The following is a 72,089-nucleotide window of genomic DNA, read 5'->3' as shown; positions in this document are numbered from 1 at the left end:
TATACGCATATATGATAAAATCATAATTTTCCATCTTTCACATAAAAATAAAATCTGAGATATGTGAATAAAACATGTACCAAATCGAAGGTCTCGGAGCTGTGATCGCAGATATATATTTATTTGGAATATCTGACAACCGGAGCGCGAGTTATCGAAGCTTTTTCGGATAAAAAATGGTGTTGAAGATGGTTCAGCCGAGTCTTCTGCCTATTCCCTTTAATTTTGATGGCTTTCACGTGTAATAAGATATAAATCAAGTGGAAATTAAGATATATATGGCTAAATTACAGTTTAGTCCCTGAACTTTTAGCTATTTGCAATTCAGTCCCCGGAAAAGTGATTTAATTCAATTTCAATCCTTATTCATTTAAGAATATTAGAATTTAATTCTAAACTCTAAATATTCCCAAATTAAATATTCTCGAATTAAAATTAAATAATCCCGGGCCTTACATTTCTCCCCCACTAAGACATGAGTTCGTCCTCGAAATCATAAGCAAGCTGTATAGACAATCTGTATACACATAAGATAATGAAATAGCATAAAACAAAATAAGAACTCACATCAATGAAACAACTCTGGAAATCTCTGTCTCATGTCTGACTCAGTCTCCCAAGTCGCTTCTTCGATGCCATGTCGACTCCACTGAACTTTGACTAGCTGAATTATTTTGTTTCTGAGCTGTTTGTCTTTGCGATCAAGAATCTGAATAGGCTGCTCAAAATAACTAAGAGTCTCGTCAAGTTCAGCTTCATCAGGCTGAAGAATATGGGAAGGATCTGGCTGATACTTCCGCAGCATAGAGACATGGAATACGTCATGAATACTAGACAAATATGGAGGAAGGGCAAGTCGATAAGCAAGATCGCCTATCTTCTCGATAATCTCATATGGACCGATAAAACGTGGAGATAACTTTCCTCTCTTTCCAAATCTGACCGTACCTCTAAACGGAGAAATTTTCAAGAAAACTCTGTCTCCCTGATCAAAAGATAGAGGTCGTCGTCTGATATTTGCATACTTTGCTTGTCTATCCTGAGCTGTTTTCATTCTTTTCTGAATAAGCTTTACTTTCTCTGTCATTTCTCAGATCATATCAGGCCCAACATCAGGAACATCTGAGATATCATCCCAGTACAACGGTGATCTGCATTTCTTTCCGTACAATGCTTCAAAAGGAGCCATCTCAATGCTCGTCTGATAGCTGTTATTATAAGAGAATTCTGCAAGTGGTAATAAATCTTGTCAACTAGTACCAAAATCTAGTACTACAGCTCTCAACATATCCTCAAGTGTCTGGATAGTCCGCTCTGACTGTCCGTCTGTTTCAGGATGATAAGCTGTACTCATATGCAATTGAGTACCAAGAGCTTGTTGCAAGCTATGCCAAAAGTGTGATGTAAATCTAGGGTCTCGATCTGAAACAATAGATTTAGGCACACCATGTAATCTTACCACTTCTCTGACGTAGATTTCTGCCATCTGATCATGTCTGTACGTCATTCTGTACGGAATAAAACATGCTGATTTCGTCAAACGATCAATAATCACCCAAATGGCATCGCACCCTCTGGATGAACGTGGTAGCTGTGTAACGAAATCCATGGAAATGTGATCTCATTTCCATTCTGGAACTGATAGACTCTGCAATAGACCACCTGGTTTCTTTCTTTCTGCTTTTACCTGTTGGCAATTCAAACATCTGGCTACAAATTCAGTCACATCTGACTTCATTTGTTTCCACCAATACTGCATTTTCAAATCATTATACATTTTTCTGCCACCAGGATGAATACTGAATCGACTACTGTGAGCCTCTTTCAAGATTTGTTGTTTCAAAGCTGAAACATCTGGAACAACAAGTCTGTTATTCACATATAACACATTATCAGCACTGACCTGATATTCAGATTGATGTCCAGATCTGACCATAGCAATCGAATTCTGAATATTCTGATCATCTTTCTTTGCTTCTTTGATTCGTATCAAAAGTTCTGGCTCAGCTCGTATAGCACAAACACAGATAGGGTGCATATTTGTTGCAAATATTAATCCAGAAAGACAACAATCTTCCACCATTTGAGATACACCTATCGTAGATAAGGATAAAGAACATACCTTTCTACTTAAGGCGTCCGCAGCTGCATTAGATTTTCCTGGATAATATTTAATCTCGCAATCGAAACCTTTCAATAAATCAAGCCATCTACGCTGTCTCATATTCAATTCTGATTGCGAAAACAGATATTTCAAACTTTTTTGATCTGAAAAGATTTCAAACTTCTCACCATAAAGATAATGTCGCCATATCTTCAATGCAAAGACAATAGCGGCAAGCTCCAGATCATGGATAGGATATCGAGTCTCGTGTGGCTTTAACTGTCTCGAAGCATAAGCGATAACATGACCTCTCTGCATAAGCACACAACCCAGACCCTTGTGAGAAGAATCACAATATACAACAAAATCACCTGTACCTGATGGAATCGTCAAGACAGGTGCACTTGTAAGCCTTTTCTTCAACTCCAAGAAACTAGTTTCACAGGCTTCAGTCCAGACATACGGCTTATTCTTCTGAGTCAGTTGCGTAATACGCTTCGCAATGCTGGAAAAATCTCTGATAAAACGTCTATAATAACCTGCCAAGCCCATAAAACTCCGTATTTCTGGTACTGATGTAGGTCTAGGCCAATTCAATACAACCTCGACCTTGCTTGAATCCACTGAAATCCCATCACCTGAAATAATATTCCCAAGAAACACAACTTTCTGCAACCAAAATTCACATTTCGATAACTTAACATATAATTTCTCATTTCTCAAAGTCTGTAAAATGAGTCGGAGATGTTCAGCATGCTCATGTACATTCTTGGAATAGATCAAGATATCATCGATAAAAATAATGACAAAGTCATCCAAATATTTCTGAAATACCCGATTCATCAATCCCATAAATACTGCAGGAGCATTGGTTAAACCAAAAGGCATGACGATAAATTCATAATGTCCATACCTTGTTCTAAAAGCAGTTTTAGGAATATCTTCATCTCGTACTCTCAGTTGATGATATCCAGATCACAAATCAATCTTCGAATAGATAGCTGAACCCTGTAGCTGATCAAACAAATCATCTATTCTAGGCAGTGGATATTTATTCTTGATGGTTACCTTGTTCAATTGACGATAATCAATGCATAAGCGCATGGAATCATCTTTCTTTCGTACAAACAGTATCGGAGCACCCCAAGGTGAAACACTCGGTCTAATGTACCCCTTGGCTAACAAATCTTCCAATTGATCCTTCAACTCCTTCAATTCAATAGGTGCCCTTCTGTAAGGAGCCTTGGATATTGGTTGCGTACCTGGCATTAGATCAATACTGAAATCTATATCTCGTACTGGAGGTAAACCAGGAATTTCATCAGGAAATACATCAGCAAATTCATGCACAACTGGAATATCTGTTACTGCTGGACTGGATTTCAATACATCGACTGCATAAATCAGAAATCCTTTCGCCCCTCTCTGCAATAAACGGGTCATAGATAACAAAGATATCAAAGGAATCTTGGCTCGAGAACCCTTACCATAGAATTTTCATTCAGATGCCATTTCTGGTCTAAATCGAACCACTTTCTGGAAACAATCTACAGTTGCTCTGTACTTGGTTAACATGTCGATACCAACAATACAATCGAAATCTGATAATCCAAGTACTATACAATCTATATTAATCACATTCCCGTCATATTGCAACGCACAATTTCGAATCATTCGAACAGATATAATACCTTCACCCAACGGTGATGAAATAGAAACAACAGTAGGCAATGGCTCAGAAGATAAAGAATGCATCATAACAAATTTTTCAGAGATGAATGTATGAGATGCACCTGTATCTATCAAAACATAGGCAGGATAACCATAAATAAAGCAGTTACCTGCTATGACATCGTCAGGTGCCGCCTGTGCCTGTTCCTCAGTAAATGCAAAAACTCGAGCCTGTTGTCTAGGAGGTTGAGTCACAGTCTGGCTTCCTCCTCCTCTGATCTGTTGCTGAGGTTGCTGAGGCTGAAATGAATGCACTGATTGCCTTTCGGCCTGAGGTATTGGTCGAGAAGAACTTTCACCTATAACTCTTTGAGGACATACCTTGGCATAGTGACCAGGTTGACGACAAATATTGCAATTACCTGTCACACCCTTGCACTGATCACTTGAATGTTTTCCACCACACTTAAAACAGAATGCTCCTGATTCACCAGTTCTCTGACCTGCCCCAAACTGTCTCTGTCCACTAGAACTTGAAGAACTACTACCTGGCTTCTTAAATTGCTTTCCCTTTGGCCTGAATCTAGAATCCTTTCTGCCACTGCTTCCTCCCTCAAATCTGGGAGATGTTTGCTGAAACTGTGGCGGATTCTGTGGAATGAAAGCTGATACAGGCTGGGGAAATGGCTGTGGAATGAACGGTGTTCCTCTTTGTCGCAAAATACCTGCTTCGTCTCCCTTAGCTTTGTTCAAGGCATCAGCAAAAGTATTTGGTCGTCCACTGTTCACCAAGGTAAACACATCTGGATTAAGGCCATTGATAAACTGATCCGCCATTGCTTCATCAGTAGCTGCTATATGTGGTGCAAACTTCAAAAGACTTGAAAATTTGGCCACATATTCCTCGATATTCAAATTACCTTGCCTTAGATTGGCAAATTCAGCACCCTTATCCTTCCTGTAGGAGACTGGAAAGAAACGTTGATAGAACTCAGTTTTAAATACAGTCCAGGTGATAATCGTACCTCATTGTTCCAATGCCCGTTTGGTAGTAATCCACCAACTTTTGGCAACTTCATGAAGTTGATGTATTACCAGTCGGATACGACGATCATCTGTATAGTCAAGTGATTCAAATAGTTGTTCTATATCTTCAAGCCAATTTTCACAATCAACTGAGTTTTCTGTTCCTTTCAGTTTTGGCGGTTTGAATGACTGAAATCGCTTTAACAAAGTCTCCATTGGAGTAGCAGTAGGATCCAACGGGTCAGTAGATGTACTACCCTGTGCATTCTGAGTTTCAACAATTGGCGGTGGTACTTGTACTGGTTCAGCTGGAGGAACCACTAATGGCTGTCTAATGACCGGTGCTTTACGGGGAGGCATATCTGATTGTCAAACAGATTAGTGCATAAACAATATAATATGCAGAAATTTATTCCATCCTTCTCTGATAAGCATTCTCATGCATTCTCATGAGAATTCAGGTTCTGACTAAGGATATTCTGGAATACAATTGCATATATATAGCATGCAGTAGCAATAAAAGCACATAATCATGCAATCACATAATTATTGCTATATATAAAGCATGCTAGTAGATAATGCACATAATCAGATATAACATGTACTCTCATGCAATATTAAACAATCAGACAGACTCAAACTACCCCGCTCATCAACTTCTATCTAAATCCAGAAACTTATGCTCTGATACCACCTATTGTGGGGACCCGGGTTGCTAATCTTATCTTAGGGCAATTTATTGTAATTAACAATTAAACAAGTACTTAAAAGAATTAAAGAAACAAGAGATAAAAAAAAAAATTTGTTTTAAAAGGCAGGGTCTCGCTCGATCGGGGAATATGCTATCAAAAATCTGCTGCCAAAGAATGGATAAACAAGTCATAATCTTTTATACATGCTACAAAATCAAATACATGCTATCTTATAAAGTCTTACAAGCTTCTAAACATAATAAACATAAACTAGCATGTATTCAAGCCATAATATACAAAGTTCTTGTATCACATCTAGCATGGTTCAACAACATAAAGTACAAGTCGTGCTACTTAAGCCCGTGTCCTCACTTGCTATGCCTCTATCTCGAGCTATCCTTGTCTTTTCTGACTAGCTCCTGCCCCACCTATTGCCATGCACACATACAAAACAAAGCAATAGCCGGATAACTCCGGTGAGAATAAAATCCCAGTATAAACAACTTTAAACGCGAGATAATAAACGTGAATGCAATGCAAATGGCAAAGGAAGGCTATCAAGCTGATATCAATAAAACTTAGTTCTTTGGGATCCCGAGGAATAAAATAACTATCAAACCACCGATACTCCCATTCGAGGCGGCATCAAGTATTTTAGTCCTCTAACTTTGGTACAACTATAGTGAGTCTTCTGGCTCTGAACATAAATCCATATTCAGTGCCATGAGTCAAGCTAACTCTAGAAATAAATTTACAGTCCATGCCACTCACTACAGCTCTCCAAACGTCATCTGCACTCTAGGCGATGGCTGCCCTCTGTGCTATTAAGGCTAGAGTTCAAGATGAATGCAACATAAGCTGTATGCATTAAAAGATATAAAACACGTCTTGAACAACTAAGCATATAAGCAAACAAAGCAGTACAAACAAATAATCACATAAGAAATATAAAGAAACAAGTATGTGATTGACATGGGAATACTTGAAATGAAAGCTATTTCAAGCGTTCTATCCCATCTGGATTTGCTGTCATTTATACCTTTCTATGTCACGTCTGAAAGTACTTCAAATCTGCAAGTACATCAATGAAAATTCATATCAAAAGGTTGCTCCACTTCTCAACTCAATCTCAAGTGCAAATGCTAGCAAACCTTGCTTCAAATCCTTCTCGGTTTGACTCGGAGATCTCGATTTCGGCAACTTCGATAGAAAGCTGATAAATTACATATCGAATAACTAACAAGATCAGATGCCATTCAAACCATGCTTCGTTCAATCAACAATATCAAAGTCTTGACATTTTGCAAATCGACGGCATAACGGCTAAAACCGGCAATCCAAACAATATCCAAATCAATCCAACAATCCAGATAACTTATAATCTCTAACATATCATCTCATTACCATAAAAATCAGTATCAATCAAACATGGTAGTGTTCGAATTATTCTTCCCAAATTCATATAAAATCCGAACGACAGTCTTTTTCCGAACCGTCTGCGAATACACGATCGGTACAGCTGATATACGCATATATGATAAAATCATAATTTTCCATCTTTCACATAAAAATAAAATCTGAGATATGTGAATAAAACATGTACCAAATCGAAGGTCTCGGAGCTGTGATCGCAGATATATATTTATCTGGAATTTCTGACAACCGGAGCGCGAGTTATCGAAGCTTTTTCGGATCAAAAATGGTGTTGAAGATGGTTCAGCCGAGTCTTCTGCCTATTCCCTTTAATTTTGATGGCTTTCACGTGTAATAAGATATAAATCAAGTGGAAATTAAGATATATATGGCTAAATTGCAGTTTAGTCCCTGAACTTTTAGCTATTTGCAATTCATTCCCCGGAAAAGTGATTTAATTCAATTTCAATCCTTATTCATTTAAGAATATTAGAATTTAATTCTAAACTCTAAATATTCCCAAATTAAATATTCTCGGATTAAAATTAAATAATCCCGGGCCTTACAGTTCTCGTGGCCAAGCCCAAATTCTTACTTGGAGTTCAGAAAGCCCAATGTGAAATAGCCGTTAAAAAATGCAACGAGAAGTTCGTTACGGGCAGTTCATCAGTTCGACAAAACACAACAAAGGGATCCTCTTGGATACGATTACTCAGAAACAAGCAATGACCGAGATTCATCGGGAATATAACTCAAATAGTAGAAGATCAGTAGGTGAATCTCTAATGTCTTCTCGTTCATGTATCTGCTTGTATTTGACTGATTCTGTGATGATTATAACTTTGTGTATACTGTATACAGATGTTGAATTGAGTTCCCTCTCCCTAAATCGTCTGTGATCTATTTGAGTTATATTCAAATGCTATCTTGTATAATTTTTGGCATAATATTCTTGCTTGAGTTGATGGTGATCAAGATTTTCAGTTCTGCTGTTGTGCATGCCGAACCACATCTTCATATTACTCTGTTATTTCTTGAGTTGATGTTGATCAAGATTTTCATGAGTTCTGATGTTGTGCGTGGTTGGAATCATAGAGTAATTGGAGTGAATACTGGCATAATGTTATTGCTTGAGTTGGTGATCAAGATTTTCAGTTCTGCTGTTGTGCATGTCGAACCACGTCTTCATATTACTCTATTATTTCTTGAATTGGTGTTGATCAAGATTTTCATGAGTTCTGCTATTGTGCGTGGTTGGAATCATAGAGTAATTGGAGTGAATACTGGCATAATGTTATTGCTTGAGTTGATAGTGATCAAGATTTTCAGTTCTGCTGTTGAACCACGTCTTCATATTACTCTATTATTTCTTGAGTTGGTGTTGATCAAGATTTTCATGAGTTCTGTTGTTGTGCGTGGTTGTAATCATAGAGTAATTGGAGTGAATAATGTGTTGTGAGATCGATTAAATAGCAAGGTTTTTTATCAATAATTCTTACTCATCCCATTTCTTCTTTTCAGGATGGCTGAAAACTGGGAAAACTGTGAGAGCAGAGAGATGTGAGTTCCTATTTTTTTTTTCGTTTTTAGTACGTTTAAGTTGTAATAAATATATGTGTTGCAAGCTTCATAAGTTCATGCTCAATTACATGCTTGCGAATAAAATGCAAGATTCTGCTAATGTCTTTGCCTGGGAGGCAAATATTTCTACCCACCTTATTTGTAAGTACATATATCCACTGATTTCTAGCTTCTTATATATTCTTCGTATTTATCCAAGATCCAATTCTTATTGACATAGCATCGCATGTTGAGGCCTCCTCGTCCCATGGAATGGAAGGCCGCTTGACGCATGCATTTGATCTGAATGTGCTTGCAGAAGATCCAAATAATTCCACAAGAATTTCTTACGGGCCGAAAAGAAAGCACATTATTCAAAAATGTCTACAAGCACCGGAATAAGGAGTGACAAGGTTTTCAGTAGGAATGACAATGGGGAGGGGCGGGGACAGGTTTTTCGTCCCCATCCCCGTCCCCAAAACTAAAACCCACCCTCATCCCCATCCCCGCTTCAACGTAATCGGGGAATCCTCGAACCCATTCCCACGGGAATTAAACCTTCATCCCCGTCCACATCCCCACTATAGAGATGAAAATGGGGCGGGGATGGGGGTTGATCCCTGAACCCGTGGGGATTAAATCCACGTACCCACCTACGTTTGAAATATTCAAATTTCAATTATTCTCAAAAATGAAAAGAAAAAAATGCAAATTATAACAAAACACTAATATTACACTAAAATTAAAAACTCAATGCATGTAGCGAAAATGCAACTGTTGCAGATATAAAAATTCAATGACATACATAATAACAAAAAAAAACTAATATTACTTAAACAATATAAACATAACATTAATAATTCATGATTCAATAAACAGAAAAGATAAAATTCATAACTAGCATCACCATCATGAAATTACTTTCTTCTCTATTATGTCACAACACTCAATGCTCCATGAAATTACTACATCACTCAATTTAGCTGTTAGTGTGTGACTCCGACTCCTAATAATTATAAGATAGAGAAATATATATATATATATATATATATATATATATATATATATATATATATATATATATATATATAAATTTAAAATACTTTAATACGATGACAAAAAAACTTATTACTTACATCTATATCAGAATCATTGTCAAACCTTTGATCATTGAAAACTGTAGAATCTAATAATTAATACAAAATAAATGATAAATATTAGTATATTACAAATGAAAAAATGGAATATTAGAAATAATTTCGTTTTGAAACTAAATTTTAAATATTATTAAAATTATTACTATTAATTTTATTATTATCGGGTCTATCGGGGCGGGTTCGAAGATGGGTATAGCATCCCCATACCCGCCCCAATCAACTTGGGGGATTTTAAAAAATCCCCAAACCCGATAACACCCCTCCAAACCCGCGGAAAAATTTGTCATCCCTAGTTTTCAGACATAAAAACTGATGGCTAGGGGTGCTCATTAGTTCTACTAAAATACAATCTCCACCCCAAGTTTTATTTTTTGGGATTTTTTGAGGATTATGCAACCACCTGAATATTGTCTTCTTGGTTTTTGTGGCACTCGTCTTTTTACTATGATCTTATCGACATTTATGCATTCGTTTGTTGTGTGTGAATTCTTGTTGTTGATGCTTTCCCTGCATATTTTTTTATATATATATATATATATAGAAATTTTTAGTTGCCCAACCAATGATGTCCAACTCGTCCCCGACAACTAAAACTCGGTACCGTGTTTTAGTTATGCGAAAAATAAAAAAAACAACTAAAACCCGGTATCGGGTTTTAGTTGTCGGGGAAGAGTCGGAAAAATTTTGTTGGGCAGCTGAAAAGTCATCTATATATATAACTCCATCTCAATGTTTTTTATGTCAGTTATGTTGCTAATTTATTATTGTACTTTTACAATATATGTTGGTTGCAAAAGGCACCTTTTTACTTTGGCTTGAAATAGATAAGACGAATTCCAATCACTTGGCCCGAAGTCCTCAACATATCAAATGGGCTCGTGCAGGTTGGTGGGTCAGCGGCCCAACCTACTATAATTGTCGGGCAACCCAACCCAACATCTATCTCACTTGAGGACTGCCTGACATTTATGTTTAGATAAGCAAACATGGTCCCAACCTAGACCTAGATTTGGAACCAAGCCATGGAAAAGGGGCCTAGTTTCATGAATGGTTATAAGTTTACTTAGTGGGCCAATCCATGTTCGCAAAATTTCATGAGAAACGGCCAGGTCCAGCCCAAGTTCTAAAGGTGGGTCCGAGCAGATCCGACCCAAGTTCAGGAGGACCAGCCCAAACCCGGAGAATTTCTCTTCGACGTGAGTAAACAAACCCATTGCCTTCTCGTAATATATGGCATGCATGGGTGACTTTTTTGGGCGAAGACGCAATAAATCGTAGCTTCTACAAATTTAGAAGAGATGACATTCACTTGATTTACAAGGATTTGGATAAATGCTTTGACATGTATATATATGATCTATGTGAGGAGAATTTATTTGTTGTTCCGCATGGACATTAAAAAAGGGACAAAAGGATCACAAAGAACAAATTCAACACCTTTGGTGTGATGAATTTGGTTGGTCGAGACCAATATGCGGTTGATACAAGAGAGAATTTGAGATCGATAGTTTTTTAAGAAAATAAATCAATAAGAGAGAGAATTGAGCAAGAAATGAGAGAATGCTAGTTTGAATTACAAAACTATTTATATTAAATTATGATAATTATTATCAACTGACTCGTTACTCGTGCTATAACTTCTTCGGGTTGCAATGCAGCAACCGTATCAGCGGCCTAGCAACTACTAGAAGCTATTGGTATTTTTCGATAAACTTGCATCTCACATGATCTCCGATCAACTAGTAGTTAAGTATGATGAAATGTCACTAGTAAACCCTGATATTGTGTCGTCTCTAAATAGTTTATGAAATGAATTAATTATTCCTTTGATATCTTTCCATGTTTTGAAAGATTGTATTAATGTGTTTTGCCTTTCTAGGATTGTTAGTTAATATTGTGTTATATATATTTTAAACTAGGAATAGTTTTGATTTGAATTGAGATAATATAATATTCCTAGATTTAAAATATGATTTATTGGATTGATATTTTTTCCTATCTAAGTGTTTGAGATATTTTAAATAGGAATTTTTTATTATAGAATAAGATATTCATATATCTTAAAGAGCTTAAATATTTACTTGATTATTTTGTAGGAGATATTATGCACTTATCATAATATATATTTATCTCCTAACTTAATATTATTTCCTTATCTTTGTAAATTGGTTCAAGTTTGAAAGAAAATATGATCAAGTCTTTTTGGAGATAAGCTGACACGCTTAAATAGAAGAAAGAACGTAGAGATTGAGGCGGCTTGAAAAAAACGAGAGAGAGCGCAGAAAAGAGAGATCAAGCCGTAGATGAGGATTTGAGCGTGCAGAAAAAAATAGAGCTTGAACGTAGATGACAGAACTCGACTTTCTGGAGTGCTTTCGCGCTGAAGAGTTCTTGTCAATTTGCTGAATTTATTGTTCGTAGATGCCTTGTAGTTTTGAGAGCACTTGAAGATTGTTGATCGAAGATTGTGTTGCTCTCGTGTTTGGGCATCTCAGATCAACTCCTTTCTTGAGTTTTCTTGTTCTACTTTCAGTAGACTTTTAAGGGAGTTGTTTTTATTTATTTATTTTCTCACATGTTTTGAGAAAATTGATTTTTGAAATAATTCACTAGTTTTAGGGTTTGTAAAACTCTTTGAATATTTTCTAGTGAAAGTTTTGCCCTGAGGCGCTGATACTCTTGCTTAAAAATCCGAGTCTGATTTATTTGGTTGCTTATTTATTTTATTCATGCTTTCAAAAATTCTGATGCATGTTAATCAAGGTGTTATTGAAGATGTTGTCAACACCTTGTGACAACATCTGAATCTGTTTGTATGTGCAACTTTTTATTACTTTAGTAATTGTGCATATTTACTCTTGATTATTTTTATTGTTGGTTTACTGTTAGTTTGTTGTTACTATTCACGTTTTAATATTTCCGCTGCATGTTGAGTAGGATGTTGTCAACACCTAGTGACAACATCTGATTCTGATAATTTTTATGAACCATGATATCCCTTACAAGTGGTATCAGAGCCTACTCTTGATACACTAAGAGCTGATTCTGGATTATTTTTTCAGGAATATTATGGATTCAACAACAGCAAACTCATTTTTCAAACCTCAAGAAGTCTTTGAATCGGATTTGGGAGATGACTCGTTGTCACTCATCACAAAGAAGTTTGGTGATTATCTGAAGAAGATGAGGGAGACAAAGAAGACCGATCAGAAACTCAAAGCTCCACTTTTTCCGGCTGCTAACAAAACTCTGAAAATAGGCGGGTCTGATCAATCACAAAGGAAGTTTCCTGATCTTCAAAAGCCTCAACTTATGCTGGAAGGAAAGAAAGAGCCTACTGCAAAGAATATTGACACGGTTCAATGTCATGAATGTCAAGGCTATGGTCATTATGACAATGAATGTGCAAATACGGTTCGAAAAGGGATGAATGAATCTTTGTGTGATGAAGAATCTGAAAAAGATGAAGAACAGACAGGGGAAGAAAGCCACACTGCCCTATCTGCCCTATTGGAAAGCAAAAAAAAGTTTCAAGTCAATCCTTTAGGTGTTGCCGCAGGTGTTGCCACACCTGGCCGCAACATCTCCCAAAGGTCAGTATGTTTAAATTCTTCAACTGCTGATAATGTGTGTAATTCTGATGTAGATAATGAAAGAATGTATCTGGAAGATGTACAAGTGCAATTTGAAGAGCTACATGCTGACTGGATTGAAAGGAATAAAACGAATGCTATTCTTTCAAGAGAAAATTCTGATATGAAGGCTGATATATCAAGACTTGAAGTTATGCTGAGTAAGAAGGATCTGGAATTAAGTCAGGTTAAGGATGAACTCATGAAAGCTAAGGCTACACTGGCTAAATTCAATTCAAGCACAACCAAGCTTGATTCTTTGCTCATGATGGAAAAAGATGGTAAGGGTGGACTAGGTTTTGAAAACAGTAAATTTGAGGTTGGTGAATGTTCAAAAGCTCCTGTGTTTGTCAAAGAAAATAGCTGTCCAGGAAGCTTAACAGAAAATGTCACAACAACCGATCCTCCAAAACCAAAGCCACATCCTACTGCTCCTGTAAAGCCCAGAAGGAAAGGTAAGTATGTTTGTCATTACTGTCATAGACCTGGTCATATCAAACCATACTGTTTTAAGCTGCATGAAGAATACAGACATAGATTTGCACCGAAGGTGTTGCCTAAGGTGTTGCCAACACCTTTCCACAATATCTCTAGAAACAGATCTACTGTAAGACAGGTTTGGGTACCAAAAGCTGATATTCACTGCTATATGATTTATACTGCTTCGAAAACTAATGTTTCAGGTGCTTGGTACTTTGATAGTGGTAGCTCACACCATATGACAGGTTCTAGGATATTTCTCACAGATTATGTTGAACTGAAAAGTTGGAAAGTGACTTATGAAGGAGGTTCACAAGGAAATATCGTAGGAAAAGGCACACTGGATGTTGCTGATTTGCCTAAACCTTGCAATGTGCTACATGTTGAAGGACTGACTGCAAATTTAATAAGCATTAGCCAACTTTGTGATGATAATTTGCTTGTGCAGTTTGATAAGAAATCATGCAAAGTGTTTGATAGTTCTAACATGTGTGTTATTACAGGTACGAGGTCATTTGATAATCGCTATCAACTTGGAGAAGAGATGACTTGTACACATACAAAGATGGATGAATTTAACATTTGGCATCAAAAGTTGGGACATGAAAACTTCAATACTTTGAAGAATTTAATTAAGTTTGATGCTGTTAGAGATCTAAAGAAGAAAATAGCTGAGGATGAAGTTGATGATCTGTTGGAATTCTGGAAATTCAGATTTTGACCAAGGAGTGTTGCCAACACCTGTGACAACACCTCCTACAGAATCTCCAGAAACAAAAATTGAACAGTCCACTGCTGAAAATGAGGATGAAGACAGTGAAGTCGTTGGAGATGTGCATGGAGATATGCAAACCCGAAGGAAAGAATATGTGGATTATCGAAAGATGGTTGGACTAATTTGCATGTGCACCACATTTTCACAGGTAAGTTTTTCGTGTTTTGTGTCAAACAGTGAACCCAAAAAGGTTGGCACTGTATGGATTGTAGCAAGCACCACGTGCATGGTATGGAAGATTAATCAAATACTTGCTCAATCTTGGATTCAAAAGTGGTGAGGTATGTAAGACATTGTTTGTGCAAAAGTCTCAAGGTAATATTCTTATTTGCCAAGTTTATATGGATGACGTAATCTTTTGTGCTTCTTGTAAAAATTTTGTTGATGAATTTGTGAAGTGCTTGTCGTCTACTTTTGAGATAAGTATGGTTGGTGAATTGAGTTATTTCTTGGGATTGCAAGTGAAACAAATGCATGGTGGAATTTTTGTGTGTCAAATACAGTATGCTAGAAATTTTGTGAAAAAGTATTTGAATGAAAATTATAAACACATGCATACACCGATGAGGTCAAGTGAAAAACTGTCGAGGGAAGATGTTGTCGAAGGTGTTGACAACACCCTCTACAGAAGCATAATTGAAAGTATCTTGTTTTTTGTGCTACTGGGCTATATATCATGTTTAGTTGTATGTACTGTGACAATTCAAGCGTTATTGATATATGCAAAAATCCAGTACAACACTCTCGAACCAAACACATAGACATTTGACATCACTTCATTAGAAATTTGGTCGAGAAAGGCATGATCTGTATTGAGTTTATTAGAACTGATAACCAATTAGCTGATATTTTCACCAAAGCATTATATTTCGAGAGATTTTTCAATCTAAGGAAGTCTCTCAGTTTGTGTGCATTATATACAGAATTGAGATGTTGTCTGGAGTGTTTCCAACACCCTGCGACAACACCTTTTCATGCATGTGCATCTTTAGGATCTTTAGGCATTTTTCATGCATGCATTCATTCTGTTTTGTGATGTGTTGGATAATTTGTAACCATTGACCAGTTTTCACTCAGGATTCTCTGCAAAATGTTTTTACAGTCAAATGAAGCTTAATGGATAACGAGTTCTGACAAAATTACTGAGTAGTGGAGGGATGTTCGTGTATTTCATGATCTTGTCCCAAGTGAAAAGTAATTTTGCAAAATTGCTAAGTAGTGGAGGGATGTTCGTGTACTCCATGATCTTGTCCCAAGTGAAAAGGAATTTTGCAAAGTCAGAAACTCTAAATAAAAAAATGGTGAAAATGCAATCATCTCAATCATCAAATTTGATTGAAGATCAGAATGGAAAAAGCTACCTAAAGGAGTCCAATGAAGACCGTTCCTTTAGTGTGCAGGCTACCACTTCTGCAATAATGAATTTAATGACTGTGTGGCAATAAAATTTTTGAGAATCTTAGGGTGTTGCTGGAAGATGTTTCCAACATCGTGGACAACACCTCATTTGTCAACATATTTTTTTTACATGTGATTGCATTTTATTGCATTGTTACACTCTGTTTTTAGGCATAATTAGGACATGCATATTTATTTTATGGTGAATATATCTTGCTGAGAATTTTGAAGTTCAAAATAAGCAAAATTTAGTGATTTGCCAAATCCACTAATATTTCGAATTGTTTTGTGATCGAAAGTGTTTTAGTGGAGTTAAATTCGATGTGGAGTTTATCTATGGAAATTTTGTGAAAATCAATTGGCTTGATTTATTGCCTTTATTCGGAAATTTGTTGCCATAATGATTTCAAACTCCATTTTACCGTTGGAAATTGTTACTGATAGGGAACATTAATTGCGACCGAGTGATAAGAGGTGAAGGATTTGTTGTTTAGATTTGATCTTATCATCAGAATATTTTATAGTCTTGTTACTCTTTGCTCACCTTCACCACATTATCACTTCTACAGAATTTTGTCGGTACTTGCATTATTGTCAAATTCTTCTCTTTTTATTCTAATTGTTCAAAATTTTATGGAAGGGAAGAATTTTGATTCATTGATATTCAAACAGATATGGGCTACAAAGAAGATGTTGAGCCAGATGTTGACAACACCTCTGACAACATCTTAGAGGATGATTTTTTTTTTTTATATTTGATGGTCATTGTTACTACTGCTGATCCATCTTTGATGGTCATTTTTACTGCTGCTGATCTATCTCTTGCATTCTCTGATGAAGGTTTTGAGGAATCTGCCTCAGAAGCAGATGTTGCATTAGATGCTGCTGACATTCCTGCTGATATCTTAGATGAGGAGTATTTGAATATGGTAGAATTTTTCAAAATTCGGAATTTTCTGGCTACTTTCACTGTTATTGCACCTTTCTGTAGGAAGCCGGTGTTGCTGTTTCTGCAGAAGATGTTTTTGAAGGTCTTGCTGACACCCTGGACAACACCTTGGATGAAGACTACCGAGTAAGCCAATCTTATTCCTCTGTTTTTTTAATGCTGCAAACGATTGGCAACACTATGCCAATTGTGATTTCTTTGAGGACTACATCATTGATTTGAAAGCATATGGCGCACAAAATCTGGTAAGAATTTTTCAACTTAGAAATATGTTCGCTACTGTGACATATGCTACTCTTTATTGTAGACCTATGGTCTTGAAATTCTACTGCAATTTGACTAAAGCAGTTCCAAACCCTCTTTTGCAAAATTTGGGAAAATTCATGCGAGGGTTCAGATTTTTGAGTTTAGTCCTACTGTGATTAATGGATTTTTAACTCACCCGAGGTGGAAAAAGATGTGCAGCTTGCTCTTATAAGATAGCTTATGTTCTTTACAAGACTGCAATCAAGATTTGGACTCCGTCCACAAATTCCACGTTTCTCACCAATCAACAAGTTGGTGTGATATTTGCTATAGGAACTGGAGCAGTTTTTAACTTTGAAAAGCTTGTGTTTTACTACAGTTATGCAATATGCAAACTGTGGGTTGATATCATACATGCTCCTGTTTCTTTCTTTGATATTTGTTGTGCTAGTATCTCAATATTTTGAAAAACATGATGATGATCATTTATCTGTTGTTGTTGAGGTACTAAAGCTTGCACCTACATTACTTAGAGGTAACATGAATTTGGACCTACCTTGGTCAGAAACAGGTGCTGCTGCAGATGTTGTGGCAGATGTTGCCAACACCTCCCCTGCCACTGCCATATTTGTTCCTCCTACTTCAACAGCGGGATTCTATCTTTATTCAATCCCAGATGCTGCATGTTGAACATAAGATTTTACAAGCCAAAGAAGACATTGCTTACTATGAAGCTCTTATGTCTTAATCTCGAATTTTTCCTGGTGCAGGTACCTCTTCTGGACAAAAAGGGGGAGAAGATGTTGAATCTGATGGCTCTAGCTCTGATGGAGAAGATAGTGACTCTGACTCTGATGGAAAAGAATCTAGTTCTGGCGAAGCAAATGATAGATCATCACAGAGCATTAAGTTTAATTTTTTGTAGTTTTTTTTTTTGCTCTGCTTTGATTTGTCTTATGTTTTTGCTCTGATCTGGTTCTAATCAATGTTAGCATGTTTGATTACGACTCTTTGATTTGTTCTAAGTTTTTTCTGCTCTGACTTAAGTGTTGTGAGGAGGTGTTGGGAACATCCTCGACAACATCCATGCTTAGACTAAGGGGGAGAATGTATTTTCGTATTCAGGGAGAGAATTGATATTCAAGAGAGTTGTGATGTGTACTAAATTGATTAAATGTGTTTTGTGATTCAATTCTGAACATGTATTAAGTATTTTCTGATCTCACCAAGTGTTGTGTGCAGGTGTTGCCAACATCCTTGACAACACTCAGAATTAAAAGATCAAATTCAGGGGGAGAACTCATTTGATAAGTTTGAACTCAGGGGGAGTTCTGAGAATTAATATTCAGGGGGAGTTGCTGAATTGCTTTTAGGTGTTTTGTCCAGAAAGGCAAAAAGGGGGAGATTGAAAGGAATTAATTATTCCTTGATATCTTTCCATGTTTTGAAAGATTGTATTAATGTGTTTTGCCTTTCTAGGATTGTTAGTTAATATTGTGTTATATATATTTTAAACTAGGAATAGTTTTGATTTGAATTGAGATAATATAATATTCCTAGATTTAAAATATGATTTATTGGATTGATATTTTTTCCTATCTAAGTGTTTGAGATATTTTAAATAGGAATTGTTTTATTATAGAATAAGATATTCATATATCTTAAAGAGCTTAAATATTTACTTGATTATTTTGTAGGAGATATTATGCACTTATCATAATATATATTTATCTCCTAACTTAATATTATTTCCTTATTTTTGTAGATTGGTTCAAGTTTGAAAGGAAATATGATCAAGTCTTTTTGGAGATAAGCTGACACGCTTAAATAGAAGAAAGAACGTAGAGATTGAGGCGGCTTGAAAAAAACGAGAGAGAGCGCAGAAAAGAGAGATCAAGCCGTAGATGAGGATTTGAGCGTGCAGAAAAAAATAGAGCTTGAACGTAGATGACAGAACTCGACTTTCTGGAGTGCTTTCGCGCTGAAGAGTTCTTGTCAATTTGCTGAATTTATTGTTCGTAGATGCCTTGTAGTTTTGAGAGCACTTGAAGATTGTTGATCGAAGATTGTGTTGCTCTCGTGTTTGGGCATCTCGGATCAACTCCTTTCTTGAGTTTTCTTGTTCTACTTTCAGTAGACTTTTAAGGGAGTTGTTTTTATTTATTTATTTTCTCACATGTTTTGAGAAAATTGATTTTTGAAATAATTCACTAGTTTTAGGGTTTGTAAAAATCTTTGAATATTTTATAGTGAAATTTTTGCCCTGAGGCGCTGCAAGAGTATTTTATACTCTTGCTTAAAAATCTGAGTCTGATTTATTTGGTTGTTTATTTATTTTATTCATGCTTTCAAAAATTCTGATGCATGTTAATCAAGGTGTTATTGAAGATGTTGTCAATACCTTATGACAACATCTGAATCTGTTTGTATGTGCAACTTTTTATTACTTTAGTAATTATGCATATTTACTCTTGATTATTTTTATTGTTGGTTTACTGTTAGTTTGCTGTTACTATTCACGTTTTAATATTTCCGCTGCATGTTGAGTAGGATGTTGTCAACATCTAGTGACAACATCTGATTCTGATAATTTTTATGAACCATGATATCCCTTACAGTTTACATGATTCACTTTTATTTAATATTGATCAAAGATCTCATCGGTGTTGATACAACAGAAAACTTGTTCATGTTGAATCTGTGAAGCTCCGTTGTATTCACTCTAGTTGATAAACAACATACAACCCTTCATTTTGTTTCAATTGCATATTTACAAGTTATCGTTCAAATTATATTAGTCTACTTGATCTCTTTCATTTCATTCAACAAGAAAGAATAGCAAGAAAAAACGAAAAGTTAACCGGACCGGTGATCGAACCGGTTTACCTGGAAAAAACGGTCCAACCGGTCAGCTCGTTTTAACCGGGCGATCGAACCGGAAAACCGTTTATATAATTTAATATAATAAATAATATATTTTAAATTTTAAAAACTCAAAAATTATATAAATAGCCAAAAAAATATATATTTAACATATTTTGAAAACTAAATAAACATTTAAATATATTCAAAATAACAATTATAATTATAAATTATTTAAATTATTTAATTTTTAAAAAACAATAATTATTAAAATAATTTTTTAAATAAAGTAAAAATTCTAAATAATAATGTATATATATATAAATAATAAATTTAAAGTTTAAAAATAAAAAAAATCTTAAATTTTTAAAAAAAAATAAAAAAAATTCGGAAAACCGGTTCAACCGGTTCTTGACCGGTTTTGACCGGTTGGACCGGTTTTCCGGTTTTTGGAGTTGGTCCGGACCGGTTCCCGGTCGAACCGGTCGAACCGGCCGGTCCGGTCCGGTTCCAAAAACATTGGCTCCAAAAAACAAAAATGGACAAAGAAAATAACGGACGACGAAACAGGGCACAATAAAGAAACAAAAATGGCCCGATAAAAGGAGATACGGCAGCAGAAGCGCCTCCAAACAGCATAATTTGTTGTAGTTCAGAAACTCTACAGAATCACAAACTAGACAGTCCAAAATTTTGAAGCTCTATATGTTGCTCCTCATTGTGCCTGCCACTGTTGTGTTGGGCTCACGAAACAGATGAAAGGTGAAATTCTTCAGACATGCAATCCCTCAACCTCTAGAGTTTCTCAATTGCAGGAGATTTAGCTTCCCCCCGGTTAATTTTAGCTAATGTCGTACGTTGCTACTCTTATCTCATAACATAATGTACAAACAAAATTCAGTTAGGAAAACTACTGCAAAACATTTGATTCTACCACGATTAGCAGTCAAAACAGAAAAGCAACAGCTTAATCTGATTCTTTGCCTGAAGCAGTTGATACATCCCCATATACATCCTCCCCGATTACATAACCAGGTAGGATTTCTTGATTGTTTTCCCCAGAGATGGTGGCTCGGATCGGGCTGGGTCTTGGTCGAATATTAGCACCCATAGGGAAGGGAACCTGCAGCAGAAGTAGACAAAAATAAGAGACTTGATTTTCCTTGAAGGTTACATCAAGGCTAAACTTAAATCCACATCTAAGAGTTCTGAAGTCCAATACCAATTTAAGAGAATCAATGCAACTAAAAGGTCACTCCAAGTCCTACCACATGAATTTTATTGAGTATAGAATGGATAAGTTAAGTTAAGTTATCTAAGGGGAAAAAAAGGAGACATGCATAAAATTTCAAAATTCATCCATAGTGTGCAAGGCACCTTGTTCTCATATATACCTGATCACCAGCATTGGGATATGGAAGAGTATAGGACGACACCTCTTGTCTTCATTCATCAAGCTAGAATTCATGAAATGCGCAATTAGGGCAGCCTTTCCCTGAATTCGAGCATATGCCAAGGATGCTACTTTTTCACTGTTAAACATTTCTCATTTCTTTCCATTGAATGTCTGCAAAAGTCAAGAAAGAAAATAAATTTGGACCAATCCCACACACACAAACAAGTGTCTGAAGAATCTGTAATATACCAGATAAAAAGGGATGATAGGGAAGGATCGGTCATATTTATAAAAGCATACCCTACATTGCATTTGTTCTGCATCCAAAACCCAACATGAAATAATAAGAAACAACTTTTTGCCAAAGTAATAAGCATCCTAGAAAACCCTTGAAAAATTAACAACAAATAGAGATAAATTCTTTTGAGTACCTTAAAGTAAATGAAATCATAAGTCCCTCTATGGCGTTCATCAATTGCAGCCAAAATCATCTTTGAAGAAGTGCACTTGAAGTCACAACCATCATGGATAAGCACGGGTTTTGAAAAGCCAAGAAATGAAAAAGGTAGTATATTTCACATGGCTTGGAAGGATATTGTACACGTTGAGTTACACATTGCACTTGAAATTACATAATTATCCTACATCATTTTTGAAAGATTTTTTTTCAAATAAAGTGCAGGGATAATCATGTAACAACAGTAATCAAATACTTTAACAGTAAAAATGAGCTTGGTCAAACCAAAGAGTTATCTGGACAGTCCAACACCATCTTACGGTACATGGAAATATAAAAAAAAATTATATATTTAGTCATGACTGGTATGCAGCTCATACTATAACATCTATATCCATGTATAACAACCAAAGGATTAATTGTGAAACCAAGGGAATTAATGTTATCAGCTGAACAATATAAAAAAGCAAAGGGGCCCTACTTGTTAGGAATGTTCTTCATCATAAGGGTTGTCCATCATTTAGTCACTCGTATGGCTCAGTCGCATCAACAAACTGAATCGTTTACTTATAGTGTTGACATCCTTTGTACAATGTACGATTAATGAAATGACTATTCTTTATCTTTCAAAAAATGAGGATAAATAAGAACGAATGGTTTTAAATTAATCAATAAATATCTTCTAAAAAAATTAATCTATAAATATATATTATTTTTTTGATCAAATATAAATATATATTATTATTATAAACTAGAAAAACACGAAAAATAGATTTACATGAAACATAAAGAATTGATGTCTTGTGAGATGATTTTATCGACTTTTAGCTGCGAGACGTGTCAACTCTGTTAATATTTACAAAAAAAGTAATTTTTTTTATGAACGACCCGTTTCCAAGAATTGACTTATTAGACTGGTTCACCCAAGCTTTTTTTTAAACATAAAATAACAATAATAATATTAATATTAGCTTATACATGCATGAGAAACATCAATTGATTAGTCATATTAAGACAAAAATAACCTCGATTAACGTAGATAACTTAATTAATTAAATTAACAAAGATGCAATATTTATAGTAGAAATAGGAAGAGAAAAATGCACAAAACAAATAAATAAAAGTAGAGGCAAATTTTGGTCGACAAAGAAGTAATATTTTTCCTAACATTCCGACGAGATCATGTGAGAAATCCATCTTATCTCCTCTCCCAATCTAATTGATTCACTCTCGCTGCAACGAATCAACCAAAACCCACATCTCAACTGAGAAAGGTAACGCTTTCTCCCTCAAATCTGCGGTCTTTGAATTCGAGCTACTATGTATGACACTTGTATAGCTCCAAGAATTTCATTTAGAACAAGAGCGTCAGCTTTATATTCTTTCAATGACTACTCGTACTACCCAAATGAAAGACACCCTTTCGCCTGTTCATCGCATTCTTGGTCGAGATCTTGTTGTTCTTGCTGTGTCAATTCAGTTGATAGAGTGCCCATAACCCCAAGTTATTGCTACGATTCATACGGATTAAGGCAGTCCTATTTGATCCAACGGTCGTGTAGGAAATTGATTTCTGGTGGTTATGATGGGTGTTTTTATTACCGGTTTCCAGCGTGTGATTTTGATAGAAGCTGTTATTGTGGTAACTTTGGGGAGAGAGCTTTTCGTGGTAGAAGATTTGGGTTTAGAAAATGCATGGTTTTTGAGGGAAGGGGTGAAAGGTGTGATCTTGGAGGTGTTGATGAGGCTGAGGTTGTGCTTAGTTTGTTGACTGGGGATGTTGGTGAGGAGAGTTTTCATGAGGGAAAGAAAACTAAAAGATTGTTTAAGAAATCCTCAGTGGAAAAAAGAGAGGATGGCAAAGTTTGTAACGAGTGTGGGAGTAAGAAAAAAAGAAATGATTTGGGTGTTCACGATAGTGGGACAAGGATTAAGTATGAAGTACCGACATCTAGCTCAAGGAAGTGTGATAACAGAAGAGAAGAAAGGATTCAGAAGGAAGAAGAAAGGGAAGCTTTATCGAGGAGGGAAAAACTAAAGGCTCGGCTACAAGAAGAAAAGAGGGAGGCCTCAATAAGAAAAGAAGATAAAACTAGAGGAAAATTAAAGAGGGAAACCTTGTTGAGAAAAGAGAGCCGAAAGGCCGACGAAAACCAAGAGAGAGAATCTTTGCTAAGGAAGGAGAATTGGGTGGCACATGCACGGGAGGAAGAGAAGGAAGATTTTCTGAGAAGAGCAAATCACAGACAGCGAGTGAGGAAAGATGGATCTAGTTGCACTTCTTATTACTCACTTTCTTCGGCTGGTGATTATGAAAGTGACAATGAAATCGATATTAGGGACAAGAGAGTTGTGGGAGAGTTGTCAAGTGAGTATGTGAGGGATTCAAAGAACAATGAGATGGTTTACCAGGGGCAGGAAGCTAAGCAAGAGAACAAGAGGTTTGAGGATTATGAAGAAGAACACGGGGTTAGTTTGACAAAGAAGAGCTCTGCGCAACGATCCCATGCTGGATCAAGATATGTTGATTCGGAACTCAGAAAGAAAACAGAGAAGAAACTTACTGATATCTCAATTGAGGAGATGGGAAATAGAAAAGAAACATCACAAAAGGAATCAGAACTTTCTCTGGTGCATAAAAGTGATTTCAGAAATTCTTCTGATTCCTATTTGAAATACGAAGGCAGGACATCACAATTAACTGGAAGCACTGGATTTGTGAAGGAGAGTGCACAAAAGAATATGGATGGGGATAATAAATTTTCAAGACAATCTGAAACAAAGCTGAAGTATAAACATTTGGTGGAAATCCCAGGCACTGAAAGAGATAATGTTAGGGCTTCCCATGGCTCTCAAAAGATATTCCGTGGCGAGGATGAGATGTCTGCTAAAGTAACAAGCTCAAGCCAGGAAGTGGTAGGAGAAAATCGAACAGCCGTTGGGGTTAGTTCCAGGGAGGAGGAATACCAAAGGAATTCTCTAAAGGTTATGGAGCAATTACAAGAGATTGACATTAGAAAGAACTTAATTTCTCACCAAACGTTTGAGACCAATGTTAAAACCAGGGAAGACTACTCAAGTAAAGTTCTCAGTCTAACTAATGACTCAGAAAAGCAGGAACGCTCTGATCAGGCTAGCAGGCTGGTGGAATCAAGGGGAAAGTCCCAACAATCGACAACAAAAGAAAGCACTTCAATCTTGAAGAAGCAATCTGACAGTCAATTTACGAAGCAAGAAGATAATGTGAGCTTAGCTTTTGGTTCATCTTCAAGATACCAAAAGCAGCATTCCTCAGAACATGCTAAACTCATTAACAAAGGTGATTACAGAAGAGGATCTGATAACTTGACTAACATATTGATCACTCACGCCACAGATTCTGGTGGAATGGTTGTAGAGGAACAACATAAGATTGATCCAGAGCTGTTCATGAGACCTCCATCTGCTCAACTAGGATCTGACGGTCAATTTACAAAGCAGGAAGATATTGTGAGCCTAGCTTTTGGTTCATCTTCAAGATACCAAAAGCAGCATTCCTCCGAACATGCTAAACTCATTAACAAAGGTGATTACAGAAGAGGATCTGATAACTTGACTAACATATTGATCACTCACGCCACGGATTCTGGTGGAATGGTTGTAGAGGAAGAACATAAGATTGATCCAGAGCTGTTTGTGAGACCTCCATCTTCTCAGTTAGGAGCTACAGGTGTGCTAACCGTTGAGTCAACTGGTGTGCTTGTTAGTGGCAAGGTCAGTGATGAAATCTTACATAGTGATTCTACCGCATTATCTAGGCGTCACCTGGAGAGATCTCCAGCATTGCATCATGAATCATACGGTGATGTCAAGAGCAATGCAGGGCAGCCTTCAAAGTTAATATCGCATGACGATGAAATAGGATCAGCTGCCCGATTACAGGAATTCTCAGCCCACTATGTGGGTGAGTTTGTTGACAAGGCAAGACATGAGCTTTTGAGTTCTAAAATCCAAATGGAAAAGAAATCCCAGGAAACCGAGATTGTACTTGAGGAGAAGCAGGACCAAAAGAGTTTGGTTCAATATAGTTCTGGAGTTTCTCAGTCCAGGAAGCATGGCACAAGACATTCCAACCATGACTCTAGCACACAGGGGCCTTTGAATGAGACGTGGAGAGAAGATGATCCATCTGTTGAAGAAACATCAAAGGCAGAAGTACAGGAGGATGCAAACAGTGGCAATGCTACTGTCAAGAGAACTGGCAGATCCTTATGGAATGTCATAGCAGATATTGTCCAGCTACGGTGGTCTTCAAGATCCAAAAGTCAAAGCACAGTTGGAATGACTGGTGGCAGGAGTTCACCCAATCAGTCGACAAGCAGTGAAACATGGTTCTCTGGTCATGAAGCTGAGGAAAATGAAGAGACAACTGGAGAGAAAGAAATGAGAAGCATGACACAAGAAGCTACATCTGGCATTCAACAACATGAAATAGAAAGCCACTCAAAATTTGAAGAAGGTTCTAGCTCATCAACTTTTGGGGTCTACCTTGAGCATGCAGATATAAATGCATCATCTTCTTCAGTTGTTTTAGGAAGTGGTTCTTCATCGATGGACATTTCTTTACCTTCCATTGAAGAAACTTCCAAAACAAATCATGGATCATCATCTTCTGCAGTTGTAACAGTAGAGCCCTCACATACTTCTCCTGTGTTAAGACTGCGAAGATCTCCTGTTGTGAGGCTGATTTCAGAGGGTGGAGAATTAAATGCATCTGATAGTAACATGAGTGAGCAAGTAAGTACTGGATCAGTGGAGCAATCAGAAGCAGCAGTTACTGTGGGGGAAGTGAAAGGGAGGAAATTTAAGAGAAATGACCAAGTCATAAAGGATAGATTTGATGTATGGGAAGAAGCATATAGGATTGAATCAGAACAGCGAAGAAATGATGAAATGTTTATGAGAGAAGCACTCTTGGAAGCCCAAAGAGCTGCTAATAACTGGGAGGTTCCTGTGGGAGCTGTGCTAGTGCATAATGGCAAGATAATTGCTCGTGGATGCAACCTGTAAGTTTCTAAGACATGATCTTTTCCTTTTTATCTGCTTGTTATGCAGAAATCAAGTTACTCCTGATTGGCAATGTTTCAGGGTAGAAGAGTCGCGTGACTCCACTGCTCATGCAGAAATGATCTGCATACGGGAGGCCTCAAACATATTAAAGACATGGAGGCTTTCAGTAATATCTCTGTCTCTCTATTTCACAAGGAAACATATTTATATTTTCGTTTATCCAGATAGAACATTTCAACATTCCACAACTTGACTAAAATTTATGTTTTCTTTGAAACCAGCATTTTTTTGTGGGGTGGTGGTAGTACTTTGATTAGTTTTAATCTATTTTTCTGGGGCACGATCTATCTAATTTTTTAATATCATATTATTATATGGCGAGAGGTTACTGTAATTGATATCGAGTAGAAGTCATTAGCAACAAGAACAAGATTTTTCTTTGCTATAATTTGGTAAGTTTAGGATACTAACAAAATAAATGACTTGTTAATCATGTGGTGCAAAAAAAAAAATGCAATGAAATAGAACCTAGTTGCAGCATAACTTGAGCAGTCTACACTTGTACACACCTAGATTTTGTTTTAACATTGCACTAAAGGGAGTGAACTAATCCTGATTAAACATGTTATTTTTCTTCTTGCTGACTTGTTTCCTCCTTTTGGCTTTTAGTTGTGCCAGGATGAATATGTAACATAATTTTGATGAAGAAGTTCTAAACATGTTTCTCTTTGAAATTGCTAGAGATAGTTCTCATGTTGCATTGTAATTTGATGTGGAACCAAAAGTAGAAAAACACTTCCCTAAGAAGTTTTATTTTATAGTTTTATCTTTTCTTCCCCATCTTTACAAGAAGGCAGAGGTTGTGTATGAGGGGAAAAAAAACCATTAGATCTCTTGATTGACACCTTTTTCATGTGTTATAAATGTTGCTTTTCGAAGAGACAACAAATTTAAAAATGTGTGCTAAGTTTCTGGCTGTGTTTAATACCATAAAACTCAAAAATAAATATATGTTCAACTTTGTTTTTATCAACAGGCAACTACCCTTTATGTGACTCTTGAACCATGCCCAATGTGTGCTGGAGCAATACTTCAAGCTAGAGTAGACACTGTTGTATGGGGAGCACCTAACAAGCTTCTAGGAGCTGACGGCAGCTGGATCAGGTAAGCAGTTAATAGTCTGTGGTTATTTTCAAGAAATCCCAATTCTATGATGTTTTCTGTGCTTATGTTGGATATGATTTGTTATAATCTCTTTGATCTGGGGAAGTTGCTTATTATCTCCACTATCCTTGTTTATGTTGATAAAAGTTCTTATTTCCTAAGTCAGAATATCCGTCCCAAAATTTTCCAACCAAGTTAATGATCTCACTCCATTACAATTTCCTTTCCTTTACCTCTGCCAGTTAATGGTAGATTTTGCTACAACCTGAATCCAAGGAAGCATTTCAGACTTTATCAATGTGCTGATAATGTAGTTAGTTCAATGTTTGGGCCTTTTATCCATTAATTAATAAAGTCTAAGATGTAGCTTTCTCATGTAGAGGAGAACCTCCCTCATGCCTGATCTTATCTCTGTAATGGGGGAAGATAAATATCACTGTGCCAGAAAAGTGGAAGCATATTTCAGTCATTAGAAATCAAAAAGTATATTCTAGATTTAGATTCATTATAGTTAAGATTATGATATATTTTTTAAACAAATTTATTTGTAATTTTGTATTTCTAATTCACCACTATAAATAGTTGATTGTATTCTAAATTAGTCCTCTGAACATTGTATAGATGTAAAGTTTACTGTCTGACGCATGCAAATAATGTTATCTTGTTGTATTCTCTATTATATTTCTGCTTTTCAAAAAATTAAAACTCAACATCATATATGGATCATTTCTATTAGAGCTTGCATATGCTTGATTGGTGGAATATGAATGTAAAAAATGTAACCCTCACTCGATGGTATCTTTCTTCGTTTCCCCCAAACTTTTATGTTCCCATTAACTGGTTATCTGCTACTATTCTTGATCGATGATCCCATCAACAATTTTCATCATATGCGCCAGCTGGTATTACAAGGATTATGAATACTTTCCTAAAGAACCAACAATCTTGATTGACATATGCAGACTTTTTCCAAGCGGAGATGAAGAAAATCACGTGGACCAAACTGATAAGCCACCTGCTCCAATTCACCCTTTCCACCCGAAGATAACTATTCGACGAGGAGTGTTGGCATCAGAATGTGCGGATACAATGCAACAGTTCTTTCAGCTGAGGAGGAAGAAGAAAAACGTCAATCTTGAGCCTCCCACGCCTCCTTCATGCCTTCCCATTACACCCCATCCTTCTAAGTTCATGACAAAGATTCATGATGCCTTCCATATTATGTTCTGTTTGTAGTTAATCGTGCAATAGATCAGGCGTTCCTCTTTTTCCAGGATCACTTTAAGAGCTTCAGAAATCCATCAGTTAGACGAGTAGGGTTCTCTTGTATCAGTTTGTATTCTGTTGTATTTGCATTGCTAGTTTATTTATCGCACAATTTTTCCTTGAGGGTGTACATTTTTTGGAAACCTTTACTTCTGTTTGGATTAACTCGGTGTCTTTTGAAAAAAAATTTCTGGAAATAAATAGTTGAAGTTATATAGTAAAACGTGCTGTATTTTGGATACTATTTTCTGAGGAAATATTTTGTTATTTTTTTTGAGGTGTTGTATAATTTAAAATATTTAAATTATATAAATAACATGGTTTTATCAAGCGGGAAGTACTAGTTCCACTGTTGAAGCCGGATTGCAGATTACCCCTGCAAAGGCAGAGACGATGATAAGATTGCTAATCCGAGCTTTTTCTTTCAAGTCGAGTCAAAAGGCCGTTGTTTTGAGTTGAGCTTAGCTTCAGACTCGCGATATTTCATTAGCCTACTTTAATTTCCATAATTCTAAACAAAAAAGGCATTGCTGCCACAAATATTTATTTGAATTGAACGAGATGTGACTCCATACCAAAATAAGGTGCTTTGCGAAAATCATAATTCTGCTGAAACCAACTGTTTGGTTTAAGGTTTTTGCCCACCTAAACATAGCTGTATCTGCATTATTCATAATTTAATGTTCCACATGATTTGTTTTATTGGATCGAGTGGAATTATTTTATTTTATTTTATTCTTTTCTGCTCATAAAAATACCATATGGTATGGATTTTTAGATCTTGTAAAGAGATTGAATATTTACAAAATGGACTCCAACTTGAAAACCATATATCATTGTTTAATGGACACATTTTTTTCTTAGTATGTACACCTTGCCGTCTAAATTTCTTGGTGTATTAACCAAAGTGCATTTCACTTTACTTTCAAGAGAAGTTCCCAAAACTTCAATGGTGAAAGGCACACAAAAGACATGAAATGAGAAGATTGTATAAAGTGATATTCTAGATTGATTAATTACTTGATGCATCAATAATATAATTTCATCATTGCCCTTTAGTCAGTTAGATTATCTGATTGCAACACATGAACAATATTTCAAGCCACATGTAGCATTCAAGTGAAAACTGCATTTCCTCTCATGACATATCACCAAACTCTTCCAAATTTAAAAAATGTCTCAACTTTGTGTTATAAATTCACAAATTCTTGCACAGCAACTCCACCTCCACAAAATGGGAACTTTTCAATGGACTCATTTCTCAGCTTTCTTCATTTTCTTGGTGATAGCCAATGGCCAAGGACCAGCATCTTCGCCCTCTAATACGCCAGCTGCACCGAATATAGTCCCGCCTCCAGTAACTGTGCCTACTTCAAGTCCAACGATCCCAGCACCGCAAAATCCACCAATTTCAAGCCCATCACAGCCACCTGCATTGCTGCCTCCACCACCTACTATTACACCGTCAGCACCACCGCCAACTGTTCCACCACCTGTACCACCGCCAACAGTTTCACCACCTGTACCACCGCCAACAGTTCCGCCACCAGCACCACCGCCAACAGTTCCGCCGCCAGAGACGTCCCCAGCACCAGTGCAAGTGCTGCCACCAGCATCCCCACCTGTGATACCAGCACCAGTGGCACCACCTACCACACCACCAGTACAAGCACCGGCACCAACAATAACCTCACCTGCACTAGCACCTGAATTCGTCCCTGCACCTGCACCTGGAAAACACAAAAAAAGGAAGCAAAAACATAAGCATCATCATGCACCAGCACCGGCACCAACTATCTTAAGTCCTCCGGCACCTCCTAAAGTTCAACAAACCGATGAAACAACACCAGCACCATCGCCAACCTTAGATTTGGTAAGACATCTGCCTCAAGTTTTGACTATATTTCAGATGAAAGGTGATAAATAACTTATCGATATATCAAAATATCATAAAGTCGATTCTTCACAATTCATTTACAGAGTGGAGGGGTATCCATTCATCAGCTGGGAAGAACTAGAATGCCGGCGACAGCAGGACTGATTGCAGCTACCCTTTTGGCTGCCATGGTATTCTGCTCCTAACATTTTACGGGACGAGCACTCTCCTATGGATGCACTCATTAGAAAGATTTTTGTGCAAGGGATATGTTCATTGGCATACAGAAGGGGATCAGAGCATCACTTCAATTTTCAAATATTTAATTTTCATTATTTCCTCATTTATATTGTTTTCTTACTACATAATGATATGAAATTGGTTCATTTATTAAATTCTAAAAGCGGATGTGAAATGGAGAGAAGTTTACTCTAGACATCTCTGTACTTGTGTTTAAAAATATTCCTGTCTATAAGTAGTACACTGCCACAAGTATATTATCAACTTAGCTTGAAATACTGGGAACATCCCGAACACAATGTTTAAGATAGCAAGCAATAAAAACACGAAACTCTAACATTGAAAGGACGAAAGAAGTTTAAATCTATGAATGGTTAAAACTGAAATCATAGACTCATAGTTAATCAAGAATAGTAGCTTAAGTTTATTAACCAGAAAAAACAGCAACCATATCCATCTAAGGTTCGAAGAATCTGTAGGAAGTAGCATGGCATGCTGGACAAGAGACTATGTAACAATGATGTAGGAACAAAGCAGAAAATCACAGCTAATGATCATAGTAGGAAAATAAAGCCAGAGACTTCCGTAATTATGATGTCACACAAGGCCATATCATTCCAAAGCTAATAGTTTCAAGAGAATAAGGCAACATGCGATGTGAGAATTCTAAAATTGGCACACAATTTTGCATTTTATACATACTACAGAACTCCCCATAATAAAAAATAAATAAACTTGTCATTAAAGATTTGAATATCATGCCATGACATTTAACAACATGAAATATGACATGTATACACAGAAATCACGGTCTCAATGAATTGGCAATATCTAATAAGCTATGAGTCTTAAACCAAACATCAGAACAATCATATATCCCTGAAAACTACAAAGATTCATGAGTATAAGTGATGGACATTGGAGACAAACACAGAACTACGCCACAAGTTGGGATAACGCTTCACTATTTAATGAAGAGGAAAACTAATTTTCTACGGAGATATTTTTCTGAAGATTCAAGCAGTTACTAATATAACCAACATCTTCAATTTTTATCAAACAGTTAGCTGCTATAGCATTTAGAATAACCACATGGTGTCCTAGTAAGCGACTAAAGTATAGAAAGTGGTTTTTGAATGGAGATTTTGGAGAAATTCAGAAAGCTATTGGTCAAATTGAATTATTAGTCAGTCAACAACTTGAGAGATAAAAGTACACTTGCTGAATTTCAATACAACAATAAAATGCTCTTCCTAGTTTATACAACAAACAGAATCCCCTTTACATTCTAAAATCTTTCGAAAATAATGTTTTTCATATCGAATTTTATTTTACATTCTAAAAGCCACCTTCTAAAATAATATTTATGATGAAGACAATGTATGCCAAATTGTGAGGACTCACTGTTTTAGTCAACCTAAAAGAAACGAATCGAATCGGTGATCAAAAGGGGCTAACACTGCGTGCTAATTTTAACATGAATTCAGGTACTAGGCGCTTTCTGGGAGGAACTGTTGCGTAGTTGGCCAGAGCTTCAGAGTCTCCAGCATGAATTATTCCAACCAAATCTTCAAACATGTCATCTCTGCCACCCCTCATCGGGTCCTGATTTCATGCATGATATTAATGGTCGAACAAATAAATAGTGAGAAAGACCACAAGCTCTTGTCCTCATGAATGTGCTTTCACATATTGAGTAAGTTATTTCATCCATTCTATGTGATGCTGTGCTAATAAGAATAAAAACAGTTCGTATTTGCCAAACATACCTGAAGGAACAAATCTGTGTGTGTCTTTCCTTCGTATAGAATCAATTGTGCTTGTACTCCCAAGCTTTGGAGCGTGTCAACGAAACTCTTACTGCAAGCAAGCACAATCCTCACAGACAATACGTAGACAAGGAAAAAAATTACAAACAACAGGACAAAAATGTGTTAATTCTATGCCTCATATATGATCTACATAGAATTCAAATGTGCTATGCTGCTATTGCAATTAAGGTTGCAAGTTCTTTCATATCTCTTCTTTCAATATTTTCGATTGCTATACATTTTGAGATAATATTTTTCCCAACCTGGAATCAGAAGGAATGGAATAATCTCCAGTTCCATGGAAGAGGATCATAGACGGTAGGAGAGAAACAGCATCTCTAATTTTTGGGTCTTGGACCACTATTTCTGGAGAGTGTCGCCGTAGGGACTCTTCTCCCTCCATTATGCTGGGGTTGAACATTTAGGAAAATAATATTGGATACTGTAAGAAAAGTGGGCCAAAGCAGCTAGGCACTCAGTCAATTACAAACCTTAGAAATAACGAGCGGTGCAAACCTCGACTGTGGAAATGATCCACCAGGTTGAGAAAATTGTACCTGTCCATAAAATTGAAAATGCCAGTTAAATTCCAATCCAGACATACAAAGACAAGAAGTTTCCAACAATTTTCTCATTCCACTGAGAATCAGATAGTATTTGATCAGCTGTCATCCAAAGCTGTCAGGAAGAAGAGCTACTTGGAGTTATTGAACACAGGTTACTGAAAGGAGACTGAAGCAACAGAAGATGAGAGATTCTAGCAAGACCTTAAACTCGTATGAAAGGAAAGATAGAAGCACAAAAACAAAGATGGGAGGTAAATCATACCAAGAACAACTATACTCTATATCTTGTCAATGTTATTGACTATTTCTGTTTGCAAATTAAATGTCAATACTTCTGAAGCAGAATCTAGAAGCTCTCATAACCTTGATTATAAGAGAATTTTCAAAAACAATAATTACAATTTCAAGTTACATATAATAAATATATATAAAACCACCTTCATTGTGCATATCTGTTCCGCCTCCCAATGAAATCGTTCAGACACGTTCACAGATAATTGCAAAGTTTCCATTGAAAAAAAATATGTTTAATTCGACGAGAGTGATTTAGAATACAAAAGCTCACCCTCCAGATAAACCAAAATACGATTTTATTTGAGACACACTCCAAGAACTCTTCCCTCCCCTAGATTCTTTGATTGCCTGCTCCAGTAGAGCACAAGCAGCAATATGCGCACCAGCTGACTGTCCCATGAGGAAAATTCTAAACGAACAAAAAGAGCATTAACCATAATTGCCGGATAGTTAAGAGTGTTAATCTTGAGCAAATGAAAAAAACAAACAGACTACCTGTTAGGATCACCTCCATAATCAGCAATATTATTGCAAACAAATGAGATACCTTGAGAAACATCTTTCACCATGTCACTAATTGTACCCTGTGGGAAATTCCTATCATACAAAAATAGCTATATCGGTGAGCCACATAAAGGACCATTAACATAATCTTCTCTAAAGTAGTTGGCAGACAAATGTACCAGTTACTGTGTTTGATTTTCAGATACCAATTTAATTAATGCATGAAAAATGGGGGTTATATAAGATATTAGATCAAAGAGCTCTGTCTGAATATTAAAATCAAGACCGGCAGGCCGCTGGGACTACATTGTTTTGTCACTATGGATCAGACTGAAAATTAAAATATTTTGCATTGATTTTTCCCAAAATGATCTGAGTTAGAATTCATTGATCTCAGCATGGCTCCCATGCTTAATTCCGGGACAAATCTTGTAAGCATCCATCGAGTAAAAATGATTGATCTAGTAGATTAATATACCTGTAGTCTATGCAAGCTACAATGATATCTCTTTCTGATAGCTGTTGTCCTAAGAGCGAACCCCACGCTCTATTACTGTACTGAGAAAATGATTGTCAAAATTCATCAAGAAGAAAGATCCAACAATGAAGCTTAGCCAAAGAAATTTTAACCGATTTTTTTTGTAACTTAAAAAGTCTTATTAATGCATGGTTTGGTTCATATAAAACTTCTCTCTGCTGTGGCTTCAGAAATATAACTAGCCAAGTCAATCTTTTATTTCTGCTACTAAATATTGCTAGGTTCAGTTCTTTGGTGCTCTAATTTGTCTGACACTAACTTTGGAACACCAAACTTTCTGTGTTTCAGATGACATAACCATAGCCATTTTCTCTTAAGCATTACTTCGTCAAGATTCACAGCCGTCCAATTCGCAAATATGTGTTTTTCTTCTACACAAATAACAATGAAATATAATAGTCCATGTTTCAAATTTAAATCATCTGAGCAGAGCTTTTTTTCTAGTACTATTCTGACAGAAGAAACATACATTCCCATATTAAAAATATCAAAGCAAACAAGAATGACGACACACCCAATAATCCAGGCTCCACCAGTTACAAATGCGACTACTGGCTTCAGTCCATCTCTGTTTTTCGGTAAATAGAGATCAAGCCTGCACAAGAAAATCTCGATAATGTATCCCATGAAACAGTTACAAATAATAGAGATAGCATCAATCATCATATATGATGTCTAACTAGTTACAGTTGAAGTAAAATATAACATCTAAAATACATTGTTATGAACTCTACCTATTTCTGGGCTGGTCTCCATAAACTATATCTCTATGAATGTAGCCAGAGTAGAAGTAATTATATCCAACTGCATTACAAATTACATTTCGTCAGGTAATGTAACTCTCATATTCATCTTTTGATAGAAAATATTGAAAAATGTCGGTTAAACGACAATGTATGTTTAATAATACCTTGTAAAAAACCAGGGAGAAGAAGGAAAGCATAACACCCGAGAGCAAGAATTCCTGTAATCCATTTATAGCCTAGCCTGAATAAATTTAAATGATTCAAAGGTGTTCAGTATAAAATCAAATACGTGTTTAAATAATGCTGTGCTTCTTGGAAGATATATAAACTCTATGGATCGCAAAATGAATACTTAATTGCAAAATGCAAGTAATGAACCACTTGAAAGACAGGAAAGAAACAGACCACAATGCAATTTTTCTAACAAAAGGCCTTTCAAATTTCTATTTATGCAAGTTTTCTAAATATATATAATCATATATAATAGAACTTCAGTGCATTTCGTAAATGGCTGTAAAGAAAAAGCAGGAAACTTTGTTTCACCCAAGATACAGCAACATCTTGAAACGAATCCGAGTTGTTAAGATATAAGTATAGGAGGCAGCTCGCCGTATGTCCTGAGTGAAAGACTGGCGGCAGACGGCGGAGAGGGCGAGAAGAGAAGCACTGCCGCTCTCCACGCTCCTCCGGGTCTGCTGCTGATACCAAATGGAATTGGCGGCGTAAGTGTAACTCGAGGTTCTTGGAATAAAGGGCCTGGTTTCATCTTCAAGAAATGAAGGCATCAGAAGTTTGGATGCAGCAGCTGCGGTTTGTGACATTAATGGAGACGATAAAAATGGCAAAGATGAAGTGGGATTTGATGGCATATTTATAATGTGTGGGAAGGATTGGAATAAATTATTGCTTTGAATGGGCGACTGTTAAGTTAGTTGCAATTGACGACGAAAGAATCTTGATGAGGATAAAGCTGCAAGACTGCGGACAGCAGGAGAAGAAAATGAGAAAAAGTTGATATTTTACCATAATTATTTTCCGTGTATCCCGTAAATTTTAAGTTAACGCAATATATTGTAAAATAAGTTAGTTAGGCAAATTAGATTAAGCAACTCATATGTGATACGCCCGTTTTCTAGTGCAATGGATAAATTTTGACAAACGCAATAGTATGCTAACTAAAATAGTTAGGTAAACTGCACGGAACAAGTTTTACGCGACACTCTCGCCTTCTAGTGCACTCGGTAAACTCTGGGTTAACCCAAATAGCTTGCAAACCAAATTAATTAGGTAAATCGCACTGAACAAGTTTTGTGCGATAAGCTCGTGTGAGAAAGAGTTGATAAGAGAATCGAACTCCTTGACTATTTGCCAAGAGTTTACCAACTCCATCAACTCGAAAACCCTCTTAAAGACATTGTACACGAAATTTTGTTATAATTTAATTTCAAATTTGATATTTTGTTCTAAATTATTGATTTTTTTTTTTCCATTGAGATGGTGTATTGTTTAGATTGCTCTTTAAATGGAGGAAAAAAAATATTGATTACACTTATAATTGACATCACTATTTTACAACGGTGAGTTTTTTGTGAGATATATTACTAATTTTTAGGGAAAATATTTTTTTTGATCGATTAATTTGTCAATGTTTTGGTTTTGATCCATTAATTTTTTAAAATTTAGTTTTGGTACATTAAGTTTTAATATTCAATGACTTTGGTGCAACTGCACACGTGTCAGCTAGACATTGACACACGTCAGCATTTTCCGGATGATGTGTGTCAATGTATAGCTGACACGTATGCAGTTGGATCAAAATAACTGAAAATTAAAAGTTAATGCACCAAAACCAAATTTTGCAAAGTTAATGGACCAAAACCAAAACATGGATAAATTAATGGACCAAAAAAAGTATTTTTTTCCAATATTTATTGGTGAAATGAATCAACTATGTTCATATTTATAATAAAAAGTAATATTTTGACATAAAAATAATATTTTTTTATAATTTGGTCCTAAATTTAGGTATCGATAGCGACGAAGAGATGATCATTTTGGAGTGTCTAACCGTGTAACTTTAAAGGATAGAAGTTGCCAGGTTGGAGATGGGGCTTCCACGCCTCGTTGGAGCCACTTCTTGTCTACGCAAATATATTACAGACACTTTACACACTTCAATCTGAAATTCATTTAAGAATTAATAATTAAGGATAAGTTATGTTTTCCTCATTTCAGATCTATCGCAATTAAAAAAAATTCAAAAAATTTAATAAGCTCACCACCACTTAATATTTTCATTTATCTTATATATTACCCCTCCATTACAAAATTTTAATTGAAAGTAAATTATATATCATCCAAAAATTTATGCATAATTCAAACTTTACCATTTTATTAATAGGATTTATTACAACTTGATCAAAATGTCCTTTGGTGGTACTTTTTAATATTTTCATAATTATTTTTTTAGAAGTTTTAATTAAATAAGGGTGAATGATTTATGAATTCATTGTGACTCTTTTTTTAAAAAAATAATAAGTTCATGATATAAAGTAGAGGATAAAATAGGCTAATTATATTTTATTTTTTTTAATGAAACTTTTGTTGAGGAAGTAATAGACATTAATTATAATTTTTGTTATATGTTAAGATCGGACGATTGATTTAGAAAAGGGGTTGAATAAATAATCACACTGATTTCTTTTAATATATTTCGGTTGGATTAACAACTTAGAATTTTTAATTCTCGATGAGTCTATTATATCTGTTGGCTAATAGATCAGTTCTGTGCGGAACTGACAGATTGAACACAAGAACAAGAAGGTAATGAAAAATGCTTGCTGAAAAAGTAAATGTCACAATTTTGTTTAAGGATGTTCGAAGACTTTGAACAACTCCTATGTCACTTCTTCCTTGTGAGAAGAATTTTCACCAGAAGGTTTTGACAATTACAACACCTTGTAACAATCCAGTTCAGTAGGACTTAACACTATCTAACTGAAACTCCTAGTAAGCTTTATAATAGTTGAGCAGTTTTCTTACTTTCAATTCTTAAGTATTTCTACACTTGAATCTTAAGCACAAATACAATCCTCAGTGATCAGATTTCAAATATGAAAAGTGTGCTAGGATACTTTTATCAGTTCAGCTCTTAAAAGCTTGAATACTTGAAATTATGCGAAGATCACAGAACACCTAGTCGGACCAATATCATTTTCTATTTATAAGATTCTGATTTAACGGTCAATAAATCAAATTGTATTCGTTTCAAATATAGTAGCCGTTAATCTTGTCTTGCTCCATGCCATTGTCCTTTTCTGACTATTGAAAGTAATGCTTACGGATAATCAATGACTGTTTTTACGGGAAAGTTTACTAAATTCCAGCTCAGCTTAGGGAATTTGGTTGGATAATGACTGATTCATTCATTCAGTTCGCTAGACTATATCTTTAGGCACCGTTCTGTTCACATATTACTAATATATATATATATATATATATATATATATAACTTATCACATCATATCTCACGTTCTTCTCATCATATTATTTATCCATTTATTAACTATTTATTTTAAATCAATGAAATCATTAATTATTTATCTCACATCAATCAAATCATTGAATTTAAATTACTATATTACCCCTTATAAATAATATAATTTTTATTTTATTTATTATTAAAAGGACAAAATAGTCATTTAACATTTTTATATAAAATTTAATCAATCAAATCAAATAAACTATAATCTTTCAATCAAATCCAACACTATTTTAACTATCATTTCTTATTTATTTTTTTATTACATTATATTACTTATCTATATATTACTTATACCATACCTCAAATCAAACGGCGTCTTAGTTGATCATCCAGTTCAATTTTGTTGTCCAAGGGACCAGGTCATAGTCATAGTAGTGTTAGTATAGTAGTCTAGTTCGGTAATGAACTTAGTCATTTAGGGCATGATTGATACGTTAGAATGGAATAAAGAAGGAATGGAATCAACTATAGAATGGAATGACAACGAGAATGGAATGATACTTTTATTCCATTCCAAAGATTGATATTGAAAAAAATGGAATGGAATGGAATGAAATTGTTTTAATAATCAAATATTTTTAATCAAAAAGAAAAAAATAATAACTACTCATATGTTATTATTATTATTATTATTATTAATATTATTACTATTATTAAATACTAAATTAATAATATTATAAAATTATTTTATTTTATTTCATTTATCTTATATATTAATCGGAATATTTTTTAAAATATTTTTTAATATAATAATATTTTTAAGATAATAAAAAAATAATTATTATAATAATAAAAATTCAAAATATAATAATAATTATTATTAGTATTAGTTAAATAATAAAATAAAATAATATATAATAATAATAATAATAATAATAATAATAAATATTAATTTTTTAAACTAATATTTATTAAATAACAATATCGATAGATAAATATATAATAAATCATATTAATAATAATGATATATACGTAATAATAATTATTTATATATAATAGTAAAATAATAATATAATAATTTGTTTTTTTATATATAAATAATATTAAATATTATTGTTATTATTATATAAGGTTAGATTGATAAGAATAAAATAAATATAAAAAAAATTTCTTACAAAAATAAAAAAGGATAGTGGGAATGACCATTTCCATTCAAAATGGGTGGAATGGCCATTCCCATGAACATGGGAATAGCCATTCCCATGGAAATGGTCTCATTCCCATGTTCATACCAAACATAGGTATGAGGAATGAGATGAGAATGCTCAATCCATTCCCATCTCATTCCTTTATACAAATCATGCCCTTAGTTGATTTAGACTGATCAGTTTGGCTTAATCAATTTTTGACTTAGATTGTTAAACTTGGAGGGAGTAGCTATAATTCTTAAAATTATATTGATGTTATAAATCATAATAGAAATAGAGAAATGAGTAGAGAGAATTCATGGGAGAAGAGAGAATTCATATGAGCCAATACTTAGGTGCAGTTTTCATTAAACTCAATCACCCTTATTTATAGGGAAAGATTACAAGATACAAATCTTTACAAATATTATCTTGACATATTTATCTTGATCACATATCTTTAATAAGATAATCATCTATAATAATAATAATATATTTATAACACTCCCCCTTAGATGATTATTTGCACAAGCAACCAATTCTTCAAAATCTCCATTTGTCAAGATGGATGCTCGGGAACTTCATCGGGACTCAAGTGTTGCCTCGTTAAAATATTGACAGTAAAACCTCGTGGGAAAAATCTGAACGAAGGAAAAAGAGTACAACAACATATATTTTCTTTGGATATCTTCCCGACGATGGATGCGCCTCGTTAAAACCTTATTAGAAAAAACCCAGTGGGACAAAATCCTAATAAAGGAAAAAGAGTACGACATCTCTTGATACTTGTTAATTGCCTCATTAAAAACCTTGTTATGAAAAATCACGTGGGAAAAATCATAGACAAGGGAAAAAAAGTACAACTTTAATTGCTTCCCCTCTTGCAAGCATCACTTGAAATTATTAACTCTTAATATTTCAATCTTATGCACTTATTTGCCAAAAATTGATTAGATGCTGATTTTGTCATATATATGGTACTTCAAGACCAAATATCTTTTCTTCTTCTTCAAGTTTGCAAAAACAATATTTTGAGCATCGAATCTTTCGAGTATGTTTCTATATGTATCACCATCAAATCAGTGCATCCACGATAAGTGCAAATATTTTTTCATAATCCGCTTGAAATACTTTGATCAGAAACTTTGCTAGTATTTGCTCATATTGCCACATATTATTGTTATTGAAATTTCAACAAGTTGTAGTTCAAAATAATCATCATTTTGCGTAATAGCAAAACACACGAATGATTATATTATTTCGATCCCAAATAATTTGTGAATTCTCATCTTTTATATACTTGTTATTCTCAAGAATAACATAATCCAAATTGGATTCATTGAAATAATTGGTCGTTCGCGCTTCTAGCGTATTTTTTATTTACTTGCAAGTAATATAAGATATGGTCCTGCAGGACATTAATTTATTTTCACAACGACCAGCCTCCATTATTCTTTTCACATTGAGATATTCACTCATTTTCTTTAAAGGGGTTTTTCGTCACTAAAGATGATTTATATAAATTGTTCAACTTGAACATAAATGAAGCTAAACGATCTTATACACAATAATATATTTTGAGATTTAAACTTTGAACATCATGTTCACTTTATATTTCATTGTGATCGATCTCAAATATTCTTGTAGCTTCTATTTCCTCCCCCTCAATGTTGGAAACATTGTTTTACAAGAATAATAAATGAGAATTTCGTGTCATAAAATCTCATTTCTCAAGATAAATGATTATAAGATTCAATTTATTTCCAGCATATTTACAATCTCTTAAAGAGATTTATGTAGTGCATTTCTCGCAAAAACATTAACTTTCAGTGCATGAGCATTTGTCATAATATTTATATATATCTTTCAGATATCCCCAAGTATCACGCATTTATTTTCATGGTTTAATAGTTGATTGGAGGCAAAATAAATCAACTAAACCAACGTATTTATAATCATAAAATTGATATGCATATCCTCTTTTTTTTATCAAGCTTGTCTTGATTACATATTCTGGAAGTTTTTCTCAATACGTATTTTCGCAAACATCATGTTGCGCTTCGTGGGCTCACGTTATTTATTTATTCCAGATAATATGGGGATTCTCTACCAATTTGAGCTAATGATAGTGATATCAAATTTGATAAGCCAATAAAAATTCATAAAATCTTCTGGATCTTTGATTCAAAAACATTCATATTTATCGATACATGAACTTTTGGCTTATTCATTAATATCATTGTACACTATCAATAGTTTTTCAACTATTTATATAATTTCAATGCTCAATTCAATCAATTATGTCAAACTCTGAAAGTATTTGTATCAATGATACTTCTGGAGCTTTCTAGCTCTTCTAGAAATATTGATTTGTAATATACTATTTAAACCAAATCAATATCTACTAGATTCAAAAATACACATACGTCAATATTGTGTATCACTATTTTATAATATCAAGCACATCATATCATTTTTTTTATCGTCAATCAAACGATCTTCAAGATCTTTCATACATTCATATCAACATACGATGAAACATATGATTTGGGTAGACATCAAAGGTCTCCACAAACTTTTATATCTTGCTTAATAGATATCAAAAATTATTTTAAGTACTTCATGTATGATAGTGATACGAGATACCGATGTACGTTAGTACAATACTTGATTATGACGTATATCTCAATATTTTGTGCCGAATTTATAATTCATATATCTCGCTTCATACGAGATAACTTATTCTTCCTTGAAGAATTAATCAACCACAATGTATCACATATGTTCATTGGCACTGTCACATTCACTTAAAAGAATAGACCACATTAATCAGACAACTTTCATAATTGTCTTTTCTTGAACAAAATACTATAAATAAGATATTATAATTAAAGAATTGAAATTAAAAATGGGACGTACCTTTTCAAATACATGTATGCATCAAGTAGACCTTTCAACAATGACATTTGATCTATCACGAATATCATTTCACATTAAATTCATGTTCCTACATGTAAGATAATAACATGTGATAAAAATACTCTATCATTAATTTAAAAAAATGATAGTTTAATCAAATGATTGAAAAAATTCAAAATTTATATCCCCAATCAAAATTGAGGAATTTAAAATCCATAATCAAATTTTATTAAATAAAGATTTAACAACCCAATATAAAGTATAAAAATTCTCAAATCAGAAAATTTATCACCAAATTGCATAATCAATATCTCATGCAATATATTGACTAATAGAATAGATTCACGAAATTTATAGTTCTTATTTTATATCATCAAAATAATTTATGTGAATCAAAACACATGCTAGAGTTTTTCAAAATTTAGTTTAAACAGAAATAAAAACTCAATTTTTAAAAATAAATTAGTTCAATAAATAAATAAAATGACTTGAAGTTAGTCATATATTAACCCATTAACACCATCATGTATAGGCTACCATCAATCCATCATCGTCGTTGCCCAATATAGATGATGGTCAAATTCATTGGGTTTAACATTTATTTTTTTTTCCGGTTGATAGTGTTGCAATCTTACTACCGCACATTCATAATTTTCAATCAATAGTCTATGCAGTTCATCATTGAACATCAAGTCGCTATTATAAAAATAGTGACAAATAATATATCATGCTTCTTCTAGAGCATTAATAACAAATATATGATTTGAATCGATATCAAGTCAATATCTTTTTATATATATCTCACATATATCTTTAATAATATTTTTTTATGGATATTGACAATTTTAGATCATATATCGATATTCATTGAGAAATTGTACTAATTTCCCAATTCATAAGATCCATAACAACCAAAAGGGCATTAAATTATATTCTTCAAGAATATTTCCAAATCTTGGATCTTATATTAATATTCTTTACGAATATTATCAAATCTTGCATCTTTTTATCAATATTTCAATATTGATATATTTTGAAATGAGATCTATTTCTTCAATGATATTTGTAAATATTTGATATCATATCAGATATCAATCATGATTTCTTCACTTTCTCAATATACGAAATCATATATCACCTCTTTATCATGAATCTATTCAGATTCTCTATATATTATTATATTATAACTAGGAATCTCTTTAGATTCTCAATATTATATTATAACTAGGAATCTCTTTAGATTCTCAATATATTTGATCTTATATCAGATCTTAATCTTGAATATCTCAATATTCAATATATTATATCATGAATTCATGAATATCTTTCGATATATTAAAATTGAATCATGAATCTCTCAAAATTCTCAATATATTATATCATGATCATGAATTTTTTTAAATTCTCAATATAAAATCATGTTGCGCTATTTTATAGTCATCAACATATTTATGATATTTCATGGGAACCAATATATCAATTATTTCATTGTGCTACTTCTAGAACACCAATGAATATATCTTTGTGCTACTTCTAGAGCACCAATGAATATCTCCCATAAATTTGAGTATTGACAACACGTTGTGCTATTTCAATAGCATCAATAAAACGAGAACTATTTTCATTCTCAGTTGGTTACAGCATCATGCTGATAACGTGTTATAAATCATAATAGAAATAGAGAGATGAGTAGAGAGAATTCATGGGAGAAGAGAGAATTCATATGAGCCAATACTCAGGTGCAGTTTTCATTAAACTCAATCACTCTTATTTATAGGGAAAGATTACAAGATACAAATATTTACAAATATTATCTTGACATATTTATCTTGATCACATATCTTTAATAAGATAATCATCTATAATAATAATAATATATTTATAACAATTGAAAATATTTGTAATTATTTTGTTAAGTTATTGTTTGGAGAATAAATACCTACTTAGTAAAATTCTTAGTTTTTGAAAAAGTCTAATTAATAAACTTATAATTATCACATCTTATATATTTTCTAAATTATTTAAATGTCTAATATATATATAATATATATCTATATATTTTAATTGGAAAAATAGTTTTTTGGTCCATTAAATTGTTCATATTTTAGTTTTGATCCATTAACTTTTCAAAATTTGTTTTATTACACTAATTTTTAGTTTTATGTTATTGGCTTAATTGCTGACGTGACACCGAAAATGTTGACATGTAAAGCTGCCACGTCAGCAACTGGACTAAATAACCAAAAATTAAAATTAAGCTTATCAAAACCAAACTTTAAAAAATTAATTGACCAAAACTAAAAAATAAACATATTATTTGAGCAAAAAATCATTTCCCTTTCTGAATTTATGAAAAACATGTGATCATATGCCACATGTTATCCACTTTCCAATATTTTTTTAAAATATCACTAAATATTTATTTATAAGTATATATCATTTTAAATTAAAAAATATAATATTACTTCAATCTGAATAGTTTAAAAAGTTTTAAAAATAATTAATTTAACTGAAAGATGCATGCGCACAAATAATCGCATTAGAGGTGTCAAAATGGGCCAGCGGGGCGGGCCGGCCCACAACCCGTCATAACCCACCATTAGGCAGGGCGGGGCAGACCGACCCTCCTTTTAGGCGGGTTGGGCAAACACCAACCCAACCCACCAATTTTAGATAGCGGGGCGGGCCAATCCGGCAGGCTTATGTGTAAATTGACGGGTTTTTGCGGGCCAACCCGCAACCCACCACAACCCACCTTTATGCGGGGCGGTGCGGGCCGGCCCACCTTTTAGGCGGGTTGGAAAATTACCAACCCAACCCACCAATTTTGTATGGCGGGGCGGGCCAACTCGACGGGACTAGACCATTTTGACACCTCTAAATCGCATACGCAAGTGGCTAGTTTGATACTATCTCTTTAGGTACCGCTTGGTAGGTATGATGAGATAAATAATACATAGATAAGTAATATAATGTAATGAAAAATAAATAAAAAATGATAGTGAATATAATATTTGATTTGATTGATGGATTATAATTTATTGATTTGATTGATGGATTATAATTTATTGATTTGATTGATAAAATTTTATATTAAAAAATGGGGAAAATTGCAAATTTAGTCCTGTATATTTTATCAATTTGCGATTTTGGTCCTCTATGTTTTCACATTTCAGTTTTAGTCCGCTATCTTTATTTTTTTGGCAATTTTAATCCTTTTTTCGACGTGGCGCTGACGTGGCACCAATTCAGTGCTGATGTGGAGATGAAATGTACAGTGCCACGTAAGCATTTTCGAATAAAAATGACCGAAATTGCCAAAAATCAGAACATGCAGGACTAAAACTGAAATGTAAAAACATAAAGGACCAAAATTGCAAAGTGACAAACATACAGGACTAAATTTGCAATTTTCCCTAAAAAATGACATATTACCATTTTAATCTTTTAACAATAAATAAAATATGAATAATATTATTTATAAGGAGTAATATAGTAATTTAAATTAAATGATTTGATTGATGTAAGATAAATAATTGATGATTTGATTGATTTAAAATAAATAATTAATAGATAGATAAATAATATGATGAGAAAAATGTGGAATTTGATAGGATAAGTTATACACATATTAATAATATAGGCTACCAAACAGAGCCTTAGTATTATGTTCTTTATTATTTCATTAATTCCAACAACAAAAAATTTTAACGGTTTTATTTTTATTTCAAATTAAAACTAATTAAAACTATATATATTTTAAAACAGGCATATATTTTTTTGTTTCTTGAATATATATACACACACACAACACACACAACACACACACACACACACACACACATATATATATATATATATATATATATATATATATATATATATATATATATATATATATATAATGATCTAAACTATGAATCAGAATTAAGAAACAAAAACATGCATGATCATATATTCTTCCGTATGATCATATATTCTTCCGTAATATGTATATAAAACTATATATATAGAATGAGGCCTTTTTTTAAAAAATGGCCTCCATTGAATGGGTTGGTCTTGACTCTTGACTCTTGATTTAAGTTACTTTTTGAAATTAGTCTTCTAATTTAAAATATCTTTTAAACCCTATTATCATTTACCACAATCAAACTCTTTTTCTTCTGTATTGAAGACATGATCATATAAAAGTTTATGTTAATTTATGAAAAGTTGTACAGCTATGTCACGCAAATTGATTAGGTTAATGGATATTGTAGTTTATTTAAACGAACCGAAAAAAAAAAGTTAAACCCAAGGCATATATTTTGACTTATTTGTAAATTATCGTCCCAAAATTTTGTATTTTATATTTTATGATTTGAAGTAGTTGACAATCACGCCGTTTTCTAAATAATCATGTTTAGGACTGAATAAAGCTAATTCGAGTATTTGACAAGCTGTTTTCTCACATTTTCCAAATAAAGATTAGTGACGTCTCTTAATTTATTGCGTAAAATTATAAATTGCACAAAATACAGACAAAGCCAAAATACTGCAAATTTGACAAGCCAATTCACGTGATTACAAAATTTGTTTTCTACTTTCCACGAATTGGTTCTAAAATAACTGCAGAATAAAACCGGTATTTGACAAGAAGCCTTTCTCGAAAAAAAGCTTTTTCGTGAATACATCTTAATTTATTGGGTATATTAAATAAGTTGTAGTGATAGAATTGAGATGGAAAAAATCTCTAGAAAAAGGTATATTTTTAGGATTTTAAATTAAGAATGGCTATCTTGTACAATATTTGATTGAAATTGAAGTGGGCTACTCTATATTTATTATAATTATGATATAATTATAAACTAAACAAGCTAGGTTAAAAAATTACAGCGCACGCAATGATATAATTATCGATAAATTAAGGGATGTACGTATAACTCACACAAAATATGTACAAAATTGTCATATGTTGAATATTGAATAATTCATATTATTTCCAATTTCAGGATAGACCCTGATCTTTGTTTTGGTAGTTATCTTTATTATTATTGTTATTGTTATGATATATTTGTTGCTTTATTGCTTTATATTTGTTGGCCTCCGCTTTCTTTAACTTTTACTTTTCTTGTACGGATTCTTAATATGCGTTCATTCTATAATTAGTTCCTTCTACGTAGTGAATTGGTATGAGACTTGTCTTCACAAACATCACCAAGGAACTAAATCGAGTACCTGGCAAGGCTCATATAACCTTGCGGTTACGGGTTCAAATCCTGTCGCCGCTATCAAAATGACAAAAAATTCTTCTAATTTCAATTAAGAATCCGTTGGGCTCATCTTCTATATATGATCAATTTTGCTATAGCACTTGCTGCTCTAACTAATTGTCCACCCTTTTCAAGTGTGATTTCAATGTTATGTATCACCGTGTCGGGACAAAGGGTCGCGATCCCACGAGGGTGAGCTAATTAACCCCAAAAACATGTCCTAAGTTCATACCGCAATTTGTGAATTGATCTTTGCAGCATTTTGATAGTTGGTTTTATTATCATGAAAGCGGCCCCAAACATCTATTTACAGCTGTACTCATCGAATGCATTCACAAAGTTTTCTAAATTTGTCCTTGTAATATTTTATGTATAAAATGTAACATTTTGATTTCAATGGATATATATTTAACGCCGTGACAAAATATTGGATTGGGAAATGCATGAACCACTGAATGCACGTGTTATTAAGGTATTACTCTAACGATAGTATCTAATCGTCGGTTGTATTAGAACTTGTGGAGTGCATTGATCGGTATAGACAGACAAAAATGATATTATAATTAGTTATTTGTAATTATTTAACGGCTCAAATTTTGTTTAAATAAAATAACCATTTTGCATCGACGATAGTTCCCATGTTCTTACATGGCGCCTTGCAATGTGATATATACTAGTTTAAGAATGATTAAGTATAATAAGGATGTGTATTAAATATATTGAGTCGGCGGCAAGTTCTTTAAAACCCATATGATTTGGCCCAGAGAGCTGAGCCCACAAATTCAGAAGGCCCATGACCCATTTGAAAACAAACTCTATAAATAAGAGACTTCTCCTCATTCTTTAAAGATACACTTTAAGCTCTCTCAATTTATGTTCTAAAAGCATTTTAGTTTTTATGAGTATATATTTTGAGGTGATCGCTGACTTGAGCGTCGGAGGGTTTTCGCCGGGCATCCCCCGGCGCCTCTAACTTCATTTCGTGACATAGGTGACGACTCAAAATATACTAGATTGGACACGTGAGAAGCAGCTGATCTGTCAAAGCTACTGTCTACCCTGATTGACTGGTCACGCGGAGACCCTTGTTTAGAATAACATAATTTCATGCAGCATCGATATCACAATGTAACTAAAACATGATCAGCAGAGCATTTTCTAAATTAGTCCCATACATAATTGTAAATCATAATTTATAATTAAACATTCAAAAACAATTTGAAATATTGATATATAATAAAGTTATATCTTGTCCCTAGATGTATATATATATATCATGATGTACAAATAAATCATCGTGCAGCAATTACATGTCCACCTACGTTTCATCAGTACGTACTTAATGGCTTCAATACATATAAAATAAAATGTTAAAATGAACATTTTGAGTCACAAATATAATTAAGGTTGCCTCAACCTCAAAGCCACATAAGCCAAAACCCTATATCCCACCAACATCACCACCAAAACACCCACATCCGACCCCAGATTATCAATCCCAAGATTCTTTATAGCCGGATTATCAATCACCCTGCAATACCCTAAATTCAGTCCGCACTCATAAACTTCACCCTCCTCATACTGCACCCCAACCAGAAGCTTGTAACAATAATGACTAAACGAAATGTACTTCAACCAGTCGACGAACGTCGGAATGTGCTGGATGTAATACCCACTTGCTAGCAAAAACACGAGCATTAGCACCGAGGATAGCGTCGTTCCTTGCTTTACGTCCATCAGGACAGCACCGAGTGCTAGCCCTAGTCCTTGTGCCACGAGAACGTTGAGTAGGATGATCGATAGGGTTAGTAGGAAGGTTATTAGGTTTGGCTTTAGGCCACCCATCCAATATGAGATTGTAACAAATATTGTTGGAAGAACAAGCTCCATTGGCAAGTCGCCTATCGTTCTTGCAAAGAAGTAGGACGACAAACGATACATTTTTGAGGAGCGTTCTCTCGTCAGCATCGGTCTTTCTTGTGGGAAGACGAATATGGCATTGAAAAGTGGGAAGAATCCCCAGAATATTGAGAAGAAAAAGAGGAGTCCCACCTGTTGAAAAGTGAGTGATTTACATGGATCATGGCATATATATTATGTCCTTACTCAATCCAAGTATATATATTAATGAATATATATTACCTGATCTTGAATGTGATTAGGGTCAGAATGCCACCATAGAAGTCCACAAAGGATTGAAACAGACATGACTTGAAATATCCTTAAACCGGAGTACGACTCGTGTTTTCTTTCTTTTAGTCCTCTGCTCAGCAACACGTTGAATTGCAGCCACCAACTGTTAGTCCACTGCTTGTCTGAATCTGCATAAGATGAATTAAATCAAACACCATGTCTATTAATCAAAGCTAAATGCTAATTAGTAACATGTATGATGTATATATATATGTGTGTAACATCCAATGCTGAGACGTATGATTAATTGTCACGTGATGATCTTTATCACATATAATAAATGCATTAAATTCGGATCGAGAGATTTAGTAATTAGTTCGATCACATACTTGTTCTTGATGTTACTGAGGCTTCTGTTAACTGAGATTGATCGCGCAAGCCTCGGTGAATTTCTTCCTTCAAAACTGGGTATAAATTCTTTTTATAGGATTGAATTAGAATTTGTTTTGTGGAATCGTAATCATGATTACAGTCTAGTCTTCCATGAAAGTTGTTTTGAACATCATTTCTTGAATCAGAAGGTGTCACACCTGCAATATCATGTGAAGATGTATATATTAGAACATACGGTTTAATTATATAATAATTAATTAATTGGAGTAATTGATGGTCTCTTGTGTTAAATGGGACAGAAAAGAAATTTAATGGGACCAACATAAAGAAAGCTTATCAGGTGAAGATGGAAACTTTAATTTTACGGGTCAAAAGATGATAAAAAAGGATTGAACTAGCACTGCCTAATAAATATACTTCACGTGATTAAAATATAGTTGAATTGATACATCTAAATGTAAATGGCTCCATACTCCAAAGTCCAAAACCACATAATTAATTAAACGGGGTTTTTTTTAAGCCACAAATATATTTAATGAACTCGAAACTTACCTCCCAGCTGGCATGTTACAATTTTTGCACTTCATAAATAAACTAGATAGACCTTCATTATTACTGCAAATAAATGCTCTTAAAAGTAACTAACATGTATAAAATGCAAAACCCAAACCACAATCAAGACAGAATCATCGTACCGTTGGCAAGATCCAGCAGAAAATCAGCCGGATTCATGAAATCAAACCCGGGGGTGTAGCCGATCGAACCGAAGTAATCCATCACCCTACCCGCGTACCCACTATAAATAGGGCAACCCTCCGATAACACAACCACCTTATCAAACATCCTGTACAGCCTACTCGATGGCTGATGTATGGTGGTCACAACCGTCCTACCTCCGCGCGCCAGCCACCGGAGAGTCGCCACGATCCTCTGCGCGGTGGTCGAATCCAGCCCCGAAGTGGGCTCGTCCACTAACAAAAGACTAGGGTTCACAACCATTTCTTGACCAATACTAACCCTTTTTCTTTCACCTCCTGATATACCCCTCAGCAAAATCCCCCCAATTATAGTGTTTCTGCACCTCGTTAATCCCAACTCCACGATGATAAGCTCCGCTTGCTCCATTTTCTCCTGTTTTGTGAGGTTTTTTGGCAGCTTCAACAGAGCCGCGTAGGTTAGGGTTTCGAGAACTGTGAGGTGTGGATATAGCACGTCGTCTTGCGTAACGAAACCCGTCTTCCGCTTCATCGTGCTAGAGAATGCCTGCCCGTTGTACGTGATCTTTCCCGAGATTTTTCCGGGGAGCCTGCCCGCAAGGGCTGACAGAAGAGTTGTTTTGCCGCTGCCGGACGGGCCAAGCATCGCCATAAGCTCGCCGGGCCGAACACTTCCCGTGACATTGTTGAGTATGTTGCGTGTAACCTTTGGCTGAGACGAGAAACAAAAGCTTCTACTGTTGTTTCGGGTCTTGATTGTGTAGGAGACATCTTCAAACTACAAAAGTTATAACAAAGAAAATAAATAGATTTGGATACAACAATGTTCCAAAATGAGTGGTGGACCTAGTCATGTAAAGTGGTTTTATATATAATTAAACGCAAAAGAAAATTTTAAAGTTGAAACATATATATATATATATATATGTATATGAGTTCTTTTATGGTGCCCAACACTATATGTCAACTTCATGTCCAACATGTACAATAGATGAGTTGACCGGTACAATAGATGAGTTGACTTGTACATGATGGACATATAGTGTTGGACACCATAAAAGAACTCTATATGTATATATATAAAAGTACTTCACCTTTTAGTGCCCCTAGCTCACTAGTACTAGAAAATTTGAATCAACCTACAAGTTATAATACATACCTTAAGAGTGATGGGTCGTAAGGATTCGCCTAAAACCCCGAGTTGAATTTGAGTAGCTCGATCTTTCTCTATCGTTTCATGATCCAAGCACGAGCTCACGACCTTTCTTGTTGAGCTAGGGCCTTCAATTTGAAGGATAACACTATCGGCTCCAATATTGGTCATTGTGCCTCCATGAATAGTACCAGATTCTTGCTCTGGGGGCATCATTTTAATGAAAGTAAAGTGAAAAAATAGTACCGACAAATTCTTCGAAAATTTCAAGAATTAATTCAGAACATGAAGAGCTATAGTTATATCAGAGCCACTCTTTAATTTCTTCAACAAGAAAGAGTGGATGGGGCCTTTTTTATAGGAACATTTGGCCACAAAATAAATAAAAAAGTATGTGTTTGCTTTAAAGTAAAAAGAGTACACGGGAAATATATTGTCACACAGCTCATGATAATAGGAGGATGCCAAAAGCATACGTCGTAATTAAAATAACCATTATACCAAAAAGTTTTTCTTATCTTCTTTTTTAATATAAATTTTTTTTAAAAAAAAAACTTCACGTTTTCTAGTATTTATTTTTTCAATCACAAAAATTCTTTTAAACGTCACAACTTTATCGATTGATTTTGTCGAATTTATATTTTATTCAAGTATGTGGGAAACGAAAACTCATTCCGTGGTTGGTTATAACCATGAGATTAATATGAGTTATATTATATGATTGATAATTATTAATAAAAATGATTTTTTTAAAAGTTATTCCCTTTTTTTTAATCGATATTTGGATGCATGTGACTATGTGAGAAACGAGCTAGAAGATTAATTTTCTTTGTTGGAGCAAAGCATAATTGAAAAATCTATCTAATATATGATATATAAAATGGGAGTAGAAATATCATGAGTTCGTTTTATATGCTGGCTTTAATTTTCCAAAATTAGATGTGCAATTATATATATATATATATATATATTAATTACATGACAAATCTTTTTTTTGGCCGATATTGACATTACGCCTGATACCAATTTGGTTCAAGACATTACTATATAATACATATTTTTAATTATTAGATAATCAAAATCTAACTTAATTTAGGTCAATTAATTTAAAGAACGAAAATGATTCTTCCCTTCATCATATACAAGAAATCTGTTGGAAAGTGTTATCATGCATAGTTCAAAAAACTACACATTTTTTCATGATTAATTAATATTATTTGCAATCAACTTTGTTTAATTGTTGTTATACGAAATTGGATCATATATCAGCAGAGGGAAAATAGCTTCTCTTTTTTTTTTTTTTTATCAACTAAAATCTTCAATTTTGAGTTTAGTTCACTGGGTTGTTAAAATTTGATTTTGATACACTAAATTGTAATTATTAGCTATTTTGGTCAAATTGGTAACGTGACACTGAAATATGATTACGTGACTGTGGAAGATGTTAGACTTATCAAGCTGTCGCTGGCCACATAGCCGAAATTTAAAAGTTTATTTACCAAAACCAAACTTTAAAAAACTAATGAAACAAAAAAAAAAAAATTTAAGTTGATTGACAAAAACAAAAAAACAAATTTTTTTTTTTTTTTCCGAGCATATATATGTCCCATATATATACTATGGTGATCAGAGGAAACTTTCGAGCATAAATCAACCTACGTACATACGTTCAAGCTTTTCATTTACAGTTGTCACTTTAGCACCATATCCCTTACAGTTACACACACACACACACACACTAAAGTGACAACTGTAAATGAAACATGTACTTTTAATTTTTAAAGCCTCGTGAATTAAAGACTTATAGAATTGATCGATGTTTTTAATTTTTAAAGCCTCGTGAATTAAAGACTTATTGAATTGATGTTTTGAAACTTATCATTTTGCCTCTTAATGCATGTCTTTGTAGTAATTATCATGTAAATATTTTCAATGCCCAATCCCACAAAGAAATCTTTAATTTTATGATGACTTTATTGAACAAAATGTAGCAGCGAGGGGAACGTTCCATTCTTTACGTCTTTCTCTTCTAGTATTAGCTAGGGAATGTTTGCAACTTTTTTAAAAAATTAAAAAAAAATGATTATGGAGTCCATAACGTAACTATTATCATTGCAAGGGAAGGTGCCATAGATTTTATATATATACATATGTTTAAGTCGAACTTCTAAAGTTGAATCACTCAAACAATAGAGGGGTCGCATTCACATTTTTTTGTTGGTTCATTAATGAGAGTATTTCAAAACTAAACATACTAAGTTGTTATATGATAGTTAAATGAACTTACGACTTTGAGTTTCATGAACAAGAATATAGTATATCATGAAATAAATATATAGTATGTCAAATAAATATATGTATGTACGCCCTCTCACTCCACCCAGCATGTATATATAGGCAGGCGAGAGCCTACCCATCCTCCACCTATAGGTTATATATAAGATTAGGGCTGAGATATCGAACCAAAATATCGACTTTTTGGGATGTCGTACCAAAATTTTTTCGATATATATACATTTTTTTGGTATATCGAATTTTTTTCGTAATCTATATGGTATTAGTATAGATTTTTTTCATATCAAAATTTCAGAATTTCGATAACAGTATCGGCATGAATTTTTTTATACCAATATTTTTTATGGGGTATACCGAAAACCCACCCATATTATAAGATGAGTCGTGGCACTCAACACAAACGCACAAAATATATAATGGCACCATTATTAATTTATCAATAAGATTCGAAATAAGTACAAAAATGCAAATCGAAAACTTGTTATGAGAAGCCACATGTTACATACAACTCAATGTGATTCAAGAATTCGAACCGAACCCCAAATATAAATTTGTCATATGAATAAGAAAATACATCTTTACTTTATTTTTGAGAAAAGTTTGAAAAGCTGATTCCATTTGTCTTGGCAATTCTCACTTATAATGGGGTATCGTGTCGTCTAGAGCTAATTAAAAGCACCGGCAAAGGTGGTGTCTGTATCAAATCAATCAAAGTCTATTCTTTCGGCTTTATTTCGTTTTTTTCGTATAAACGAGATGGAATGCTCTCAAGTCAAACTTATAAATGAAAAAGGTATTACATTTTTAACATCCATATATTTGTTTCCACGTGATTGTGATTTTTTATGTTGTTAAGTTCATGTTTAATTAGCTGTCTTTATTTTTTTTAATATTTTAAATCATTTTTTAGTTAAAAAAAATCATTTTTTCGATGTGCTGACGTGTGTGTTATAGCATCACTCTCAAAAAAAGTGAGTAAAATTTTCAAAACTAAAAGATGTATGAGAAGAACTGCAATTTGTTGATATAAAAAACTAAAATCGCAAAAAATAAATATACCAGATAAAAATACAATTTCTTTTTTCAAATGAGATATTTGTGGGTGCATGATTTTTTGAAGTGGGAAAATTGATTGTTGCCACAACAAGATATTGGGGTTTGCAGAGGCTTATATAAAAATCAACAGTCGATTACATGTGGCAATCGATCGAACAATGATGTACGAGGAATCAATATTTGACTAAATAAGTTAATATATATAGTGCACTTAGGAGACATGCGTTAGTGTTTCTAAGGCCACTAGTCCATCACAATTCAAAAATTATTGACGTACGTAGTTGGGCATAAAAATATATTTTTACCGGCCAATGAAATATTAAATTTATTTATTTCATGATGCAACGGGTGGTACGTACAATTTTATTTTTATTTTTTTTACAAATTTGAAATAAAATTCTATTAGGTGTTTTCTACATTTATATGTCAAATGGATCCATATATAGAAAAATATAATGAAAACTCGCTTGCACGGTTATCACATCCTTTCCCCCTACAAGTTAACTCGAACTGAGATGCATGTTATTCCCATTTGACATGTAAACCAATGTTTTTTTTCATATATGTGTTACGTGTTTATAAACTTTTTTTTTCTCCTTTTAGTTTAGCATATTGTAAATTTGTAATCAGTTTGTGAGACAGGGTAAAACGTAGTAATTAATATTTAAAATATGAGTGATATTTATATTTTGTTATAAAAGAGCATTAATTTTGCCATCATGAAAACCGTCCTACTCCTATATTAAACCAACCAAAATTGTCCCTATCCTGTTGATATTTTATTTTATTTTATTTTATTTATTTATTTATTTATTTATGATGGTAGAATCATAATCAATATCTTTCGGTGTGGCATTAATGGATAAAATCTCATGTTAACGACTAATGCAATAGATTGTAAATCACGCTAGTTTAAGTAAACTCTGTGCGACAGTATCTCTTGAAAAAGTGTTATACGAGGAATCAATCTTTGATCAAACAAGATCACTTATTTCACCCACTCTAAAACCTTAATATCGAATTTATCAATAGATATATAAAACATTGATTCTCGTGAATATATATAGAAATATATTCTCTATTAGTTATCATATAAAAATTTCCTTCGAATTACTACACACTTAGAAAAGCACATATATAAATCGTACACGAAATTGCAAGCTGGACATGCATGTTATGAAACATGTGGGGAACACAGGTAAGTAGTCACGTATATTGGTTGCTTATGGAAATGTATTTCCACTCAGCGTCTAATTAATTCTTAATCCTTCAATAATTTCTCGTCTGTAAAAGCAAAATTATTGTATGATATAAAGCTAATAATATACTGATTTTCTTAATTAATTTAATTATATGCATTCGTCTACGTAAACCATTTTAATTCCTTAAGTTGTTTCCTTAATTTTCTCGATAGGTAAATGTTCCCACTATCTAATATATATATATATATTCAGTGGCCATTTGGATTTAGGCATTGTCAATTAGTTATGTCGAAGGAGAAAGGATTCACTTTAATTTGAAGATTAATGATGCGCAAGATTATTAGTAAAATATTGTTTTCATCTTGAAAAAGTAAAATTAGTCCTATATATAATTATTGATCTATATGCAACGATAAATTGACTTTCTTCTACTTACACATTTTAATTAATTCAGTATATGTACTCCTTTTAATTTCTCCGGTCAAACTGCTTATATGATGCCACATGTTAGCAATAAACAATGTCATGTCGATAATCTCTCTAATATTTTTTTGTATGATTATAAGCATTTTCCGTCACTGATATCTAAGCTAATATCTTCATTCGAATTGTGAATATGCAATGGTTGTCATACTAGCTGTTCGATATACATAGTAATAATAATAATAATAATAATTTTAAAGTCCTACTTATAAGTTTCATTCATATATAATAATGATTAATGAAGATTGACAATACAACTGGTGGAACTTGGAAAAATCTAACTTATAATATTTCCTTGATAATTAAAGGATCATCCATTCTGTAAACACTTTGAAGTAGTTGACACATTTAATTTCCTTACCACGAACAAAATACATGCAGGATTTCAAACGGATTTCAAACGAATTTCCAAGAAAGAAAACACTAGAGAAAACATGCAAGTCGCGGCTTCGTATGTTCTCCTTGTGTACGTAAGAACCGATGGTGGTCACAGCTTTGGATATTTTCCTGATGCACCAACGGATCAGATTCGCTACTCTTTCGAGGATTTCCTTCATCTTCTTACCAACGTAATCAAAGAATTCTAGAACTCTTTCGGAAAGCCAAGAGAAGCCCTTTGCTGCAACTGATTTCGCGCCATTGAAAGCATTTTTAATCTTGCAACATACATTTTTGAAGAAACCAAAAGTTCCCATGTTATTGTATATATTATATATATGTTTAATATTTAGGTTTCTTTTTTTTTTTTAATGCGTATGGGTTCTATAAATAGAGTGCCACAGGCAAATCAATAGTCTGGATATTGATTATTAAAATTAAAAGAGATGATAAAGTAAAGAGTCGGGATGGGAGTAGATTCATGAACAAACCATGCATGCATGAAAACCAGAAACATTAATGTTAATTTAAGGAATCGATGGGGTTTTGAAGTTTCCAAAAGGGTAATTAATTGGCAATTGTGCTACGTACGTAACTTATTGAAGATAGATAGACAGATGGCCAAGTCTAATAGAACTAACATATTATTTCTGAGTTGTTCTAAAAATAGTTGTCTAATAAGGCTAAAATTTAATAACACGAAGAAGATAACATAGATGCAAAAAGACAATTAAATCATATCATATAAAATCAAAATAATAATTTTTCTCAGAAACAAAATACTTCCTCCGTCCCGATTACATTGTCTTGTTTTGTTTTTCACACATATTAAGAAAATTTTATTGGAAAAGCAAATTTTATATAAACTTCCTATTTTATCCCTATTTAATGTATTAAAAAATGATTGCACAATTTTCAAAGTGTAGTTAATTGGGGATATATTAGTAAAGAAGTGTAAAAAAATATTACTAAATATGATATGTGATTATATATTTGGGACAACAAAAAAGAAAACATGGACATTATAATTGGGACGGAGGGAGTATATCAAAGAGTGCGAACAAAATGTAAATTCTTCAAATTTTATGAGAGCATGAATATTATTCGTGAGTAATTAAAGACTTGAAAACGTACTCCTAGACATACATGAGCTTCCGGAACAAGTGCAGTGTGGCAGCGGTTGTTCTCGTAATTTTCTAGGACGTGTGGTTGGTGCGAAAGCTGAATTGATTCGGTCCCCTGGATCAATAAAAAGTGCAGAGTTAGCTGCTCTCCGTTTTGGTATGTATGTGTGTGCCTACAAAATGGTTTTACCAATATGTTTGTATTTTCTTGGATTTTCTTCAGATGGTTCAAGCAGTAATATAGGCCGAGGAGAATCGTGGATTAGATGGTTCGATTATTTTGGAAGCGAAAGATTTGGTTAAGTCTCCGGTGTTGATCTCTTTACGTCATATGAAACGAGCCGCGAATGCAGCAGCTCACCTTTTGGCCCTGAAAGCTATTTCTTTGGAGACTAATTTTCTAGTGGATTAATTGTATTGTGTCCTCTTGGTTTTCGAATATTGCTTCTCTCGATTATTTGAGTATGTATTAATGGAAGTTTTTTTTTTTTTTTTAAAAAGAAGACATACATGAGCTTCGAAAGTAAAAGGTCCTTTATTTTCCCTAGTATGTATAACATATATTTTCAAATTTTTGGTTTTGTGCCCCATAACAAGTAAATTCTGCAAGTACTTTCATTTCCAGACATTTCGCCGGCAACAAGAATCAAAACTTATGTTGGAACATTTTTGGATATTGTCTAATTTAAGACATTAAAAATATCATCATCAATATTCACACATCTTCGCCGGACAAAGTGTTGATTTGGTCCAATTATATTCAATATATTCTTTGAAATATAATAATATACAAGTTGATCCCATTTAGCCATGCAACCAATTAAGTATCATATCATTAGCTAAGCAAATTCTCCTATAAATATCAGCCAAATAGCCAATCAACCTCAAAGTCAAAATCATTCAGACACAATACTTTAATTAAAGAGTAATTTAACACCTTATTGGTCTACAGAAAATATGAGAAATCTTGGTGTATTTGTGTTGAACTTTTGTTCCTTACTGATCATCATTGCTCTTCCAAGTATGGCTACTTCAAATGTTACCGACAGAGAAGAACAAGAATGGTTCCAAAGACTATGCAAAGGCAAGGAGAAGGTAGCCAAGCTTCATTTCTACATTCAAGATGCGTTGAGCCATCCGAACGCCACCGTCTATGAGGTGGCTCGATCGACCTTGACTTCTACTTCATCCACATCTTTCTGACAAGTTATGGTTCTGGATGATAAGATAACCCAAGAACCCCATCATAGTTCCAAGGAATTGGGCCGGATTCAAGGGACTATCGCCTCCTCCGATCTCCGACTTTTGGCGTATACTTTGAATCTAAACATTGTCTTCACTGCAGGTAAATATAATGGAAGCACACTTCACATTTTGGGAAGAAACCAAATAAAAGATACCAAGAGAGAGTTGACTATTGTTGGTGGTACTGGTGCTTTCGCCATGGCTCGTGGACGTTACGTTCAGAAGACGTACTCGTTCAATCCTATGGCCATTTTGCGATTTCGATCATCTATGTTTTTATATTTTAGTTTTAGTCCTGCATGTTTCGATTTTTTTCAATTTCAGTCATTTTTATTTGAAAATGCTTATGTGACATTATACACGTCAGCTCCATATCAGCACTTTATTTGTGCCACATCAGTGTCATATCAGAAAAAAAGACTAAAATTGCCAAAAAAATAAAGATAGCGGACTAAAACTAAAATCTAAAAATAGAAGACCAAAATCGCAAAGTGACAAACATAAAAGAATAAAAAAGTAATTTTTCCTATTAAATATTTATCTAGATTTGTTAATATCTTGATATGATATTTTAGAGTATTATGTTTATCAAATATTATCAAGATATGATTTATTGTACTTAAAAGAGTTTTAATTTTTTTTCCTAATAGACTTTGTTTTCTTATTATGTAGGACTCTATCTAAGGAATCATTCCATGCTTGGAATCTAATCTATAATCTATAAGGATTCCTTTGCACAAACGAACGTGTTCGTCAGACTAGAATTCATAGAAATTTCAGAGAAAAATCACGCAAAAAAATTCAAAGATTGCTGAATTTTCTGTAGTTGTCGCCGCTACTTTAATTTCTCGTGTTGTCATGCATGTTAGAGACATCGGAGACAACACTCAGTGCATAGTGTTGTTCGACGAATTTTTCTGTTTTCTCCAGTTTTGACATATGGAAGTTGCATCTGATTGTATTTATTATTCTGGTAATTTAGGATGCAATTTGGTTTCTCAACTTGTTGAAAAATTTAGTCTTTACTGTTTTTCGTAAAAATCACTAGTATTGATTTGTAAAACAGATTTACGTTTTCTAGTAATTATTTGGCTCTAAGTCACCCGCATAAGTACTAGTTACATAATTATCTTTGATGTTATTTATTTTTATTTATTAATAGTGTTTTATTAATTCCGCTGCATGTTGTCTCTGGTATTGTCAACACAACACGATCTACACGAGTTTAAGATAAACCGCAATTAAACCTTAAAAATTATTTAATCATATTATTATACATCACAGTTAATTTATCGGGAATGAAATTTACAATCTATTATTTGTATAAAAATATTTCATCTTTATTTTATGTGTTGTATAAGTTGACAATAATTTTTTGATAACACAAAAACTCATGTGAGACAGTCTCACGAGTTTATTTTGTAATATAGATTTTCTATTTGGGTCACTCCCGTGAAAATATTATTTTTTTATTATAGTTTCAGAGGAGTTTTTGTGCTACGAATCTCCTATTTAGATCATCCATTAAAATTAGACAAAAACTCTTGTGAGACGATCTCACGGATTAATTTTGTGAGATCGATCTTTTTTTTTAGTTACCCATGAAGAAGTATTATTTTTATGTGAAAAATATTATTTTCTATTGTAAATATATGGGTAGAGTTGACATTTCTCACAAATTTTGGTAGGGTTGACCAGTCTCACGAATAAAATCTGTGAGACCGTCTCACAAGAGACATAATCAAAAAAATATAATTTTGTAAATATGAAAAGTTAACCCGTCTCACGGATAATGATCCGTGATACTATCTCACAAGAGAGACTCTTTTTGTCAAGAGTCGATTTCTTGTTAGAAGGTCTCAAGGATCTATATCCGTGAAACGTATAACTTTGTCCATATTTACAATAAAAAAATAATTTTATCAATATAAAAAGTAATAATTTTTCATAAATGATCCAAATAGGATACTAGTCTCACAAAATCCATAAAGTCGTCTCACAAGAATATTTGTGTTTTTTCAATAAAATATTTCTTTTCTGAATTAAGTTTTAATTCTCTCAAATATTCCTTAATTAGCAAAAAATTCCAGAGGCTAAAATTATAATAAAATTTTTAACTATAAATATAAAATAAACTAAACTATTATAAACTAAACTAATTTCTATTTTTTACGTCATCGTAATATATGGGGATAATTGCATTTTGACCCCCTATGAAACACATAAAAATCAAGAAACACCCCGTGTAAATTAAATAGGCAAAAATCACCCTCTGTTATTAAGAATGAAGTTCATGTGCCCCTAAATCCGAAAAGTGATATTCACGAGCTGCATATATACGTGAGTATTCTTGGATTTTTGAAAAGTTTTAAACCCAAAATACCGTAAATGCCCTTTAACCCTATTTTTCTTATTAAACACCACCAACCATTTTTTTATCTCATCAAAATTTTTATTAAATTAAATAAAAATAAAATAATAAATTCTTTCTAAATTTTATTTTTTCCTATACTTTTCTTAATCAATGTAAAATCACGCACAATTAAACTAGTAATTATCAAATCATCTATATAAAACAAGAAAAATTATGTGAGATTGGAGAATAGAAATATGAATGATCGGGCAGATTTTTTAATAAATAAGTGATGGAGATTTTACGATCCAAGGCTAAAAACATGATAAAGCATTAGCAGAGATGATAGTTTGTAATATATCCTTAAAAAGGGTAACCAATTGGGGACTGATTCGGAGGGTAGCCTGTCTTAGCCGGCGATGGAAGGCTCTGGGCTGGGCTTGGTGGGTAGTTGGGATACGAAGGAGGATACAAATTCGTCGATGCAGGGGTGGTGGCGGGGTGGCCAACGACAGATTTTGGAAAAAATATGGCATGTTTGGAGGATAGAGATAGGTAGTATTGATTGGAATTGATGATGGAGGGAAGGTGTCGGCGGCTGCAATTCGTTGGGGTAAAATTCATAATCATCCCTCACATTTGAATTCAGTTTCAAAATAATCCTTGACCTTTCAAATGACTTCAATGTCATCCCTCATATCTCTTTTGGTTAGAAATAAGACAAATTATTTGCTTTATAAGTTGTTGGACTTAAATGCCCTTTTGTTTTTATTTTATTTTATTTAAATAATGTAAAAAAATTATTATTCAATATCACTACAAAAAAAGTAGCCGTATAGAAGCGGTTATTTTTACTTTTAAGAACGGTTTTCAACCACTCTTAAGCTTTTACCATCGGTTACAAAACCGTTCCTCCTGTTGGCGTCCCTATAGCTTATAGAAGCCATTTTCCTCACCGTTGGTAAAATTTGAAAAACCGCCCCTATTGTGCACTATAGGAACGGGGGGAAACCGCGTCTATACATCGTGAATATAGGGTCAATTTCAAACCGGTTCTAAAATTTAGAATTTAGGAATGGTTTATAGGTGATCTTAAAGCTATAACATGCATGAATGCTTTTAAAATGCTCTTGATATTGTGGGATATAGAAGCGACACTAACCGACTCTAAAGCTACACTTTTAGATTTAGCCTAAAACCACTCTTGAAGATTTAGGATTGGAGCGGTTTAAAATTTCTCTTCAAATGTGCATTAAGAACAATTTCAAACCGTTCATATAACAATTTATAAGCGTTCTTGAAGCCATGGATTTGAGCCAAAATATGCTCCTAAAAAATGCATATTATAGAATCGATTTTCAAAACTCCATGGAACAAATTTGCATTCATTTTAATTTGACTTTATATTAATTATTTCCATAAATTAATATAGCATAAATCACAATACAATTAATCGTTCAATGACAAAAAAATAAATAAATACTCATTTATTAAACAACAAAAATCTTTGTACATTTAAAATATCAATAAAAAAGCAATGTAACATTAGCAAACAAATTTTGTAGATAAAACAAATACTATCACAACTACGAAAATAAGTTAAATGAAACTTCAATTTAAAACTCTATAGAATTAGGATCTGGTTCCACGGGTGGAAGATATCTGCTATTGTTCTGTGTATTTGGTGGAGTACATATCGTCTCAGACATCGAATTTGACGAATGTTCAGGTTCAAACATCTACATAAAAAAAAATCATAAAAATAAAAATAAATTAATATTGTACAATGTTTAGTAATTTTTTTTAAAATGTAGATAATATATAATCGAATAACTTTCTTGTATGTGTTTCCGTATGCATATCTGGAAGGCAACCTTGCACAATCACATTAAGCAATGTAAAATATTGATGTGTTTTGAAATAAGATATTGACATTAAAATCATATTTCTTCGAAATTTGTACCTTTTAGATGCGATTATGTTTTTAAACAGTGGTAGATTATCATAAGCTAGCAACATCTTCAAGAAATTCCAAAATAATCTCAGTGCCTGTAACATAAAAAAAAAAAAAACATTAGCAATAAGATAAACATTAACAACTCTAGCAAAACAAGATAACCAAGACATCCCAACCATCACTTCCATCAAAATATTTCCAAATTCAATAAATGAAATAAAATCAACAAAGTTATAAATATCATATGCACTAAATAAAATACTGAACTAAAACATTACCTCCATAATTTGGAATACTACAGAGAAGGGCTGGGATGCGGCGGCACAAAAAGAGGAGGAATAATATTGATGTTTTTAGAGAGGGAATGATAAATTTCTAATGAAGGAAACGAGTGCACGGATGGAATGTAAATCAACGCACAAATTATAAATGTGAGAAAGTAGAAATGAGAGGCGCGAGCGGGAATTCGAAATTATAGAAATGTGAAGGGCGCGATGGATTTGTGAAATTTAGGATTGAGTGGCGCTGGATGAAAATCATGAATGGTTTATGGTTAATTGTTATTTAATTAATTAATATAAAGAATGATATGCTAGTTTTTTTAAAAAATTTGAAAACATAATTAGTAAAATAATTGTTTTGAAAGCTCGAAAGTTTGAAATTTACAATTAATATATAGTGACCAAAATAAAATAAAAATTTAAATTTTATAAGTAAGAGATAAGCAGATAAAATAATAATATTAAGTGTGGAGAGTTAAAGATTTAAAAGTAACTGAATATAAATTGTTTACATACTTAATTTTAGGGATAGAATAAATCAGTTGAATACTTGAATTGAAGAATTTTAAAAACTTATAAATTAGTGGAAAAATAACGCAATGGATAATTCACATTATCAAAAATAAAATGGATAAGTTTAAAGAGTTTAAATTTTTTTAAGTAGTGTTTGGGAGAGTTTTTACGAAACACTTTTCAGATTTTCTTTAACAAAGAAAAATCTAAGAAGTTTTTTCTAGAATCTCTACTATCAATTTTAGATGATATTAGTCACCGCATCACACATATATTGTGTGTATATAAAATTTTTAATTTTTAGATAAAAATATATAATATTTTTAAATTTTTAATATGATTAAAAAATTTTAGTTGATATTCACTTTTCTCAGATAAAATTCATTTTGAAAATGAGGTAGATAATATCAAAATTTTAAAAAACAAATACTATGAATTATTAAAAATTTCGGGAACTTAGTTTGTGTGTTTGTGTCATTGACGTGTGTTTGTATTCTAAGAAATAAGCATGTGTGTTTTTAGATCTAATTGGGTATGGGTGTTAAGTGTTTTTACTCCTTTTAAATTAAAAATGTATCTAATTATAATTGTTATGTAAGACAATTTAGCAGAAACACTTAAATTACAAAAATAGTTTTTATAAGTGTGGATCCATTATAATATAGTAAATAATGAATATAATATAAATTCATATATTTATTTTTTATAAGAGCAATTGAAACGTGACACTTGAGATGCTATGCGATTTAAAATATTCGAGTTGTGTTCAGCTATGAATTTCAGTAGGATAACTTACGCTTGGTCCTAAAATAATATTTCGTAAAGTGAAAAGTGCTAAGTCCTACAAATAGTATCAGAGTCAATGTCATGAGTTTGATTCCCACTTATTGCTAAGAGTGCAATTAATGGGAGAGAGATTGAGTGCAATAATTGTCTCTACTTTTAAAGATTTGAATTGTACCATTACCACAATCTAAAATTTATAATCGGTAAAAACTCGGTCCTACACAAAGAATATTATTAAAAACTATAAACATTAAAAAGAAACAAAATAGATTATAAATAACTAATTATTTTAAATAATTCTAAGAATACTTATTGAATTTTACTCCTTTAAAACAAGAGGAATTTTATAAATAACTGGCCAATAGCTTTACCGACTACCGTCCACACAAAGATTTATAAATTTATGTAACGTTTAGGAGTCTTATCTTTTTAACATTAGTTACATACAATTGTTGCTAAAGGTATTTAGTAGGAGCGGTTTTCTAATTGATCCTGCAAATTAAAACAGTAGAAGTAATTTATAGCAGCGGTATATAAAAAATGTTGCTAATTATTTTAATAGAAATGATTAAAAACTGTTCTTAATAAATAAAGTAATTGAAACGATTTTATAGCAGTGTTTTACACAAACTGTTGCTGTAAAGTAATCAATTAGAGTGGTTTTCAAACTGATCTTAAAATTTAAGGTAATAGGAACAGTTGATAGGAGTGGTTTATACAAAATGATGCTAAAAGTATTCATTAGGAGCATATATCAAATCGCGCCTATAATTTAACACGTTAGGAGCGGGTTTTGTTCAAACCGTCTCTATTGCTAAACTTTTATGAACGGTTTTACAAACCGTCACTAAAAAACCGCTCTTCAAAATCAATTTTTTTGTAGTGTATGAATGAAATAAAAATATAAAAGTTTTGATAAAAATAACTAATTATGTAAAATAAAATAATAATTTATAATAATATGTTGGATGCAATAATTGCTCCTTCTATGAGAGCTAGTGATCGAACCGTGACACATTTGCTACTGTATGAAATTGCTCAAAAAATTGCCCTTAGAGAGACAAGGTGAGCATTGCAGACACAAAAAACTAAAAAAAGTTGTAACGACTAGTTAACGGCTACTTTGAATTCTCATCTATAAATAATCACCAATTAACACAAAAATTCATTCCAACTCCCTACAATCTCCAATTACTCTTCATTTTCTTCATTCTCTTTTTTATTAGTTTCTACAATCTTATTTTTCCTAAGTTATTTTTCCATTTCAATTTCATAATTACATTGTATTTAATAAATATATTTAAATAATTTTATTAGTATATTTTAAATTAATAACATAAAAAATAAAAAGTAAGATTATTATTTAAAAAATAAATATAAATTTTAAAATATATTTAAAATATATTTAAAATGTATTTATTTAATATAAAATATTTTTAAATTATTGAGTGGAATGTGAGACCTAAATAATGAGTGCTAATGTTAAAAGGATTGTAAGTGAAAGGGGTATGTGTTATTAAGAGTGGGTCACATGTTTTTTGATGATGTAGAGGTCTTCGCATATTAGTAGGGGTGTTCATCTGTTGGTTTGGTTTTAATTTGTCTAATTTCGGTTCGATTTTCAGGTTTTTGGTTTATAAAAAATTTAATCTGAAGTCAAACTGTTTTATTTCGGTTCGGTTCGGTTTTTGTACTATAATGGATCGGTTTATACGGTTCGATTTGGTCGGTTTGATCATTAATAATATATAACACAATAAATTTATATTCATATAGTGAAAAAACAAAAAATAACAAACAATACAAGGACAAACATCCAACGACATTCTTATAATATTTTAAAAACAAAATAAAACAAAACAAAACAAATTTTGATACGGTTATTTCGATTTTGATAGAATTATTAAATTAATAATATAAATACATTGTAAAATATAATATATTTTTTTTGCATGATTTCTTAGTAAAAAATTTAAAAATAAAGTTTAAATGACTTACAAAAACAATAATCAAATAAAAATTATATAAAGAACAATCAACTAATCAACTATAAATTACATAAACAACAACAATAAATTAAATAAACAACAATGAATAAAAAATTATTTAAAATGATTATTCATTCACTAAATATCATCTCATAACATATATAATATAAATAAATAAATATAAATAAAATTATTAATTTAATTCAATTTCGATTTTTTCGATCGGTTCAGTTTTGACATATATAATCTAAAACCAAACCAAATAAACTTCGATTTTAATATTTATATCCAAATTAAAAAATATGATTTTCGGTTCGATTCGGTATTTGATTATTCTCATTTTGATTTCCGGGTTTTTCGGCTATTTGTTTTTTCTTTTTATTAACGAGCTGCATTGTTGATGGTATGCCGAGTCGCCGACAATTTGGTCATATCACATTAGTGGCTTGCCATTTGTTTTTTTATTTTTATTCATTTTATTGTTTTTTTTATGATTATTAATATAAAAAAATTCTCTAAATACACTCCATGGATTATGAATTTATTCAAAATCGAGTTGACCGGTCGACTCAACTCTTATATAAAAAAAATCATATTAGTCCTTGTAAGACCGGAGTCGGAGATGATGTCATCAGCACCGGATCAAGAAGTTGGTGTCGGGGTGTTTCTGCTCAAGGGAACCAAGGTGCTTCTCGGCCGCGGCCGCACCGCCGTTGGTTTCGGCACCTTCTCTCTTCCGGGCGGCCGGCCACCTGGAATTCGGTCATATATACTTCATTAATTCATCTTCTTGCGATACATTTGAGAGAAATTAGTGTTTGGATAATGAATTTTCAGATCTTGTTGGCGAAAGTTTTGAGGAATGAGCGGCGAGGGAGGTGAAGGAGGAGACGGGGCTGGATATCACTGGGATGGAGTTCGTTAAGGTGACGAACGACGTGCTTCCAGAACCCAAATTAAAATAAGTGAGCTGAGTTAGTATTTTTTCCAAGCCGTCTAAAAAATAGGACGACTCATCTCGTCTAGTGATGAATTACCACAAGTTGTGGAATTGACCGTTAGCTCATTTTGACACCTTGAAATATTTTCATCTTGAAAAAAGTAAAAATATTAGTCCTGTATTATATTATATTATAGATATAAGTTGATCTTTATACAACAATAAATTGAATTTCTTGTACACCAGTACGTACTCTAGCTTTTTAATTCCCCGTCAAACTGTTGATGTTGGTACGATGCTAAATATGTTAACAATAATCAACGTTAATGCATTAGCGATCAGTTTAGTTGAAATAAGATGGCTAAATAAAAATTTTAGTTTTTGATATCATATTGACGGATTGATTATATACACACACATAGTTAGCTGCCCAGGATAAAATAAATAAATATCAATATGGAGTTTTGAATTCATAATAATTAATATATGGCTAATGAAGATTGACAATACAAGAAGTGTCGGGATCCAAAACATTGCAAGAACTTGGAGAAATCTAACTATTAATTATTTCCTCATATTTTTTTCTGGAGTCATTATCTGTCCCGTGAAACAAGTAGTGAACCATTAACCTCCTTAAAATCCATTCCAATACACTTAAAATGGGTATTCTTGAAATCATTGAATAAAGAGCGACAGCCACTCTATGTTCATCGTCCGTAAAATCTTGGAAGTAGTTACTGCCACATTTCAAATCCGCAGCACTCAAGTTCGGTTGCTTCCACCAAAGCTTCAGAACCTCTAGAAATATAACACAAACACGACCTATGTTTGAAGCTGGTAGCATAACGAATATCTCCGATACCTCCTTCAACAAATTATAGTGTCGGAACAAAAATACCAACCTAGAAAACCATGGAGAATTCATGACGGATTGGTATATCTTCCTGATTCCGAGATGGATTACCATGTATGTTTTCCTGATCAGATTCATAACTCTTTCGAAAAATTCCTTAATTTTCTTACAAACATAATCAAAGACTTCACGGACTCTATCGGAAAGCCAAGAGAATCCCTTTGCTGCCACTGATTTCGCACGACTGAATCCATTTTTCAACTTGCTGCACACATTTTGGAAGAAACGTCCCAAAATTCCCATTATTATTACTTACCTACTCTATTCTATTTAGTATGATATGTATGATGTTTAAGATTTAATTAGACTTTTTTATGCGTACGGAGTCTATATATATGGAGATAGAGAGAGAGAGAGAGAGTGCCACGGGATAATCAATAGTCTGGATGGGAAAATCAATAGTCTGGATGATGATTACGTTGAAAGAAAGTAATTAGAATCGGGTTTTGATTCAATGAACAAACCATGCATGCATGAAAACCAGAACATATATTAATGTTAATTTAAGGAATCGATGGGGTTTTGAAGGTTCCAAAAGGGTCTCCAAAATTTAGCAATTATTAACGTCCTTCTTCTATATATCATGCGTACTCTCACATTAATTAATAATATTAATATGAACGGAAATCGAAATTTAACGACACAAAACATGTTGGGGAAAGATAAACAAAAACAGAGGACAAGTAAAGAAACAAGAGGAATATATTTGGCTCAAGTCTTATATTTTATATATATTATTGAGAACTCAAAGTGCCTTTAAATAAACTTACAACTCAACGGAAAAAATAGAAATATCTCAACAACTTTGAGATTTTATTGGCACTAATTCTACCCATTAAAAAAACTGAACAACTAATAAAAATATCAAAGACCAAGTCTACTAAATGCTTTGAATCAGTCTTCAACACTCCCCCTTGATTCAAAGCTACACATTCCTAACTTATTTCTGAAATAGATATGCTTCTTGAAAGATAATGACTTTGTTAGAATGTCAGCAGTTTGCTCCTCTGTATTGCAGAATTCCAAAGTGACTAATTTCTTTGACACCAATTCTCTGATAAAATGAACCCGAAGATCAATATGCTTTGTTCTTCCATGATATGCTCGATTTTTTGACATGGCTATTGCAGATTTATTATCACAAAAAATCTTAGTTGCTTCAAGTTGCCCCTTAGTGAGATCAGCTAGAATCCTTTGCAACCATATAGCTTGACAAGCTGATGAAGTAGCTGCTATATATTCCGCTTCAGAGGATGACAAGGCTGTCGTTGCTTGTTTCTTTGAAGACCATGAGATAGCAGCTAAACCAAGGTTAAAAACATAACCAGATGTGCTCTTTCTATCTTCCAAACACCCTGCCCAATCACTGTCAGTAAAACCAAGCAATTTAAAATCTGAAATATGATCATATCATAGCCCAAAACCAACAGTTCCTGCAATGTAGCGCAACACTCTTTTTGCTACTC

General features: G+C 33.3%; 4 protein-coding genes across 6 annotated transcripts; 2 read left to right on the top strand and 2 right to left on the bottom strand.

The window, feature by feature from the left end:
* Positions 1 to 22,943: 22,943 nt before the first annotated feature.
* On the top strand, positions 22,944 to 29,416 carry LOC140872455 (uncharacterized). The gene is made up of 4 exons (XM_073275295.1): positions 22,944 to 26,863; positions 26,946 to 27,033; positions 27,904 to 28,031; positions 28,994 to 29,416. The coding sequence occupies exons 1-4, from the start codon at positions 23,139 to 23,141 to the stop codon at positions 29,265 to 29,267; spliced, it is 4,215 nt and encodes a 1,404-aa protein (XP_073131396.1). The 5' UTR covers positions 22,944 to 23,138; the 3' UTR covers positions 29,268 to 29,416.
* A 907-nt stretch (positions 29,417 to 30,323) lies between these two features.
* On the top strand, positions 30,324 to 31,568 carry LOC140872423 (uncharacterized). The gene is made up of 2 exons (XM_073275217.1): positions 30,324 to 31,170; positions 31,278 to 31,568. The coding sequence occupies exons 1-2, from the start codon at positions 30,472 to 30,474 to the stop codon at positions 31,377 to 31,379; spliced, it is 801 nt and encodes a 266-aa protein (XP_073131318.1). The 5' UTR covers positions 30,324 to 30,471; the 3' UTR covers positions 31,380 to 31,568.
* A 1,044-nt stretch (positions 31,569 to 32,612) lies between these two features.
* On the bottom strand, positions 32,613 to 36,825 carry LOC140872422 (probable isoprenylcysteine alpha-carbonyl methylesterase ICMEL2). 2 transcript variants are annotated; one of them, XM_073275215.1, is made up of 11 exons: positions 36,416 to 36,822; positions 36,037 to 36,113; positions 35,861 to 35,930; positions 35,641 to 35,721; positions 35,067 to 35,141; positions 34,580 to 34,681; positions 34,356 to 34,493; positions 33,716 to 33,781; positions 33,488 to 33,631; positions 33,183 to 33,273; positions 32,613 to 33,018 (listed from the first exon to the last, which is right to left on the bottom strand). In XM_073275215.1, the coding sequence occupies exons 1-11, from the start codon at positions 36,739 to 36,741 to the stop codon at positions 32,857 to 32,859; spliced, it is 1,332 nt and encodes a 443-aa protein (XP_073131316.1). In that variant the 5' UTR covers positions 36,742 to 36,822; the 3' UTR covers positions 32,613 to 32,856. The 2 variants fall into 2 exon arrangements, with proteins under 2 accessions (XP_073131316.1, XP_073131317.1); XM_073275216.1 differs by lacking the exon at positions 35,067 to 35,141 and having other exon boundaries at positions 36,416 to 36,825.
* Positions 36,826 to 49,975: 13,150 nt separating this feature from the next.
* On the bottom strand, positions 49,976 to 53,448 carry LOC140872525 (ABC transporter G family member 21). Of its 2 annotated transcripts, XM_073275376.1 has the most exons (5): positions 53,116 to 53,447; positions 51,936 to 52,734; positions 51,237 to 51,437; positions 50,857 to 51,035; positions 49,976 to 50,766 (listed from the first exon to the last, which is right to left on the bottom strand). In XM_073275376.1, exons 1-5 carry the CDS (start codon positions 53,323 to 53,325, stop codon positions 50,116 to 50,118), a joined length of 2,040 nt encoding a protein of 679 aa, XP_073131477.1. In that variant the 5' UTR covers positions 53,326 to 53,447; the 3' UTR covers positions 49,976 to 50,115. The 2 variants fall into 2 exon arrangements, with proteins under 2 accessions (XP_073131477.1, XP_073131478.1); XM_073275377.1 differs by lacking the exon at positions 51,237 to 51,437 and having other exon boundaries at positions 53,116 to 53,448.
* Positions 53,449 to 72,089: the final 18,641 nt, after the last annotated feature.

The sequence above is a fragment of the Henckelia pumila genome, unplaced genomic scaffold (genome assembly GCF_033568475.1).
Source record: "Henckelia pumila isolate YLH828 unplaced genomic scaffold, ASM3356847v2 CTG_466, whole genome shotgun sequence".
Lineage (NCBI taxonomy): Eukaryota > Viridiplantae > Streptophyta > Magnoliopsida > Lamiales > Gesneriaceae > Henckelia > Henckelia pumila.
Note: the sequence above shows the minus strand (reverse complement) of the source record. Positions and strands in the feature narration are given on the sequence as shown.

Coding starts and splice junctions, on each gene's coding strand:
- LOC140872423 (XM_073275217.1), top strand. CDS start 30,472: ATGTCTCAACTTTGTGTTATAAATTCACAAATTCTTGCACAGCAACTC. Junction 31,171..31,277: donor CATCGCCAACCTTAGATTTG/GTAAGACATCTG, acceptor ATTCATTTACAG/AGTGGAGGGGTATCCATTCA.
- LOC140872525 (XM_073275376.1), bottom strand. CDS start 53,325: ATGATGCCCCCAGAGCAAGAATCTGGTACTATTCATGGAGGCACAATG. Junction 51,036..51,236: donor CTCAGTAACATCAAGAACAA/GTATGTGATCGA, acceptor CATCTTATGCAG/ATTCAGACAAGCAGTGGACT. Junction 50,767..50,856: donor CTAATCACATTCAAGATCAG/GTAATATATATT, acceptor ACTTTTCAACAG/GTGGGACTCCTCTTTTTCTT.
- LOC140872455 (XM_073275295.1), top strand. CDS start 23,139: ATGTATGACACTTGTATAGCTCCAAGAATTTCATTTAGAACAAGAGCG. Junction 27,034..27,903: donor TAAAGACATGGAGGCTTTCA/GTAATATCTCTG, acceptor TTTTATCAACAG/GCAACTACCCTTTATGTGAC. Junction 28,032..28,993: donor GCTGACGGCAGCTGGATCAG/GTAAGCAGTTAA, acceptor TGACATATGCAG/ACTTTTTCCAAGCGGAGATG.
- LOC140872422 (XM_073275215.1), bottom strand. CDS start 36,741: ATGCCATCAAATCCCACTTCATCTTTGCCATTTTTATCGTCTCCATTA. Junction 36,114..36,415: donor AAGATGTTGCTGTATCTTGG/GTGAAACAAAGT, acceptor AAATTTATTCAG/GCTAGGCTATAAATGGATTA. Junction 34,494..34,579: donor TATGGAGGTGATCCTAACAG/GTAGTCTGTTTG, acceptor TTGTTCGTTTAG/AATTTTCCTCATGGGACAGT.